The sequence below is a fragment of the Phoca vitulina genome, unplaced genomic scaffold (assembly GCF_004348235.1).
Source record: "Phoca vitulina isolate PV1807 unplaced genomic scaffold, GSC_HSeal_1.0 scaffold2, whole genome shotgun sequence".
In the NCBI taxonomy this organism is placed as follows: domain Eukaryota; kingdom Metazoa; phylum Chordata; class Mammalia; order Carnivora; family Phocidae; genus Phoca; species Phoca vitulina.
This window is the reverse complement of record NW_022589705.1, coordinates 30,210,495-30,271,442: the sequence shown is the minus strand read 5'-3', so window position 1 is coordinate 30,271,442 and position 60,948 is coordinate 30,210,495. Positions and strand designations below refer to the sequence as shown.

Genomic DNA, 60,948 nt, shown 5'->3' with positions numbered 1-60,948 from the left:
TTTTACTATCCTTATTTTTTAAAGATTATTCAGCAATAGAATAATTTGCCTTGTATATTAGAGAACTTTAAACTTTATTGGAGAAATATAAATAATAATGTGGAATAGACCTATTTTAAAACCAGGACCAATTAAGAATGAAAATTTGATTAAATTCTGGAGAAGCAGGGAGGGAATTGTGGGAAATTGGGACAAGAGGAAAGAGAAAGAAGCATAGAGCCTGAGTCAGAGACTCAGTGCAGTGCTGAGGAGTAAAATGACCAGCAAATCTCTGTACCCAGGGTGCCTCCTTGCAGCTTAGACTACATCCCAGGTCTGACCTGTTATATTCTAAGTCTCACAGTGCCTAAATTTTTGCTGATGCAAACTTGAAGTCCCTAGGCAGTCAGTCCTCCCTCCTCCCTCTATTGCCATTATGCCTGCTAGCCTGGGATTTGCTTCTCTGTAGCTTCAGTGAGCTGATACTATATAGTACTGAGATGGGGTGTGGTGGGTTTTAAGGCTTTGAATGTTTTCCTAATTTTATAGATAGGAAAATTAAATGGTTAAGGGAGTAATGCAAAGCACTATGCTGGTTAACAGCAGAGGTATATAGGAGTAGAGCCAGGTTCTCATACTACTCCTTCACTCCTGTTTATTTAAGAAGGTGTGGGAAGATAGTGGGGATTATGCCTAGAAATATTTAACTCTTTCAAGGCTCACGTCCCCAGACTGAAGTTATGCCCTAGAACAAGAACAAAACTGAAATAGATCTGCTCTGACAAAGCCTAAAACCAAGTCTCCACAGAATCAAGATGATTCACCAATAATTAAACTACTGCTAGAACATAACTCAGAAAAAGAAAACATACACAGAGTCTCTACAAAACATCATGCAGTATCTAATAAAAAATCAACAGACATGCCAACAAGCAGGAAATGTGTCCCATAATTAATAAGAATAAAAATCTGTCAACAGAAGATGCAAAATTGATCCAGATTTGGAATTAGCAGACAATAAGCTGGCAATACTATTATAAATATGGTAAAGAAATTATAGGAAATGGTAGGTATAAGTAACGAATAGAGAAGAAATTTCAAGAAAGATGCCAAAATTCTTTAAAAAGAAGCAAATGAAATTACTAAAACAGAAAAATACAATGTATAAAAGAAGATTTTTGTAATGGATTAACAACAGACTGGTACTACAGAAGAAAGGATCGGATGACTTGAAGACAGGAAAACAGAAATCATGCAAACTGAAGCATTTCATTTTTAAAAAATGAAGAAGTCAAAATGACCTGTGGAACATTATCAAGTAGTTTTACATACATATAAATGAGTCCCAGAAGTAGAAGGAGGAAAAATGGAGCACAAAAATATTCAAAGAAATACTAGTTGAAGTTTTCCTAATTTGACTTAAACTACCAACCCATGGGTCTAAGATGCTCAGTAAACCTAACATAGGATCTGTGCAAAGAAAATAACACCTCAGTATATCATAGGAATAATGACTGATTACTCATCAGAAACAACTGAGGCCTGAAGACAACAAAATGACATCTTTGAGTGCCAAAAGAAAAATCTGTCAATGCATAACTCTATAATGAGCAAAAATACCTTTCAAAATGAAGGCAGAGAAATAGAAGCTGAAATCATGTTCATCAGCAAGAAATACCAAAGTAATTTCTTTAATCTAAAGGAAAATGATATCTGATGAAAATACAGAGCTACAGTATGGAATGAAGATCACTGGAAATTATAAAATGGTAAATGTAATATATTGTTGGTTTTCTTTACTTTCAATTCCTTTAAAAGTCAATTAACTGTTTAAAGTAAAAATAAAAACAATGTATTATTTTATTAATAACATAATTCAGTAAGATATATGACAGCAAGAGCAGAACAGACAGGTGACAGATGGACTTATACTGTTAAAAGGTACTTACATTACACTTGAAGTTGTATATTCAAGTAGACTGGGATAAATTAAGGATGCATTTATAAACCCCTTGCCACCCATTAATAATAGAGAACTATATATCTAAAAAGCTAATAAATGGGATAAAATGGAGCACTAAAACTAACCAGTTAACACAAAACAGGTAAAGTAGAATAAAGGAACACAGAACAGAGGGAAATAAGAGAAAGCAAATAGGAAGATGGTAGACTTAAAGCCAACTAAATTAATAATTATATTAAATATAAGTGGACTAAACACTTCAACTAAAAAGCAGAGATTTTCAGACTTGATTAAAAAAAGCAGACTCAACTATATGGAATTTACAAAAGGTGCATTTTAAATATAAAGACATAGAAGTCAAAAATGACACAAGGAAATGGTATATTATGCAAATGCTAAGTATAAGATAGCTGCTGTTCATATATTACTATAAGACAAAACAGGCCTTGAGAAAGGAAAGAGTATTGTTTTATAATGATAAAAAATAAATTCACTAAGAAGATATAGCAATCCTACATGTGCATGTACCTATTAACAGAGCTTCAAAATACCAGAAACAAAAATTGGCAAAACTAAGGGAGAAATAGACAAACCAACAATCAACCTTGGAGATATAAATCTCTCACTGTCAAAAATTGTGGCAACTAGATTGAAAAACTCAATAAGAATGGAACATTATTCAACAATGGAATAAGAATTTGAACAACATTATAAACTAATTTAACCTTGACATTTATAAAACACTGCAACCAACTAGTGCACAGTACACATTCTTTTTAAGTGCTCATGTAACAGTCACCAAATGAGATCATGAGCTAGGCCATAAAACATATCCCAGAATATAGAGTCCAGAAACAGACCTACACACATATGGTCAATAGATTTTCTACAAAGGCATGTGGGGAAGGCAAATGGGGGAAGGCAATTCAATGGATAAAAGAGAGTTCTTTTCAATAAATAAGGTTGGAATAACTAAACATATGTTTGGGAAAATAATTTTACTCCTACCTTTTATAAAAATATGAATTCATGATGAATCATAGATATAAAAATGAATTAAGATATAAACTTCTAGAAAAAATATAATGTCTTCACAACTATAACGTAGAAAGATTTCTTAGAACAGAGAAAACACTAAGCATAAAAGAAAAAAATAAGTTGGGCTGCATCAAAACTAAATATTTGTGCTCATGAAAGGACACGGTTAATAATGAAAAGGCAAGCTAGAGTGGAAGAAATATTCACAACACATATATCTGACAAAGAAGTCTTATCTAGAATATATAAGAATTGTTATAAATAAAATATATATTTTATAAATTATAAATAATATATTAAAAATACTATTATAAATCAGTAATAAAAAGGTAAAGAACCGAATTAAATGGGCAAAAGATTTAAACAGACACTTGACAAAAAGGATATATAAATGGCCAATAAGCACATACATAGAAAGGCTATCAACACCATCAGTTATCAACAAATGAAAATAATAAATATGAAATACCTCTTCATTCACACCAGAACAACTAAAGAATAAATATTGACAATAAGAAATGTCAACAAAGATATGGAGCAATTGGAAGTTTCCTACACTGGTGAGTATGCAACCACTTTGGAATACTGCTTAGCAGTTTCTTAAAAGTTATGCATATATCTAACCTTTGACCCAGCAATTCCACTTCCAAAGAGATGAAAAGATGTCCACCAAAAGACTTCCTCAAGAATTTTTATAGCCACTTTAGGGGTGCCTGGGTGACTCAGTCAGTTAGGCATTTGCCTTCGGCTCAGGTCGTGATCCCAGGGTCCTGGGATGGAGCCCCACCTCAGGCTCCCTGCTCATCAGGGAGTCTGCTTCTCTTCCTCCCTCTGCTGCTCCCCCTACTTGTGCTCTCTCTCTGTCAAATAGATAGATAAAGTCTTTAAAAAAAAAAAAAAAAGAATTTTTATAGCCACTTTATTCATAATAACCCCAAACAGGAAACAATCAAGTTTCTATTAACAGAATGGATAAAACAAATGTTGCTATATGCCCGACTTCACAAGGGAATACCATTCAGCAACAAAAAGAAACAAACAACTGATACATGCAACAATGTACATGAATCTCAAAAGCATTATCTTGAGCTAAAGAAGTCAGACTCAAAGGAACACACATTGTATGATTCCACTTAAAAAAGTTCAAGAACAATAATATTCTCTGTACAGAGAAATCTAATAGCAGTTGGTTGTCTCAGAGTAGAAGTGTTGGAGTTGACTGGAAGGGGCACAAGGAGGCTTTCTGAAGCAATGAAATTTTATATATATTGGATTGGGATGGTGGTTTACATGGGTGTATACATTTGTCAGCATTCATTTATCTGTGCAGATTTGATTTCTGCATTTTATTGTATATAAATTTTACCTCAAAAGAAACAACATGAATGAACTTATTATATCCTTACCTTTATAGCAATGGTTCTCAACCAGAGGTGATTTTACCCTTTCAGGGGACATTTGGCAATATCTGTTGACATTTTTTATTTCACAGGCAAGGGACTTCTCTAGTGAGTAGAGGCCAGGGATGCGGCTAAATATCCTACAATGCATAGGACAGCCCCCACAACAAAGAATTACTCAGCCAAAAATGTCAATAGTTCCAAGATTGAGAAACCTTGCTTTATAGAGGGGAAGTGAAAGGGGTCATTTGTAAGGATATTTGATACATTAATATAAGAAAAAGTGGCCTTAGTGAAGGGGAAAGGGGACACAAAACTGTGAGGCAGATTTAAGTGAGGTTGAGAAGACAAGAATGAAGAGAAAAAATATTTTAAATAAAATAAAGAGGGTCCATGGTAGAGGATCCAGATTCAAAATACTGATAGAAAATCTAATTGATGAAAAAATTAAAAAGGGGGAATGAATATAAAGTTGGGGGATGGTGCATTACATATTAAGATCTGTGTGATGATTTATCAATTTAAAATATAGGGAAATGAGGAATAGAAGCAGAGGGAAAGTCAGATGAGAAGTGGGCTCTGAGGAAATGAGAATCTGATCTGTGTATCTTAGGATGTAGAAAAAGCACAGATCAGGCGCAAAGAGAGAGACAAAATAACATGAAAGTTAAGGGTACTGATTATAGAGTACATGATGAGAGAGAAGCACTCAAGGATACAGAAACACGTGCTCATATCCATGGAGGTAATTAGAGACTGACTCCCAAAGCTCAAAAGGAATGCCTCCATAAATCCCTCTTGCACTTAGAAAATCTAACTCTTATCAGCAAGGTGGTTCCTGGGTTGGGTGGAGAGTGACCCAGATGGTGGCCAATTTTATTCCCCACTCTCTCTTATCTACAGGCTAAGAGTCTTATCAAAAACGCTGCTTTCTGAGAATAACTGCCTCAAGGGCACAAGAAAGAGGAAGCTATCCAGGGCAGTGGGCAATTGCTTTCTACCTCCCTGGCTCGAGGTGCAGAAGCAATATAAATGAACAAGCATCCAAAAGGAACTTTTTTAAAATTGACATGATCTCACTTCACACCAATATAGGAAAGAAGCAAGAACATGGAGAAGATAAAAGGAAAAAAAGAGAGTGGAATAGAAAAATAAAGAAAAAAATGAGAAATTTAGGGTAGAGAAGACAGGACTCTTGTGTCAACATGTTAGGATTTTAAAATAATGCTCTTTAATGCAAAATTTTTATTTTTATGTATAAATTTGTTCCAATTAAAAAAGTAATACATGCTATTATAAAAATACAGATGGTTAAGTAGGATGTGATAAATAAAATAGATGTGAAATAAATAAGCTTATTTATTCCTTTATTAAAGGACATTTGAGTAATTCAGTTTCTTGCTATTATAAAGTAGGCTTTAAGGGACAAATTATATTACCCTTGTACATGTAATCTTATGCACCTGTGTGAGTATATCTGTAGGGTAAATTCCTAGGAGTGGAATTCCTATGTTAAAAGACATACACACATAAATTTTGGTGAACATTTCCCTTCAAAGCATTTGTACCAATTTTTCTACCATCAATAGTGTGTGAATGCCTGTTTCTTAATGGCCATTACTAAAAGAGGTAATGAACTGGGAGGTGGAAGCAGGAGTCATATTGGGGTACTACATGGTAAACAGCTTAAAATTGACTCTGAGGTATCCATGTCTTTAAAACATATCCTAGTCATTCTTGATAGAATCTAATATAAAGCCCCAGCTTTCTCCAACTTTTTGGTTTCTCTCCTATCTCTCCCCATAAAGCTAAGGTTTGGGTAAGTGGAAGAGAAGGGGAAGTATATTATTTGTTTGTTAAATAGGGTTTTTTTTTATTTATTAAATGTTTGTTTTTGTTTTTATTTTATTTTTTTGTTTATTAAATAAATTCTATGTGCCAGGCATTGTGCTGGCTGTGTTGTGTTTATTTTGCTTTATTTTTTCAATATTTAAATACCAGCATACCACAGCTAATGTCATAAAAAAAGTAGATTTGATGCAAGAAATAATATTAGAGAAAATATAGGTACTTTAGAAAAGACATTTTATAATGACAATGATATAACAATCCTAAATTTGTATTCAGCAAATAACATAGCTTTAAAATACATGAAGCAAAAGTTAACAGAACTAAAAAAATAGAAAGAAGAAAAAAAAGAGATAAACAAATTCACCATCATAGCTGGAGATCTTAGCACAACTCTATCAGTAACTGAAAGAACAAACAGACAAGAAATTGATAAGAATAAAGAAAATCTGAATAATGTGATTAACCAACTTGGCCTAATATATATAGAACACTATTCTTAACAACTGTAGCATGCCCATTTTTCTCAAAAGCACATGGTCTATCAAAATAGACCATAAACTGATTCAAAAAGCAAGTCTCAACAAATTTCAAAGTATTTAAATTTCAGAGTATGTTTTCTGATTATAGTGAAATTAAACTAGAAATCTATAATAACTTAAAGTACCCCCAAATGTCTGGGAAATTAAGCAACATACTTCTATATGGCTCATATGTTAAAAAAAGAACTTGAAAGTTAGAAAATACTTGGAACTGAATGATAATTAAAATGTGACATATCAAAATTTCTTACATGATGAAGCTAAAGCAATAGTCAAAAGGAATTTTAAGAAAGAAGTAATATCTGTTTCAGGCACACTGTTCCAGAGAATAGAAAAAAGAGGAAATTCTTTCCAACTCATTTTTTGATACTAAGGATATTACAAGAAAGGAAAAGTACAGACCAATCTTTCTCATGAACGTAGATGCAAAAATCCTAAACAAAGTATTAGCAAATTGAAAAGGATACTATATCATGATCAAATAGAATTTATGCTAGAAATGTAATGTTGATTTAACATTGAAAAATCAGTGTAAGTCACCACATTACCAGAGCAAAGAAGAAAAATCACACAATCATCTCAAAAAAAAGCATTTGATAAAATTCTGGGACACCTGGGTGTCTTAGTTGGTTAAGCATCTGCCTTTGGCTCACGTCATGATCCCAGGGGATTGAGTCCCCCATCGGGCTCCTTGCTCAGTGGGGAGCCTGCTTCTCCTTCTGCCGGCTCTGCCTTCCACTCTCCCTGCTTGTGCTCTCTCTCCCTCTGACAAATAAATAAATAAAATCTTTAAAAACAAAAAAAATTTTAAAAAGCATTTGATAAAATTCAACACTTATTCATAACTTAAAAAAAGAAAACTCAGAGCAAACTAGGACTAGAAGGAGACTTTCTTAATCTGATAAAAGTATCTACAAAGTATCTCTAGATAATAGTATACTTAATGGTGAAATATAGAATGCTTTTCCACTCAGGATTGGGAACAAGAAAAAAGATATCCATTCTCTCCACCTGTATTCAACATTATACTGGAAATTCTAGCAAGTATAATAAGTGAAAGAAACAAAAGACGTAAGATTGGAAAGGAAGAAGTAAACAGGTTATTATTCACAGATGGCATAATTATATCCATACAAAATCCAAAAGAATCTAGAAACTACTAAAAATAATAGGAATTTAGCAAACTCACTGAATATAAGGTCAATACATAAAAACCTATTACATTTCTATATACCAGCAATAAACAATTAGGAAATAAAAATTTATAAAAATATCATTTATAATAGCACCCCTCCCCCAAAAAACTAGAAGTAAATCTAATGAAAGATCTCTACCCTGAATATGGTAAGACATAGTTGAGATCAATTAAATAAAACCTAAAATGAGGTATATCATGTCCATGGATTGAAAGACTCAGTATTATAAAAGTGTCAACTCTCCTCAAACTGATACATAAATTCAATGCAATCCTATCAAACCCAGCAGATTTTTTTTTGGTAGAATTGAAAAGCTGATCCTAAATATTATATTGAAATGCAAAGGACTTAAAATATCCCCAAATAATCTTGAAGAAAAACAAATCTGGAATGATACCAGATGTCAAGACATACAAAGCAGCAATAATTAAGACTCCATGCCACTGAGGTAAGGAGAGTCACACAGACTAATGAAACAGAAAAGAGTCTAGAAACAGACCCACACATTTGCAGCCACCTCATTCACAAAAAAGCACAACTGCAATTCAGTGGGAGAAAGTATGGTCTTTTCAATAAATGGTCTGGGCCTATTGGCCATCCATAAAGGAAAACAAAACAAGCCGACAAAAATCTTGAATCTTACCTTACACTATGTACAAAAACAACTTGAGATAGATCATAGACCTAAACATGAAAGGCAGAACAATACAGCAGAACAGAATACTGTTTATTTTCATGAACTTGAAAAAGCTGTCCTAAATATGATGCAAAAAACACTACCAGTAAAAAAAAGAGATTAGACTCCCTCTACCTGCTGCTCCCCCTGCTATGTGCTCTCTCTCTCTCTCTCTCTGACAAATAAATAAATAAATAAATAAATAATCTTTAAAAAAAATAAATAAAAATTGGGCAAAAAGATTTGAACAGACACTTTACAACAGAGGACATCCAAATGACCAAAAGTACATGAAAAGGTGCTTAACAACATTAGTCTCAGGGAACATGCAAATTAAAACCACAGTACAATATGATTACATTCCCACTAGAGTAGCTAAAATCATAAGGACTGACAGGACCGCATACTGGTAGAAATGTGCAACAACCAGTGAAACCACTTCGAAAAGTGTTTGGCAGATCAACTAAATAAAGCTAGACACATGTATACCAGTACTCAGCAATTCCACTCTTGGTATACACCCAACTGAAATCAATGCTTATAGTTTTATTTACAATAGTCCCAAACAGGAAATAATCCAAATGTTCATCAACAGCAGCTGGTGAGCAAATCGCGCTATATTCTTAAAATGGAATACAATGGATAAAGAACATATTGCTGCTACATGCAACATGGCTGAATTTCACTCAGCAAATGTTATGTGAAAGTAGCCAGGTACAAGAGGATGTACTGTGTATTTCTATTTATATGAAGTTCAAAAACAGGTATAATTGATCTATGTGGCAATGGAGGTCAAAATAGTGATGACCATTTGGGGGTTTCTGACTAGAAGGGAACACAAAAGAGACTTTTGTGATGCTGGAAATACTTTACACCTTTGGCAAAAGTTTGCCACTCAGGTGTTAACTCCCTGCACCTCTGGTTTGTGTCATCTGGCCCATCTGGGCTGCCTCTGACAAAACCAGATCCCACCTGGTATTGTACAATGCTTTATCTGAGCCAAAGCCTCTGTGAATCTGTTTAGGCTGAACTTGGACACCAGAGAGAGAGGAGCTGCCACTCCAGCTCAGTAGAGGCCATGCTAAACTAGGCCCTCTCTTTGGGGAGGCAGAGAAGACAAGACAAAAATGAGGAGATGAAGCAGTCATGGCAGCAGCTTGGACTCTCCACTGAGCAAGCAGCCAAGGCCCAGTCAGCAAGGAAGGCCAGGCAAATGTGGGGAAGCCCCTAAATTGGGTTGGTCACAGTTTTGTCATAGACAACTGCAGAAGCCACAATCCAAAGGGCAGGGCAGCTAAGGGCTCAGATCCTTCAGGAATGAAGGCTCTGGTTATACCAATAGGTAAACAAACAATACAGATCAGCCAAAATGCTGGCTAAAAGTGAGGGAAATTGGTGATAAAGGAAGGAGATAAATATCTATAATGGCTGTGAAAATTAATATAGGGCAACATCAATAAAGTGGAATCAGGAGGATAGGAGGGGAGGCTAGAAGGGGGAACCATACCATTCAACATCAATTACAGGAAGAATTGTCAGTTAGAGACCCCAACAGAGAATCATCAAAAGGAAAGAATCATCCATTACAGGTCTCAACTGGGAAAGATGTACATGGCATACGTGTATGTATGAGAAATCAACTATCCCTACAACTCAGCCAATTTCCCCAATGGATGGACTTTCCTTCAAAACAACTTTTCCCAATTTCCTCAGATAATGTTTCCTTCCTTTTTTTTTTTTTTTTTTTTTTGAGTTGCCATACCTTGCATGCCCCAAATTATAATTCTCTGTTACTCCTGAATAAACCCATTTTTGCTGGCAAAAGAACTGACTTTTATTTTAGGATTAACATGGTCTTGAGACCAGCTCTAGCAGCAGACTTGAATGTATTTCAGTGAGTCTCTGGCTTTAGGTATTTTGAGATTGCAATTGGCCACCACTTTGAAGGAGATTCTATGAATGACTGAACTTGCACCTTCTTTGAAAGAAAAAGCAAAATAGCTTGTGCTCACACACAAAAAATGTAAACTTTATAATATTGGAGCTAAATATTATGGAAGGACAAGAGTGGATCTGAGCAGTTGAAGGGGTAAATTGTGTTGGATTAATCTTAGGGAACCCCCTTAGATTTTCTCAGCCCCATCTATGCACTGGACCCTCAGTTACTCACTCCCCCTCAGTCCCTACCTCCTCCTTGAGGGCCCAAGTGGCTCCACTGGCAGAGGCCAACCATGCACCACTTGAAATGTATCTCCTTCAACACACACGGCATGGGATCTCTCTTCCCAAGCTGCTGCTAAAGGGGCTGGACAACACAGCCAGGAAGTTCAGGGAAGCTGATCACCTATAGGAGATGAGAAGCCAAACACTTCCCCTTCCTCCCTCCCACAGACTGTTCTAAGGCATGGTTTCTTTCCATAGCCCATTAGTAGACATCCCAAATGTCAGGGCAAATACAGTGGTCAACTTTAATAACATTTCACCTTTCATTGCTTCCCAGCCATCCCTATTTTCCCCTTTCCCTCACTCTCACTGCTCTGGGATTAAATTCTCCAATTATTTGCACATAAGCTTGCCTTAGGCTCTGATTTTTAGGGAGCCCAGGAAAGACATATATAGTTGGGGGTGTGAGATGTTTTAGACATAAATTTTTATGTATAATAAATGCATACAGTTATTCAATAAACACTGAATAAGTTATTTTTGTATAAAAGCATATTTAGATCATCTGGACAACCACTTTATAATTGAGTATTTCCACTCTGCTTCAATGCTTCACTTTGGATTAAAGATTATGTACTTAAGCAGTAAGTTCTATTTATTAGCTATAAATACTAATCTAATTTTTATAAGCCAATGTCAAAGAAAGGAGGTGATCAAGGTGAATTGATTATTACAATGTGAAGGCCAAATGAAGTCACAGGATGAAGGGATATTTCAAGTAATCTGAATACAGTAAAATGGTGGGCCGATTTGAGTTTCCATCTGAGGTTCAGCAAACTTTAAAGTGTCTATGCAGTAGCTGGCAATCCATAATTCATGTTCTGAGAGATATGTAGTTTCAATAAAATAATTCAATGTTGTTAATTTTATTTATTGACCAATGGGAGCTATGGAATAGAGAAATAGAGGTCTGATGAGGAAACTGGAGGGAGTTTGCTTTGCACGGTGATATGTAAATTTTATCTTTTCTCTCCATTATAAAATATTCAATAATATCTATGTTGCTTTCTAATGTTTTTTGGTGCAAGTGGATTCTGTAAGGGAGTACCAAGAGGTGATGAGGCTATGTCAAGATCAACGAGGGTTACAAAAAAAAAAAAAAAAAATGGCCACCATGGAAGGATAACTGGATGTATGGTTTATACTTAACAAATGCTGACTGAATATGCAGAACAGTCAGGCCTCCATGGGCAGGTGAGGGTTGGAGGGTGGTGTTGGGTGGGTCAGTGTCCCTGGTTGGCAAACATTTGTACTAAGTAAACATCTTTCAATGACCAAGCTGCTTGTCACCTGTGAGTCCCTCCAGGGAACCGGATGTGGGCTCCCCACCCTCATTCCCAGCATCTGGCACAGGTGAAGGCAAGGGTAATAATCCTTTCAAAATGAAATATTTGAAAGTACACAGAATTTGAGACTAAGCTATAGTTCCTTATAAAGGAGACAAATGCAATAATGAAAGAATTTTGGGTCAAAGGGTTAAATACTTTGATAAACCATCTCTGATAGCTTGGAAAAAATGTGTGTCTATATATTCATGTGTGTATATATATATATATGTATATATAGATAGATAGATAGGGGTAAAGAAGACCTCTAAAAGCATCATTCTCCAAAGAGAGAAATCAAAGTGTGATGTACAACAATGGGGTCATTTAAGAGTTCTGTTTTCTTCTTGGTCCTTTATCTCCTGGAAGGGGCCCTGAGCAATTCACTCATTCAGCTGAATAATAATGGCTATGAAGGCATTGTCATTGCAATTGACCCTAATGTGCCAGAAGATGAAACACTCATTCAACATATAAAGGTAAGTTCAAAATGGTAATTATCCATGCTTTAAAAAAAAAAAAAATTAAGTGTAATGTTGTGATAGAGCAAACGTGAGTTCTCTAACTCCAGCTGTGTGATACAGGCAAATTATTTTCATATCTGAGCCTGTTTCTTCAGCTGTAAAATGGCAATAATAACATTAAACTACTAGGATTCTTGTGATAATAAATGCAGTGCACATAACTCAGAGTTTGATACATTGTTGACGCTTAATAAATGACTGGTTACAGACGATTTCATTGAAAACTATTTAGTTTCCCACTGAGGAAGGGCCAGCATCATTTGACAGAGATTGTGAGATACGGGGAAGGTAATTCCTTTGCTTGATTTTACCATTGGCTTATATCAGATTCTCCTTTTATGGTCCTAATTGTAACCCCCTTGTCTGTTATGCTAATACAGGAGCCCAGGAGGCAAATCTCTGATTTTAGAACAATCCCGACCCTTCCAATGAGAGGAAACTGCATTTTACCAGCCCCGATGCCAGGAACCCTCTCAGGGCTGCTGGGCAGCCTCACCTCACTCGTTACTTCTCCTATGGGGGAAGGAAAAACTAGGGAAAAAGACTTTCTGTTCTGGCAGAGGCATCTAACTGCTGTAAGGTGGAGGGATTAGAGAGGTCGTGTGCAACAGAAAACAGCTAAGAATAAGAAGGAAATGCCTTATAAAAAGGCTGTAGCACATCCAGAGGCACTATTGTATAATGAGCAGAAGTATTAGTCTGTCAAATGGGAATAATAATGAGTACCTTCCTCATAGGACTTTGTGAGGATTCAATGTAACAATGCGCGAATGTAAGGGAAGCAGAGTGAAAGGTATATGGGAACTCTGTACAATTTTTGCATGTCTTCTATAAGCCTAAAATTATCTCAAAAATTAGAAAAAAAAAACTTCAAAAACGTATGCATAGTGCCTGGTACATAGTAAGAGCTCAATAAATGGTAGGCACAGTCATCAATCACCAGTCCCACTTTTAATCGATCTAGATCGAGAAAGAGTTCCTCCCTCTTAACTAAGCCAAAGGGACTGAAGCTTTTTTCTAGGCAAAGTTCCTGAATGTGAGCTCAGAAGTTAATAGTGCAAGGGCTCCAAAGTTCGCCCCCAAACGTTCTTTGCTCTCAGCAGAAGCAAAGCTAGAAAGATGGAGTTTGGAGAGAGAACCATCTCTATCACCAATAGCAGTTTAGGGTTGGAGAAGTGCAGCAGTTGATGGGGTTGCTGGGAGCTTACCTGTTGAACTGGAAGACTATCAAGTTTACCACCAATTGGTGAAAGAGAAATTCACACCCTTTGAAATCTCTCAATATCAGAAACCTTGGGTAAGTTTTTGATTACCTCTAAATTTAAAAATAGCATGAGCAAAAATGAAGTAGCCACTTGGAGCAACAAAGTGTGGAAGAAAAATGTGGCCAGCGATGTTTCTGTCTGTGGCTGGACAGTCACTAGGGCTCAGGAATTGCCAGAAGGAGGCACAGATGCCTTATTTTGAATGACAAAGGTCATTTGTATTTATATGGTGCTTTAGAGCTTTCAAAGTGCTTTCACCTAATATCTTTGGGGAGTTTTCCTCCTGAAAAAAATGTACTTCTCACTACAATTATTAAATCAACTTTCTGGTAGGAGTCCTAAATGTGTTGGCTATAAGATAAGTTGGTTTCCACATCTTCTCTACAAAAGGAACACTTGTAAGGGCAGTAAGTGTGCTCAGTGTCCCTGAGTAGTTAATAAAAGTGGTTTCCTCCCTATTTGATGTTCCACATCTACAGAGTTGAGGGAAGTCACTGTGGGCTTTGCTGCCGTTCCTGGCCATCCCTCGCTCTGCTTTCTGAGGGGATTTTCTCCCTCCTGCCCTTGTGGGGACAGAAGCCTCTAAATCAGCTCTTAATACCAGCTTCAGCTGGGCCGTCCCCAACATTTTTCCACCTACAAGACCGGTAGATGGCGCTGCAGCAGTTCTATCCACTGCACCTACACTCTACCCAGTATCAGGGAAGCAATAGGAGCACATTCACAAGATGAGGGAATGAGAGTCAGGGAGAAACTCACTCTCTGTGTGTCTTCTCTCTCTCTCTCTCTCTCTGTCACACACACACACACACACACACACACACACACACACAATACACAATTGTAGTAGTTTGGGGTCTCCTCAATGCATGGGAACCCAGGCACCTCCTGACTTGGCACTCCTGCACAATTTACAGCTCATCATAACCACTTCATTCATTCATTCATTTGTTCATTCATCCAACAAATATTTACAGAGCATTTACATTATGTTGGCACCAGGAATCCAGTGATGAACAATATGCTATCCTTGTCCTTAAGGAATAACCAGCCAATCCTATAAACTGTTATCCTCAACGTTCTCCAAACCTCAATACTTTAAATGTGTATTTGGATATGAGGTCATCTTCTCAAAACCTAGAACAGATGCTGAAGCAAAGCTCCCTAATTAATGGTTCTATTAAAACATGGAAGACAAGAGCATTTCATGCTGCTTATTCTTCCGGGGGAGACCTAAAATTCACATTTCACAAGTCAAATTGTGATACAATACTTTAATGTCGGAAGGTTTATACCGACTTTTCAACTTTTTTGTGATCTTGACTCAGTGTTTTTATTTCTAAAAATGATACAATGTTAAATTCTCCTAGTGATTGTTAAAAATCTGGCTTTGGGGGAAGAAGGATATGCAAACCATTACAAGAACTTCTTAAAAAATATCCAGGCAGCCATTATTATTATCACTATCTGAAAGGAGGGGAAACCGAGGCTCTTAGAGATAAAAGAAATTCCCCAAGTTTATCCCGTTAGGAAGTGGCAGAGCAGGAGTCACTCCTGCATCGATGCACGAGTACTGCTCCCCCATGTAATGATGAACTGTTTCTGCCCCTCAGGCCAGCCCCATCAGGCACTGGAGCCTATCTAGTCACTCTGGTCCACTCCAGCAAGAACTCTGCTCCAGCAAGAACTCTGCTCCTGCAACAATCCCTTTTTCTCTTACATTATCTGTTTTTTTTTTTCCATTAGCGTATACATATGTTATAATAGTTTCCATTTTTAAAAAACAAATAAAACAAAACCCCCTTGCCCTGGGGGCGCCTGGGTGGCTCAGTTGTTAAGTGTCTGCCTTCGGCTCAGGTCATGATCCCAGGGTCCTAGAATTGAACCCCACATGGGGTTCCCGGCTCCACAGGAAGCCTGCTTCTCCCTCTCCCACTCCCCCTGCTTGTGTTCCTGCTCTCGCTATCGCTCTCTTTGTCAAATAAATAAATAAAATCTCTAAAAAAAACAAAAACAAAAACAAAAAACAAAAAAACAAAGAAAAACAAAAACCCTTGCCCTGAAGTCCTCCTTCAGCTACTTCTTCATTTCTCCATTCCTCTTTAATTTATAGAAAAACTTCTTGACCTGTTGTCTGTATTCACCGCCTCTGCTTCCTCATCTATTCTTTTGGACTCACTCATTTGGAGCTATCATCTCTATTCCACTAAAATGGATCATTCAGGTTGCTAAATCCATTGCTCAGTTCTTAGTCCTCACCATACTTGATTGCTCAGTAGTATTAGACACCGACAAGCACTCTCTCCTTCCTGAAACATTCTCACCCCAGTGCCTTCTGATTTCCTCCCCGTGCACCTGCCGCTCCCTGAGTCTCGTTTGCTGGCTCCTCCTCACCAACCTCTAAATGCTGGGGGCCTCTGGGTTCAGTCTTCAGCCCTCTTTTCTCTTTTATCTATACTTGCTTTGGTACTTTTCAGTGGTTTTGGTCCTAGTAGACCCAATGCCCCTTTGTATAATAAATCTCTTATAATACCCTCTGTACTGTCTTGTCAGGAAGCAGCTCAGGGAATCTGCAGAGGCATTTATAATTTAACACCAAGGCTCTTTCATTTTAGAGAAATAAAGTTAGGTGTAACTTGAAGATAAATTAATTATGCCACTTCCTTATATTGAACACTTGGTACTATACTAATAATAAATGCTCTCATAACATTTAGTTAACCCCAAAATTATTACAGTGATGTCAGCAGGGCTGAAGTCGTACTCATTTTGAGTTTCTCTCCCAGTACTACTTAGTGCATGACTTTGAGACCTATACTCTCTAATTGTCAGTTTCCCCCTTAAAGGTTTATTGATCCTCAAAAGAGCAAATGAAATGAAACCAATAGCTAACATTTTTTTTTTAAGATTTTATTTGTTTATTTGACAGAGAGAGAGAGAGCACAAGCAGGGGGGAGCGGCAGGCAGAGGGAGAGGGAGAAGCAAACTCCCTGCCGAGCAGGAAGCCAATGCAGGGCTTGATCCCAGGACCCTGGGATCATGACCTGAGCCGAAGGCAGCTGCTTAACCAACTGAGCACCCAGACACCCCAATAGCTAACATTTCATAAGCACTTGTGCTAAGTAAACATGGTCCAAAGTGCTTTCTTGACTTCCCCTAATCCTCACGACAACTTTATGAGCTAGTCACTAGAATATTTTCCACTCTATACATGGAGAAACTGAGGTTCAGGAGAGCTTGAGGAACTTGCCTGATGTCCTAATGTAAGTGGTGGATCCAGAATTAGTGTCTGCCTTTGGGGTCTGCATTGTCAACCATTACTCTGTGACACACAGCATGTGGTAAGTGCTCAGAAAAGGTTAACTATTATTATTAATAAAAGGTAATTCAACATTTCCCCTTCCCATCTTAATAAATAACTAGTCTTTGGAAATGTGAAATACAGGTGTAAATTTGAATGATTGGCAACTTTGCCTATTTTCTGTCATAATTGTGCTGGTTATATATGTTTTCTTTTTTCCCAGGACATGGTGACCCAGGCATCTCCATATCTGTTTGAAGCTACAGAAAAAAGATTCTACTTCAAGAATGTTGCCATTTTGATTCCTGAAAAATGGAAGACAAAACCTGAGTATGTGAGACCAAAACTCGAGACCTACAAAAATGTGAGAATATCAAGTTCTTTTTTTCAAATTCAATTTCCTTCTCTGATTCAGATTTTTTTCATCAAAATATTCTAGAATCAAATGAAGTTGTTTCAAAATCCTCCTATGTGAATAAGGTCAATTTATTTGCTGATATTGATGTGGGAAACAAAGGCAGATGAAAAATTACAATTACTAAGTTTCCTTTCTACCTACAGCCCATTGATAAGTCCTTAAAGCAGGCAGAATGACATTCCTCTAGGGAATCAACTGCCTCCATGTTGATACTTTGCTAAGGGCAAAAGGCAACCTTAGCCCAACTTCCAGGACCCCCTAAGTCTACTTTAACATATAAAAATTCCTTTGGAAACTTCCTTTATCTCTACCCCCAAGATACATGTAGGCAATCATCCCCCAAGCATATGACCTACCAATATACATCTGAAGGGTCTCATGATTGAGTTTTTACTAAACAGTAATAAATGACCTTTCCTAACAATAGCTAGCCCCCTCAGGATCCTGGAAACCTTGTTTCCAAAATACTGGGGAGGCTTATACTACCCCTAACCCCCTCTTTCTGCCCATGGGTCCTGTCCCAGTGCTTTAATTAAACCGCCTTTTTGAACCAAAGATGTCTCAAGAATTCTTTCTTGACCATTGGCTTCGAAACCTAGTGTCTTTCCTACACCATTATTTTGTAATAATGGCTTTTTATTAAATTTAAGGCTGATGTTCTAGTTGCTGAACCAAATCCTGCAGGTAATGATGAACCATACACGGAGCAGATGGGAAACTGTGGAGAAAAGGGCGAAAGGATTCATTTCACTCCTGACTTCCTAGCAGGAAAAAAGTCAAATATATACGGATCACAAGGTAGGGGTAGAGATAAAATATTCTGCTATATTTCTCAGAATTTAATAATTTTATGTTCAAAGTAGATCAGCAATCAACATGATCTGAGTAAGCATATATAAGCAAAATAAACTATTGTAACTTTCACTTAAAATAGGGAATCAGAATAGTGCATTTTTCAGTTAAAATTTAATTTCTTCATATTTAGCATACATGTGTAAATGCAGTATTTTTAATTTTTAGAGACTGTTATCGGGTAATATTAGTATGATATAATAACTGTAGTTTAATATGTATTATTAGGTTTCTTTGGATCTGTGGTGGGGGTGGGAAACATCTAAACAAATTAAACCTCCTGCCTGCAATTCAGGTAGTAGCCACCAGATGGCAGAGATGCACAGTGCTAAATGGATTGTTAAACTGCAGATGCTGTTGAGTAGGTGTGGGATGGGACTCAAGAACGTGCATTTTTAATAAGCTCCCAGATGATGCTGATACTGTGAGGCCATGGACCCCACTTTGAGTACCAGACAGAATATCTTGGATTTCAGCTCTCAAAAACCCGTGACTAAAGAAAAAGTCCAATTTTCCTTCACAAAATAAACTATCATTCCCATATGAGCTATTTAGAGCAAACTTTGAAGAAAATATTAAAAGAAACAAGCAATGGAGTATACATAATATGTGCTTTCCAAGTATAATCAAATATGATTAGCTTTAGATAATTAGGTTAACTAATAATTAGCACTAGGTTTCTTCACTATCTTGAAAAGATTAGAACCAGTTTGATTTTCTTCATTTAAATGGGCAAGGCAGAGAAAACAAACAAAAGAGTGCTAGCACCTCCATACCCCACCCCCAAATACACTAGAACACTGACAGACCTTATCAGAAAGAGGTGTCAAACAAATGTACCTCTTTGTTGTTCTTTTACAACACTCCATCTCAACTCCATAACAAATAGAAAATTTCCAACATATGGCTCAATATGTGTTGAACTGATTTACCTAACTGCCCATCCTACTCCTGAGCCCACCTTAGCCATCATGGTCACCACATAAAATGTCATTCCTTTGTAATCTTTCCTTTCTGTATTGTGACTCCATGCCTGCTCCCCAACAACCTACTCTTCCCTTTAAGAGGTCATCAGCTATTCCCCAGCACTGATAGAATAGTCTAAATCTTCAATGTGATATACTAGGTCTTTCTGAGCATGTACCCTCTCATTTAACCTTCCAAATTCAGCCTACCTAGGAACTTACATTCCAGAAAAACTGAGCTGAATATAAGTCACTAAGGTTCATGCAAATTTAACAAATACTCACTGAGTAACTATTAAGTTCTAGGCACTGTTGCCAAGGCAAGACAATGAAGAAGTCATGGTGTCTGTTCTTATGGAGACAAGTGTCTAGTGCAAGAGACTAGCATGTAAGCAGCAATGAAAATATAACATGATAAGTTCAATAATGGAATATAATGAAAGTGCACAGGAGGGGTATTTGGACTAGTTTGAGGATGTCAGAGGCTTCTAGGTGGCTATAAGCCTGATTTTGAAAGAAAAGTAGGACTTATCCAGACAGAGAGAGGGAGAGAGTGTTCTGAGCCAGAGGAAAAATACGTGAAAAGAACCAGAGATGAGCAAGAGCATGGTGTGACTCTAGAAAGTAAAAGGAGTTTAGGGATTCACTATGATTTGGAGTTTTGGAAGTGGCTTAAGAACAGCAAGAAATATGGCTACAGAGAGGAGCAGGGTCTGGATCATCAGGAACCTTGTATGCCATGTTGAGAAATTGGATTTAACTTGAGGACCATAGGGGTGCCACTGAAGAGTAGCGATATGGAGGCCAGGGAGTGGCTATTGCAGTGATTCAGGATTAGGAGCAGTAAGACTGGAAAGATGAGACTAGGTCAAAGCAAAAAGGCTGTGGTGTAGTAGGCAGGCCTTGAGAGTTAACCAGATGTGAGCCATGAGGGAGAAGGACGTTTTGGGGATGCTGCCCAGGTTGTGAATGCCTCTGGCTCCCACAGCAGCCTGCACTGACTTCCATCATGACACTTACACCACTTGGGATTTAGTTATCTGGTCATCTGTGTCATCTGCTAGACCATGAGCTGTGTGAGGACAAGCCAGTTGTTTCATCTTTGTATGAGTAACTGCCTGGCATTTACTAGCATCTAATTAACATCTGATGAGCCAAAATAAGTAGTTACATTTTAGAGAAATGTGCAGTCGTTATTTAATTTTTTCTAAGGAAATCAAACCTTTAGTTGAAAAAAAATTAACACAGCAAAGCATAATGATGTTCGGAAAAACTACTTTCTCCCAGTGTGAGAAAATAATTTTGCCATTCTTATTGTAATTGGGTGTTTAAAATATTTTCTTACAGAAAGGGTCTTTGTCCATGAATGGGCTCATCTACGATGGGGGGTATATGATGAGTACAATAATGATGAGAAATTCTATTTACTCAATGGAAGAAGAGAAGCAGTAAGGTATGTATACTTTGATTTAACTTTTCCCAAACTATTTTAAATTGCAACAAATTTTTTCAGGAATTGATGATTTTAAAAATATCAGTTATTTTGTCTTATTTTTGATCTCTCATTCTTAGTGCTTTCTTTTTCAGCTTCCCAAAAAACTACTTTTGTTCACTTTATAAGTGCTTCAATTAGTTGAATTCTCTACTCTGCAGCTACAAATCATTTGCCTCTTCGTGTGTTTGTGTGTGTATGTGTGCAACTGTAAGAAATCTGCAGGTGCTACGTTGAGTGTCTCCATCTTCCTGCATCAGAATCAGGGACATAAACAAATCTAATGTGATTCTTCAGTGACATCAGGGCAGAATGATATCTATGTGGACTTCATCAGTATGAATGGGCCTGGGAGGGACTGTAGAACTTAAAAGAATGACAATCCAAATATTAAAACAAAACAGAATTTATCCCAGTTAAAAAAAATTTTTTTTTAATTCGAGAGAGAGAGAGTGAGAGCATGAGCAGGGGGGAGGGGCAGAGGCAGAGGGAGAAGCAGACTCTCCGCTGAGCAGGGAACCCGATGCAGGACTCAATCCCAGGACTCCAGGGTCATGACCTGAGCAGAAGGCAGACGCTTAACCGACTGAGTCACCTGGGTATCTCCATCCCAATTTAAATTAAACTTTCTGTGGTGTCAATAGAAAGCAAACTGAATACTTGTAAAGTACTCTTGGCTGCCATCATTTTATGAGTGAGCTCAATTTCAGTGAATATAAACTTCTTTAGCACAAACAGGAAAGGCAGGGAACTTCCTAATTTACTTTAAAGAGCTAGCATAACTCAGATACTAAAACCTGACAGGCGGGGGGGCACCTGGTTGACTTTTTAGATGAATGGTAAAGAAAATGTGGTATATATATTATATATTCCATTATATATATAATATATACATATTCCATTCAAACTCTGTTATATGGAATGGAATAATATATTCCATCATATATAATATAATGTTAATATAATATACATAAAATGGAATATATAAATACACACACACACACATATACATATAATGGAATACTATTATTCAGCCATAAAAAAGGAAATCTTGTCATTTGCAACCACATAAATGGAGTATAATGCTAAGTGAAATAAGACAGAGAAAGACAAATGCTATATGATTTCACTCATATGTAGAATTTAAGAAACAAAACAAATGAGCAAAGGAGAAAAAAAGAGTGATAGAGAGACAAACCAAGAAAGAGACTCTTAACTAACTGAACAAACTGATGGTTACCAGAGGAGGTGTGGGTGGGGGAATGGGTGAAATAGGTGACGGGGATTAAGAAGTGCATTTGTCATGATAAGCACCAGGTAATTAAAATAAATAAATTAAATTAAATTTAAAAAATTTTAAAGTAGGGGAAACTCTAAGCAATGTGAAAATCAACATGAAGAAAACAATAGAATCCTTCTAAAAGGGTTTAAAAGAATATCAAGATAAATTGGGAGACTTTCAATTCATGGAAAATGTAAATTCAACCCACATTAATATACAGGTTTTATGAAACTATTTAAAATGCTAACAAGATTTTTAAAAAAGAATAATAGTAATAATAAAGGGAAATTCTACTTATTGAATTTTAAATATACACTAACACTACATTAATTAAAACAATGTGGACTGACAGACACATATATACTAATTTATTATTTAATACAGCTAGAATTACAAAGCTATGAGGAAAGGCAGAATTTCTTAAGATATCAGGACAATTTTTAAATGTGTGGGGAAAAAATTAATAGACTCTCCTTCAATTGGATAGACTCATTATATATATAGAATAGGAAAAACTAGAAGAATATTAACTCTTTTGTGGTGAAGGTCTTTCTATGCATTCAAGAGTTGGAAAAAGACATAACTAAAAGAATAACAAATTTGGCAACCTAAGAATTAAAATTGTTGTTGTAAACAAATCAAACATAAACTAAATAAAAAGGTAAAAACAGAACAAAGTATTAGAAAAATTAAGAAACCAGGCTTTTAAGAGCTGAGTATTGTAACTCATAATGAACTTTCAAAAACCATAAGGAAAACAGGAACACTCTAACAGAAAAATGGACACTGGAGAAGAATAAATAATTCACCAAAGAAATAAAAATGGCTGATAAACATATAATAAATGTTCAGACTTACTAGTAATCAAAGAGGCACAAATTTGACAAAGAGGAGAATCTCAGTGGGATGAGCACTCCCACAGATGGCTGTTAGAGGCATGAATTGGCTGTTAGAGGCATGAATTGGCTGTTAAAGGCATGAATTTCCTGGAAAGCAATTTGATGACACATATCAAATCTGTGAAATTTTTCTTATTCTTTGATCCAGTAATTTCATGTTTAAAAATCCATTTTAAGGGGTGCCTGGATGGCTCACTTGGTTAAGCATCTGCCTTAGGGTCAGGTCATGACCCCAGGGTCCCGAAATCAAGTCCGGAGTCAGGCTCTCTGCTCAGTGGGGAGCCTGCTTCTCCCTCTCCCTCTACCTTCTGCTCCCCCTGCTTGTGCTCTTCCTCTCTCTTTCTGTCAAATAAATAAATACATACATACATACATACATACATAATAAAATCTTTTTAAAAATCCATTTTTTTAGTGTATCAACAGACTTTAAAATGTTCAAACTTTTACTCTGGGAATCAATTCTGCAGCAAACTTGGAAACTGTCAAAGCTTCATGTGAATTTTTATTTATTCATTGAAGTTCTACTTTTAGTACTGACAAATTGGGGAGAAAGCAAATTAAATAAGTTAGACTAGATTTATATTATAGTATCAAAACATACAGCTATTAAAATCACATTTAAAAAAAAATTATGAATTATAATAATATATTAAAATCTTAAATATGCTAATACACCAAGTTTTTTAAAAGCAGGAAGCAAAGTTATATGTGCAATGTTATGCTGATACATAGAGAAGAAAATACTTCAACATGTTAACAGTAGCTTATTTCTGATGGTGGGACATGATTTTTTCCTTTTCTTCTTTATACTCTTGTTATTTTACAAATTTCCTATAGTGTTCATATATTGTTTATATACTCAAAAAATAAAATGTTGGGTAAAAGCAGTCCATTTATAATAGACACAAACTCATAAGCATATAAGGAAAAATCTAAAATACCTATGAACATATAAGAACTATGTAAAAATTGTACGATATAAACTAACTGGAAAAGAAAACCAGGGAATGTCTGCAAGCCTTTTAAGGGAAACAAAAGAGAGCTCCTGATTTTCTAGGAATGGGGGTCCTAGATGAGGAGGTGGCTAAGGTCTTGGATCCTTATTAATTCTGATGACAGTCATAAGCCAGACTTAGCTTTTCTGCTGCATAGAAACAAATTTGGATACCGTTTCGGGAACCCTTCAAATACTTTCGGGCAAACAAAAATGACACTGATGTGGATTTAATAATTTTGTCATTTAAGGTGATATATTTGTTCATTGAAATACAAGAGGAAGTTGTAGACATCAGAACAACCTGACCACAGAGTCTAACCCTCTGAAATGATTACAGCACCTAAACATCTAATCTTAATATATTCAGATGTTCGACAGGTATTACTGGTAAATATGCGGTACAACACTGTCAGGGAGGCAGCTGTACCACCAGACCATGCAGAATCGACACAGCAACAGGGCTGTACAAAAAAGGGTGTGAGTTCCTACCTTCTAGACACCAGACTGAGAAGGCTTCCATAATGTTTTCGCCAAGTATTGGTTCTGTAAGTACCCTGTTCTTCTTTTTCTTTCTTGGCGCTTATGAATTTAGTGAGGTTCTTATCCCTGATTGCTGCAAGAAAGGATCAAATTTTAGGAAATCACCAGTGAGCAGCTGATTCTCTGTGGGACAAGCTGGGAGTACAAAATCAGGGATAAATTCATATCTTCCCCCTCTGCCTTCCTTAGGTCCATTCTTGCAGCTCCATTATCTCCCTCCCACAAGCTTGGAGTTTCAGTGCTTAGAATTACTTCAAATATCCTTAAAGGCAGACAAGCACAAAAATTTTTAGTTAAATAAGAAATATACCCAAGAGGATCAGACACTTCTTTTTATTTCTTAATAAGAACATGATCAGTAGCCTTAAATTTAACTTACAGAGATCTTTTCAGCCTGCATATTTGCTTTTGGTTGGTTAACTGAAATTTTCTACATTTTTAAGAGCATTGGTGAAGGAGCTTGTAAGGAGTCTTACGTAGTTTTAATAGGTTTAAGTAGTTTTAAAATACTTTCTAATTTTTTTTTTTTTAATGACCAACGGGTCATAAAATAAACTTGACAAATTATCCTTATTAGTGCTAAATATACATTTTGGCAAATCCGCACAAACTAAACCTAAATGCATCAGTTAATCACTGACTAAAGTCAGTGGAGAGACTTTGTGGGGAGTCTCTCATCTTTCAACCTCTTATATAAAATTATGTTTTCCTTTTGGAATAGAGGGTGAAGTAACTGGTGGCATAAGTTTTTAAAATGTGATGTGCCATGGTTCAAAAGGCCCATCCTTCAGTCTGGCTATGCAGTCCATTTCTAGACTTACTCAGAAATTTTCAAGAAGGGGATGCCTGGGTGGCCCAGTCGATTAAGTGTCTGCATTCTGCTCAGGTCATGATCCCAGCGTCCTGGGATTGAGTCCCGCATCAGACTCCTTGTTCAGTGGGGAGTCTGCTTCTCCCTCTGCCTGCCACTCCCCCTGTTTGTGCTCTCTCTCTCACTCTCTGACAAATAAATAAATAAATAAATAAATAAATAAATAATCAATCTTTTAAAAAAATTAAAAAATAAATGTATTTGTTAAAAAAATAAAAAGAAAGAAACTTTCAAGAGGGGGCCTAGATTTTGTGTTTTAAATTAACCACAAAGTTAAATTTGATGTACAGTCAGGTTTGGGAACCTCTGCCTGCAGTTTACCTGTAAGTTTTTCAGATCCCCTGCTAAAATAGAACCTTATGATATTATGGAAACACAAGCAAAATGACCTGGGACATGCAAATAAAGAGGAAAATAAGTGTTTTACAGCTAATGATTACTTTCTAAATTACTAGAATCTTGGATATTTAGTCTTTTTAATTGAATGATAATACTGTGAATAGTAATCTGAGAGGAGGAATGAGGTTATACATTCTTTGCATACTGTGGCTCCTTTTTTAATCCCCCAAATGCTAAGATATAAATGCTTAATGAAAGGGGAGGAAACTATCATTTATTGGCTGTGTTCATATGGACCCTATTCCATATGTTCTCATGTAATTCTTGCATAATAACTATTGTCCTTCTGTAGATTAAAAAAAAAAAACCTGACATGCAGATTTTAGGGTTACTTAAAAAACAACAAACTTATATTAATGAGCTTTTATTATGTGTCAGACACTAAACCAAGTTTTGAGGAAGCAAAATTTAATGAGACAATTTTCTGCCATAGATGGGTTTATAGCCCAATAAGTGTACTAACAATGTTAAAGGGGTCTTACTGAAGTATCTCTAGGGTACTGTGAAGCCACAGGGCTGAGTGAAAATTCTTTGGAGGGGTAGGAAATGAGAAAACATTTTGAAAATGACCTTTTGGCTGGAACATGAGGGTAAAGTTCACAATGCAGAAGACAGAGGAAGAGGAATTCCTTGACAAAGTGGGAAACCATGAGCAAAGGCAAGTTTGAGAATTTACGGATTACAGTAGGGGAAATTAGAGACTTGGAATGTACAGCCAGAGTGAGGCTGGAGAGTGAAGCAAAATCTAAACCATGGAGATTGCTACTTGCTATGTGAAAAAGTCCAGAAATAGTGTGTGAGCAATGAGGAGCCACCAAAGGGTCTTGAGCAAGGGGTAAGAAAGAAGCTGTTCTTGGAAACTATGGAGTGGACCAATTGGAGGGCAAACAAGATGGAAAAGTCAGATAGGAGACCAAAATAGTCTGATACAGGGACCATGAGGATTTGAATGACGGAGATTCCAACGGAGAAGGAGAAAGATGATGAACTGGAGAGATAGTGAAATAGATGGCTCTTGGTTATTTTGTAGAGGGAAGAAGATAGGATTTCCTGATGTAGGTGCCTGGGTGGATAGTGGTGACATCAAGTTAGAAAATACATGAGGAGGAGGAGCAGAGTTAAAGGAAAGGTGGTAAGTTCAATTATGAACACATGAAGGTTGAGGAGCCGGTGGGGCATCTTAGTGGAAAGAGCTGGAATGCAGGGTGTTGGTAAGTGAGTGGGAAGTAAGGTAGTGAGTGGGACATAAAAGGATGGAGAAATAAGATGGTACTAGCAGAGAAATGTTAAGAAGTGGGTGGTTTGAAGATACTGGCGACAGCTTGAAATGACAAATCTGAGAAGTAGGAAGGAAGCCAGGAGCAGATAAATAGATTGCTGAGTAGTACTAAGGGTCCAATGAGGTTGAAGATGTGGTATGAGATAGGAAGTCTGAATTATGACTGTGAATTTCCCCAGCAGTGCCCTGCAGCGATTGTGGGATTAAGCCAAATTTACAGGTTAGCAGGGCAGACTAGGAAGGAGGACAAGGGATTTAAATATCCTTCTCTACTGTTTATCTCTATAATTTTATTGACAATTTCAGGTGGTTGAATTCTGTACAGAAAAAAACCACAATAAAGAGGCCCCAACCCCGCAAAACCAAAAATGCAAGCTCCGAAGCACCTGGGAAGTGATCAAGGATTCTGAGGACTTTAAGAAAACCACTCCTATGACAACACAGCCACCTGCACCCACATTCTCATTGCTGCAGATTGGACAACGAGTTGTGTGTTTAGTCCTTGATAAGTCTGGAAGCATGGTGGTATGTTCACTGGGTCTTGGTCGTCAGGATGCTGCTCTCACATTTGTGTATGATAGGATCTGGACCACAACTTGTAACAGGCTGGGAATAAACGCAACCCTGAGTCAGAACAGTCACCACAATGACATTACCACCAGAAACACCCACTTCAACTCTATTCAACAGAAATTCAGCAGCAAGTGTCTCATTTGCCAAATTAAATTAGCTTTCAATTTATGAGCAAGATCTGCTGAAGTACATAGCCTTGACATTTTTTAATGTTTCACTGACAATATGTACGTCTATAGAACTATTATCAAAGCAGTAATAATCTAACTAAAGCCTAATCTGGCTTGATCTTTTAGGGCTATTCAAACAAAGGCCCTAAAATTCTACCCAAAGATGCTACAAATCATAAAGGAGAAATTTAATATGGAAATTTAATTTAATATAAAGGCCCTTGAATAAGCTTGTAGTCATTTACTCGATGTTAAGGCAGCCACTTCCAAATTTCCTCTACCCTGTTTTGTTATTAGTCTGCTCATCTAAACTCAACCTGACTGCTTTTCTTCTACTTCTCCATTCAGAGTGGTGACCGCCTTAAACGACTGAATCAAGCTGGCAAACTTTTCCTTCTGCAGATAGTTGAGCAAGGGTCCTGGGTTGGGATGGTGACATTTGACAGTGCTGCCCAAGTACAAAGTGAACTCGTACAGATAAACAGTGCCGCAGAAAGGGATGCGCTCACCAAAAGGTTACCGACAGTGGCCGCAGGAGGAACGTCCATCTGCACCGGGCTTAGATCAGCATTTGCTGTAAGACAAGTTCCCCCGTCATTTGTCAATGTTTACAATTTCTGTTTCCCTAATCTTATCTCCGTTTTCAACAAAATTAAGTCAAATTTTCTCTAATATTTAAGTTCTTTCATAATAGAGCACCTACCTACCTTTCTAGGTTCCCGTACCGGGGACTCTCTTCCAGGTGTCCTATGTCTCAGCAACTTGGATCGCTTGTCCTTCGGTGCTTCCACACCTTTGCCAGGCTCCCCACTTAGAATACTTTCTCCTGCCTCTTCTGTCCTTCAAATCACATTCATTCTTCAAAGATTCATCTCAGACATCACCTACTTCTGGACATCTTTCCTGATTCTTTCAACTGTACAGAATCGCTCTTTCTACATCCTGTGAACTTTAACAAAAAATTTCTTATTACTTCTAGGCTCTTATGTATGATTTTCTAATCACACGCTTCACTCAAGCAAAATTTCATTAGGGATAGGACTTATCTCTTTACCTCCCAGGCTGCTGCACAGTATCTTTTATAGGGAAGGTTCTCAATAAAATTGAATTATTTGAAAGCACCTGATGCTTATTTGTTCCAAATACATAATCCAATATTCCATAGTTATTTAGAAGATATTTACCCCATGAAAAAAGAATAAGAGACTGAAAAAAACTGGCTGATTAAGGTCTCAGAATCTCTGTGGCATCTTGGGCAGGTCAGCCTTCTGCCTGATAGGGGGCACAACATGTCCATGGGGCTGTTCCAGATTCCCAAGCAGCAGCAGGAACATTTAGTTTCCAGCTCACACTATTGCATGTGGACAACAGACAACCATTTCCTCAAATTCAGTCTGTCCCCTGAGACCTTTTATTCCACCTTGAAATTCAGTTCCCTAAAATTGATTTCCACTGTATGCACAGTCGGCTGCAGAACCCTTGTCCAGATGCCTGTGTGCATCTGGATTCTCTTGCCTCTGCCACTTGCCCAAGCTTTGATTAAAGAAGCAAATGAGGGAGGAGAACGGACAGTGAAATCGCTGACATGTTATACTAAATTCCTGCTAAGCAAAACCTTAGGGAAGATGAGTAATGCCAGATGGCCTGGTGGTGAAGAGAGAACTTCTGGTTCTGCATTTTCCACTTAGATGGGTGAGAGAGAGTGTGAGAGATACAACTGGAATTTAGATGCTCCTCCTGCCCAATGGAGTCCAGATGTGGGATGGGAGGAGCTTGTGTGTGATGAGGGAAAGAGCCTTGCGTACTAACCTGTCTCAAGTTCTCCGCTGGTTCCTGCTGCAGAGCCCCTGTCAGGTCTGTTCTGGGCTCCTGTGTCTGCTGAGGGGCCCACTGGACTTTGTTCTCTGGGCTTGATCAGGGCCCAGTCCTCTTTCCTGGCTGACTCCGCCCCACCCTGGCTCTCACTATTGGAGCAGAGCCCAAACACTCCCTTGTCCTCCATCCAGCCCCTGAGCAGACTGAACACCCCTTAGCCTGTATAGTGAGATGACCTGTTCTCTTGTCTGCGGACTTCTGTCTTTCCTGTGGGATATGTGGGAATTTCTACACGTTTTCCACGACACATAGCAGGGATCGGGAGTAGGACAACGGAATCCAAATTAAGCCCTTTCCCTGGCCTCTCAGCTTGGTCAGATCAAGGCCATGGCCATGGTTGAGAGGATCCTGGGCTCTGGGCTCTTCAGTCTCTTCCCTTATGTGGCAGCCCCTCTCAGAGTTCAAACAGAGTGCAGCACAAGTCCCCTATGCTCTTAGCTTTCCTTTCAACCTACTTAAGATGCTTTCCTTTTCTGACAGTCTGGTCCAGAGAAGAGAGGTTACTTAGGCTTGATTGCTAGTTTTCCCTTCTTCTGGGTCTCTCCTTCTACTCTTTTTAGGGGAAGAGTGGACTCTTGCCTTCCACTTCTGAAATGAGTAACACTATTTTTTGAATCTAATTTTCCTTCTATCATAATCTTATCCAACATTGGTAAAAGGTGTGTGCTTTCTACACAATGTAAAAAACTATAACCTGTGTTAATCAGGAATAGTTGAAACATAGATGTCATAGGACAATAGGAGCTGGGGTTAATAGGAACAAAATTATTTGTTAATCAGAGGGAATATTAAAAATTTTAATATCTCATGTGACCTAGGTACTTACCGGTCAGAACCAATGCCAACCATAAACAACTGGTATGGTCAGATGGTGAATATCAGATGGTGAATATCATATAAGCTAAATCTACCCTGCGTCTAATATCTCCCAAACATTATACCTATTCAATGAGGGTGGTTTCTGAAGGCATCTGGGAACCTCTAAAATCCTGTCAAGGAGAGAACATATGAAGAAAACTAGAAAAACCTCCTTTGCTGCTTCCCCAGTGCTGTCTATCCCTGGAACTACCCTGTATCCTTCTTTACAGAGCCCGCTCTGCAGTAGGGTAACCAAGAGAAAAGACTACTGTCAAGTTCCATGAATGTTGCTGATTTAAAATTTTATCATTTCAAGACAGAGAGATATTTGACCATTCTCAGGCACTTTTGTTCATTCGCTCTGGGATTTCTCTTCTCATTCCCTTTAAATGCAGTTCTCCCAAACCCCTTGGCCACGCTGATAACTCATGCCCTGCATTATGTTCTTAGGTTATTAGGAAGAAATTCTCAACAGATGGATCTGAAATCGTGCTGCTGACCGATGGGGAGGACAACACTATAAGCTCGTGCTTCAACGAGGTGAAACAAAGTGGAGCTGTCATCCACACGGTTGCCCTGGGACCCTCTGCAGCAAGAGAACTAGAGGAGCTGTCTAAAATGACAGGTGAAGGGTGGTCTGCTGCTGTTGTGTCCCACTGAATTATGTCTTCCACTGGACTGTGAGCTCCAGTGAACTGGGGAGAAGGGGAAGGGTGGGACATATAGAGAGAGGGGTAATCTTATTAACCAACTACCTGCCTTTACCTCTAAATGACCATTAGAATTGACTCTACCCATTTCTTTTAAGGCCTCCATTCTAGGATTATGGCAGTCTGAAGGAAGATGGGATCAGCACAGCACTCTAGTTAGGACTCAGGTCTCTCTTCCCAGACACTTTGTAAGGACTGCAAAGAATCTAACAGGTTAGCCAGGAACCGCTCTCTTCCAGTTGGCAGCTGGCTTAGAGACCCAGGGAGACAGATGACAAGCCACTAACTATATAACACCACGATACAAGTGCTCTATTAACAGTAGAAAGCACAGCAGAATAGAAAGTCTTTGACTTTATTAAGGGGAGGAGAAGGTCCAGAAAGGTGACATCTAAGTCGACACTTTAATAAGGAGCAGCAGGGGAAGAGCAAAGGGCCTGCTGAACCACACACAAGGTCACTCTGAAAATGTAGAAAACAATGCAGTTTCTCCATAAAACATTAATATATTAAGCTTCTAACTATCATACACAGATGGTTAAAATAGATTCCATATGTGCCTGGCTTCTTTAGCAGAGTAGGTGGGCACAATTTTTTTTAACTTAGGGCCAGTATTATGGATATCAATTATTATGCTGAGTTGCCTCCTGAGGCAGCTAAAATGACAGGACTGCTTGTTTCTAATACTACCTGCTTTAGGCTGGGTTTCCTAGAAGTAGAGCCTGAGACAGGGATTTGGGCGCATGTGATTTATAGAGGGAGAGCTCTCAGGAGAACAGGAGAAAGGGCAGTAGGACGAGACAGGGAAAGGACCCAAGCACAGAAGTGGACTTAGAGTCTAGCTGAAGCCTACCCCTACAGGGGGCTCTCAATCTGGAATTGCATCACACACCTGGTACAATCTTGAGGCAAAAGGGCTGACCTTTTGCACCACTGTGTCCTTCAGTCAGGGGCTGTGGACAGTCCAGGCAAGGTGGAGGTGAGGGAGCATGTTATTTCCCCAGCAAGCGTAGCCTCTCTTGGTAAGGCAGTTCTCCGGAAAAGGGGGCAGTTACATGCCATCAGCAGCTAACACATAGAGCAGCTGGGGAGAGATTCGCTTGCTTAGGTAAGGGTAGCTGGGTGGGGCCCCAAGAGAATTACCAAAGCGCTTACCTTAAACTTTGGATGGCATTAATAGTTTAAAAGTGCTTTCACATCAACTATCTGAGTTACACATGTTCTAAATAGCCCGAGACTGAGAGACGTGGTGTATAATCTATTTTTTACTACATATTATACTTTTCTATAACTGTCCCTTTTCAGCTGTTATTTCTTGCTGTTGTTACATACACATGTTTTATGATTCAGGAGAAAACCCAAAAGTCAAGCTTGTTAAGATTATGTCTAAAATAAGAATAAATCAATAGGCTTGGAATAAGGCTTAATGAATTCTCTTTTTGAAGTGTATGACCTTTAAAACATGAAATTTTATGCTATTAGTTTTGACTAATCAGAGATTCATGGCTGCTTTGCAGATAATTGACATAGCTGGGCAACTGAGATGTTGTTGAAGCTATTATTTAGTAGGATTAAAAACTTAGTATCGACTTCTGAATTAATCTGGATGCCTGTTTGATGTTGATTGATACTTTAAAAATGCAATAGAATATTTATGTCACATATTCTGCTATCTTAACAATAGCTAAAATGGTGCAAATACTTGATTTCTAGAAAATAACTTCTGATAATATAATTGCATTTCAGGAGGTTTACAGACATATGCTTCAGATCAGGCTCAGAACAATGGCCTCATTGACGCTTTTGGGGCCTTTTCATCTGGGAATGGAGCTGTCTCCCAGCGTGCTATCCAGGTCAGAATTTTTACTCTTTGGTTTTTCATGTTTATAAATAATCATAACCAAGAGGGAGAGTTTAATGGTTAAAATTTTTAAGTACTACATTCTTCCAGTAGTAAGTTAAAACTAAAAATAGAAGTTTCAGTCTGATATTGGACAGTATTCCTAAAATGCAACACTACTGTTTTAAGCAAAGCAATTAGCGTTTACTTGTTTGGAAACAATACTGTCTTCTCCACAGAAACCAGCAATATACAATATTGGGTCCAAAAATTCTTTTTTAACATCTGTTAACAAGCACCCATAGCAATATAATTGGCTCAAAATTTTCTTCACAGTAGATCATCTTAACACAAATTTTCTGGGACAAGTAAGCGTTCAGGGATTACTTGCTCTATTTTTCTATTACCTCAAATGTCTGATATTTGTCAAGATTTCCTTATAATGGATGAAAAGTGTTTTGCTCTGTGAAAAGCCCATGATGTCAGTTAAGACACCTGGGCCTAAAAAAAAAAAAGACACCTGGGCCTGCCATTAACTCTAACTGTGGGTTAAGAACTTCACCTTTCTGGGCCTTGGTTTCTCAGCCATGAGATATCATGAACCAGAAAACATCCATGGATTCTTCTCGTTCTAAAATTTCAAGAAAACCAAATTTTCTTTCAAAAATCTTGGGACCATTCATTAAGAAAAGGACAAATGTATTTTAAATGTTCTTCTTGAAGTTTCAAAAGCTACTCATATGAATTTTTAAGCTAGAGAGTAAACAATCAGAACTCACATCTGTGTGAATTATGATTTTTATTGTGATAACTTTATTGTGAAAGTTTGGCTGAAAATAAAAGAACAATGTCATGTCAAAGAAAATAATGACAGATTTGGAAACAAGAGTTTTCTGATCTACCTGTTTAGCATTTATTCAATCAAAGAAGACAGCAATTTTACTCATTTGGGTTACCCTAGCTCAGATTTAGAAAATTAAACTCAAGAGTCCAGTCTGGAAATTGGAGGAATGTGTCTGAAAAAAAGTGATTAAACTGATGAAAGGATAAGTTCACAGTCAGGCAGTTTTTGCCCATTACTTTTGTATTTAAGAAGCCTAACAGTAAGAGACAGAAATGAGCAGAACTCATTGACCCACCCACCTTAAGAATCAGATATAAGAGCCCTTCACTTGTTCCACATCCAAGATCAAATCTACCTATGAAATTAGAAAATCTGATTCTATGACCCAGCCACCGTATCTTCTCTTAGATATCAGTTTAAGGACAAGAAATAATTACCTAGGAGACAATCCTCACGGTCACATTCTCTGTAAAATTCCTGTTAACCCTTCCCCACCTCAGTCGCTGCTCTAACCACTCCTTCATTCTGCTCCAAACAACAAATCAGCCTTAGTCCTTGACTTACTTCATTTATTTTCACAGGGACTACAATAACACTTGACCTAGCACTGGTTATTTGCAAAAAGTCCCAGTCAGACCCCTTAAGAGTTTATAGTCTAGTAAACAGGATGAGGTATAAACACTACTAGGTATAAAGCAAAACACACTGTGAGAATATCAAAGGAGTGACAGAATCACGATTCTGTGGGAACTCACAGGAGGGAGAGATTATTCTCAGTCAGTAAGTGAGATGGACATTAGAGAAAGTGCCATTTGAACCAAATATTGAAGGATTGGTAAGGCTTAGACAAATGGAGATGACTGTATAGACTTTCAGGAAAAGCAGAGAGTATGATATTCAGAGCCAGGGATTCATGACTGTCATTTGGGGAAGTGGTCTGGTTTGGGTGTCGGAATAAACATTGTGGAAGCTAAGGCTGGAAGAAAGGTAATTTAGAACTGGATAATGATAAGACCTAAATACCAAACCAGGCATCACTGAAGGCTTTTAACGGGGCAACTGAGAATTGGAGGCAGAATGGAAGAGACTGCGTGATGGGGGCTGTATTCTCCAGAATGTAAAGAGTTGTTTTTCTTCACAGCTTGAGAGTAGAGGCTTAACCCTCCAGAACAATCAGTGGATGAATGGCACAGTGCTTGTGGACAGCACTGTGGGAAATGACACTTTATTTCTCATCACTTGGACAACACAGCATCCCCAAATCCTTCTCCACGATCCTAGTGGAAAGAAACAAGATGGCTTTGTAGTAGACACAAACACCAAAATGGCCTACCTCCAAATCCCAGGCACTGCAAAGGTATGGGCTCAGGTTTTATCTTTCCCACAATTTGACAAGATAAATTAAAGTTTTTACAAAATAATCATAGCTTTTTAAATGTGGGTGGTTGCTAAAAGGAGAGTTAGCATTGAATGAAAGAAAGAACAAGGAAAATTCTCCATCCAATTCTCTATCTCATTAGTATGACAGCAAATCAAGGGAAAGGAAATTGGTGATATTTTCTCCAGGTACTAAAGGGAGAACTTTCAAATTACATAGAAGTCAAGATGCAAAATGGTCCTTGAAACTTCGGGATCATGAAAAATATTTCCTCTACCTCAGGAACCCATTGATTTGATACTGCTTTTTAGAAACCAAGGAAATAATAAGGACACAGCTTCCTGACCTCATTTTCCCCAATTAGGATTTTCTTGACAGTAAGAACCATGTAGTTAATCCAAATGTACCAAAATTTCCCTTGGCTGACAGAATATAAGAGATCTCCTTAGATATGCTTGTAACATACTTGTATCAGATAAGCCCTTCCTATAGATGGTATTAAAGTCAGGTCTGTCTCACCTACAGTTATTAATTGGAAATGTCTCCATTTGTTTTGGTCAGGTTGGCACTTGGAGTTACAGTCTGCAAGCAAGCTCACAAACCCTGACTCTGACTGTCACCTCCCGTGCTTCAAGTGCTACTTTGCCTCCAATTACAGTGACCTCTAAAATGAACAAAGACACAGGCAAATTCCCTAGCCCTATGGCAGTTTATGCAAAGATTCATCAAGGATCCTCACCAATCCTCAGGGCCACTGTCACAGCTGTAATAGAATCAGTGAATGGTAAAACAGTTACCCTGGAATTATTGGACAATGGAGCAGGTAACCATTCAAAAAATTGGAAAACACATCTTTCTTTTCCGAAAAGCAACCAAGGAACAGAAGGAGGGCATGATCTGGTGAGGACGTTAGAAGCAGGGAGTCCACTACTGGGGGTCTGGTTGGGAGAGCTCCCTGCTTCCCCACAATTCCTATATTTTAAAAATGTTGGAAAACATGAATAAGGGCCTACCTTTAGCTTCTGCAAAGACCAAACACATTAGTGGCTCAAGTTCAATACACTCAGATACTCCAGGGAGTTGTCAGAGGGTATTCCACTCTCCCCAAAAAGGGAAGGAGGAAAATTAATAGCTATCTTATGTTATCTTCATTTTTATCTTTACCACACACTTTTGAGATATTATTATCCCCACATTACAGATGAAGAAACTGAGGCTTTCACATTTAGAAAGCAGCAGAGATAAATTCAAATGCAGTTATATGTGCCTGCTATATGTATGTAGACTCTGTATTATCTTGCCCCCCAAATGAAAATCCTGCCCATTATTTTTTAAATAAATCTAACAGGGAGCGAGAGAAAGAGAATTCTACATTTCTTTTTAGAAGGAACATGACTGTTTACTCTGATGCAAGTAACTTTATTAGAACAAATTCTGTAAATGAATTTCCTACCCAAATCTACCCTGGTGAGAAGACATAAGTTTAAAAAAAATAATCATATAACATTTTTTCTCCATAGTAATGTACAACAATTCAACTTAGTTCAACAGATACTTAATGAATAGTTACCTTGCGCTATGTTGGATATAGCAGACATGTGGCATGACCTCTGATTTCAAAAAGAAAGACAACAATTCAGGAAGATAAAATATACACATATGAAGCTAAACACACACAGAGACATATACACGTGTGTGTGTGCACGTAAGAGAAAAAGTAGATTTCATCTTTAACACAATCAAATCCTAAACTATCTTGGAGATAGTGCAAGATTATCTTTGCTTTGAAAATTTTTAACCCAAATATGAGTTAGAAATATACAAACGCCCATCTGCCTTTCAGATATTCATTAATTCCTTCATTTTCCTGTCAAGGTGCTGATGCTACTAAGGATGATGGTATCTATTCAAGGTATTTTACGGCTTATGATACAAATGGTAGATACAGTGTGAAAGTGTGGGCTCTGGGAGGAATAAATGCAGCCGGACAGAGGGTGACACCCCAGCAGAATGGAGCCATGTACATGCCTGGCTGGATTGAGAATGGTAAGTAATCTGTAATAACACACCTGGCTTGAGTAAAAGGTTTGGGATCAAGAGAAAACCAATAAGCCTGTGGGGAGAATGGTGTGATTTAATATCAGGGTTTCTCTGCCTGAACACTACTGACATTTTGGGCCACATAATTCTTTGTTGTGGGGGCTGTCCTGTGCATTGTAGGATGTTTACTAGCATTCCTGGCCTCTACTCACTAGTTATCAGAAGCATCCCCCACAGTCATGACAATCAAAAATGTCTCCAGACATCATCCACTGTCCTCTAGGAGGCAAAATAACCCTCAGTTGAAAACCAATAGATTGAAAGTAGCTTTCTACTGCCTGGGTTCACATTCCAGCCCTCTACCGAAGTATTTTAGGTAATCTCTTTGTGCTTCACTTTCCTCAGTTGTAAAATAGGAATAATAATGGTAACTACCTAATAAGGTAGTTATGAGGAATGAACAATGAAATACATCTAATAAGCTGTTGCTGGTAAATAGTAATGTTCAATAAATGTTTGCTGTTATTTTTAATAAATTTTAAAATATTTTGTAATAAAGCTCTTTCCACTGATAGTGGCATTTCCATAGAATAAGGGAATTCAGGGCTTATTATATACATCAGTATCACAAGCCCCACTGTCTCCTTTCTCTTGCTCAGACCAGGGAGAATAGTAGATGAACCTAATACCAGCCAGTACACTGAGCCCACATGTAAGCATGTGGGAAAGTTGTGCTCCAAGAAATAGGCAGTCCTATACCACTCTTGGTCATAAACACTTGCCCTGGATTAGAGTTGGAATTGGGATCAGGACTAGTCCTGATGAGTTCCAGGACTTGTTTTCCATCAATCTCTACTGTCTTGGGTAGGTCTTTTCCTAGCGCCTGGTGTATTGTAAGAACAGCTCCTCCAAGAAGCTTCCCACTGTCCTATTTACTTGGTATGTGCCCAGTAAAAGGAGGATTCTAGGACATGTGGTGTTTCATGCAAAGGCGATCACAGGAAAAAAATGCTTTAAAGACATTGCTTCCAAAGCTCTTTCATGTATTTCAGCTTAGTTTATTTTCATTTGTTCTTCTTTCTGAGTTAGGGGGAAAAGGCAGGAGTTTAGCCTTCTTGGTTTAGCGGCCATATCTAGCCTCATGCACAGTGTTTTATCACATTAGGACATTACATTCTTCTAATTATCCCATTTTACAGACAGAGAAATAGAGGCTAGAGAGGTTTTTGGTCTAACTGTGATAGGACTAACCATGATAGGACCTGGCTTGGCATTAGAGAACCATGTTTTTCCCCTCTATCCCTTGATGAGCCTGAATACCAAGAGAGATGGTCTCTATTGGTGAATTGAATACTAACTCTGAACCTGCTACAGTATCCACTTTATCTTTGCCCAAGACCAGATTGATGGGTATGAAGATCAATCTGTCTTTACAGACAAAAATTTTAAAGGCTAAGGAAGTAGAGTTTATGAGAGAGTAAATTATGTGTAATGCCATATTAGGGTATTATGGAATATTTTTATTGAATGAGAGTCTGAGAACCCTACGGATTGAGCAGGCCAGGGTATTTTTTTGAATTCCAGGATGACTTTTATACAACCTTTCAGCAAGAATGTGAAGAAAATTGAGATTGCTACAAGCACTAAGTTCCTATGCATTCAATGAGAAAATCAGAAGTCTTCCAAAAGCATAAAATTTTAGAACCCCTAACACAAAACAGTTTATGAGAAGCTGCAATCTAATAAGAAAGATAAAACACAAACATAGAAAAAGAGGGGGAAAAAAATGCATGGAAGGAATAATTAAGGTAATTCTTGATGGTCCAGATGATTAATTACCAAATAAATAGGAAAAATAATAAAACCAACAGTATTATCTAGGTGAAAGAGATTTCTTGAGGCAGTCTAAGAAGGCTTAAAACAGAGGTAGGATTTAAGCTGAAAAATCAGGATAGGCAAAAAGATGGGAAGAGAAACAATTCTAGGACAAATGTCACGAAAATAAATTATGAGAATTGTTATTCCAGAAAACATCCAGAAAATATCTGTAAGATAAAAAACTGTGATTCTCTCTTTGCTTTTTTTCCTTTGGTGCAACCTGATTTGGGATCTTTACACCAAATAGTTAAAATTAATTTTGTGTGTGGGAGGAAAGAAGGCAAAGGCGAGAGCAGGAAGAGGGCAATCTGATAACAAAACAGAAGGAAGTATACTCATATAGTTGCTTACAATGTAATGAAATGTAATGTAATGTAATGTAATGTAATGTAATGCAATGCAAGGTAATATAATGTAATGTAATGTAATATAATGTGATGATGTGATGTGATGTGATGTGATGTGATGTGATGTGATGTGATGTGATGTGATGCAGGTGAACTAAAATGGAATCCACCAAGACCCGAAATTAGTAAGAATGATCTTCAAGGCAACCAAGTGTGTTTCAGCAGAACATCCTCGGGAGGTTCATTTGTGGCCTCTGGTGTCCCACGGGCTCCCATACCTGATCTCTTCCCACCTTGTCAAATCACTGACCTTAAGGCAAAAATCCATGGGGACAAATTTATTAATCTGACTTGGACAGCTCCTGGGGATGATTATGATCACGGAAGAGGTAAGCTGAATGTGGTGTGGACCCTGTAAAGGAGTTTACCAGCCAACAGAGGTGCAGAAGGAGGTGAGGCAGGCAGGCATGTTGTGATGCATGGGGAAGGCAGAAGGCAAGAGGGATCTGGAATGTCCTCTGAAATAAAAGGTTAGGATTTTTAAATAGGAGAGGTTTAAAACCTGAAAAACTGGCCCACTTTAAGTTTTAAGAGGTTTCAACCAGTAACAGGCAATCTAGGTTTTTTTGAAATCTTGCCAAGCTGTCCTTTAATAAACCCCATTTTTAGCAATGACTCCTGGAAAGGATTGGGAATAGAGCACAGATATTTATGGAGCAGAGCTGACTTTTGGAAGAAACCTCAGGTCCTACTAGATTTTTGTCTCAAAGTATAGTCTTCAGATTGCAGCATGGGCATCACATGAATGCTTGTTAGAAACGTAGAACCCCAGTCCCCAACCAGATCTACCAAACCAAGAATCTGTATTTTAAGATCCCTGGGTATTTTGTATGCACATGAAAGTTTGAGAAGCACTGGTACCCAAAACTCCTCTATAAATAATAAAGCAATAAGCAGTAATTTAAAGGCTTCCTCTCTCAGCCAGATACATGCACAGAAATACTGACCAAGGCTTTAGGTCATGCCTGCACAGTTTTTTATTTATTTATTTATTTTATTTTTTTGAGAGAGAGAGAGAGAGAACATATGCATGCACATGAAGGGGAAGGGTGGGGACGGGTTAAGGGGTGGGGAGAGAGGGAGAGGGAGAGAGAATCTTAAGCGGGCCCTATGCCCAGAGTGGAGCCCAACACAGGGCTCAATCTCACCACCCTGAGATCATGACCTGAGCTGAAATCAAGAGTCGGATGCTTAACCAACTGAGCCACCCAGGCACCCCCTGATCCAGTTTTATATTCATCACTCTGTTTAGATACACAAATAAGAATGTAAAAAGAATACTAATAAATATGGACCATCAATTACATTTATTCACTGGAAATTTATGGAATGGTGATATAGTTTCTAATATACTTTAAAACTTCTTTAACACTTGAGAATTACAATCACAACTTTTTTTTTTCTTTTTTAGCTCACAAGTATATCATTAGAATAAGTACAAGTGTTCTTGATCTCAGAGACAAGTTCAATGAATCACTTCAAGTGAACACATCTGATCTCTTCCCGAAGGAGGCCAACTCTAAGGAAGTCTTTGTGTTTACACCAGAAAACATCCCTTTTGAAAATGGCACGGATCTCTTCATTGCAGTTCAGGCTGTTGATAAGTCCAACCTAAAGTCAGAAATCTCTAATATTGTAGGAGTGTCTCTATTTATTCCCCCAGAGGCTCCTCCAGAGATACCTACTCCTTCTCCTCCTTGTCCTGATATTAATGTCAACAGCACCATTCCTGGCCTTCACATTTTAAAAATTATGTGGAAGTGGCTAGGGGAATTGCAGCTGTCAGTAGCCTTGGGCTGAGTTTTCATGAGATGAATAAATCATCCATCCTTCTTTTGATTATAAAATTCTCCAAAATATATTTTAAACTTTCCTGTAAAGGGCGATATAATGAAATAAAATGCTAAACAACTGGCTACATATGTATAAAGACTATCATTGAAATACAAAAATTTAATCATCGCACAGGCATTTATTAATGATTTTTAAAGAAGAGGTGCTTGCATTGATAAATGAAAGTATGTTTTAATTCCTTTTAAGGAGCTTTGCCAATTAAAAAGAACATGTAATTGCATGTGAAAGGTGCCAGATGCCCAACTAGGTCAAACTATTTAAATATAAAAGGCATGGCTTGTTATTTGTAACAACATTACCAGGAGTATGGATTCTCTTCTCTAAATATACAAGGATTATGCATTTCAGGAAGAGATTGCATTGCAGAAAGAAACAGTAGCATGAAGTCTCCTTAGGCATAGAAATGTATGTTATGTGCATAAAATTACAAGTCAGTGATGCTTAAAGCCACAGTGGTGGGAGATGAGGTGGGAAAGGTAGGTTCAAGCCAGATGTGAAGGGGAAGTGACTGAGAAATAAACGTTTTTTGTGTACTTTGTGCTAAATGCTCTACTAATGCCTTATATGCATTATCTTATGTAATACAATTCAGTTCATTCAACAAATGTTCATCAGCTGCCTATTATATTCCAGGCCCATGGTAGATCCTGAGTACAAAAAGATAAGAGTTGGCCTTTCTCCTGTAGGCAATAAAGAATATCCGAGGATTTTTTTTTTTATCAAGAGATAGATCTTATCAGAGCTATGCTTCAAAAGAGATGCTTTGAGGACCACGTGAAGAACTGAATAAAGGTGGGAGAGGTGTGACAGATTAAAGGGGAAGGAGAAGAAAAGGAAAAAAGGAGCCAAATAAACTTAGCAGTATGGTAGTCCCCAAAGGGACTAATCACAAATTGCAGGGCCTCCCAGAAGTATTCCTGTAAAAGATGTTTCAAGTTCTCAGTTCATTAGCATAATGAGTTCAAGATGTGAGTGGCTCTCTGACTGAAAATAAACTTTTTCAATAAGAGATTTTTCTACATAGGCCCCAAATTTATTTCTACATAGATCTTCCTTATTTCAAAACAGGATTTCGTACCTTAGAGATACATTTAATAAACACAATAAAAAAAATTAAGAAAATTTAAAAATGAAGTGAAATAAGTATGTACTAAAAATAAAAGGAAGGTTCAATACATCCAATGCCTTATAATATAATGTTCTGTACAGTTGCTACAGCCCAGTCACACATTTCATTTTGAGCTTCCAAGTAGGCAGAAGAAAGACATACAGAGTAACAAAATTAACAGAGTCTACAGTGAATAACACACCAGAGGCTCAGGAGGAGCCATGTGAAGTTTTATCCATGGATCCTTAATAAATTAGGGTACTGTGATATTAAGGGCTGCAGCCTCAGTGGCATCCACATAATAATCACAATAGCAAGTTTAACATAGTGCTGATCACCACATCCTTCACTATAATCACACTTCACTGTGATGTTACAATGGAGTGATATCCCAGCATTGTTTAGGAAAGACAATTATACAGGGGGAAGTCAAGCTCTTGAGTTTGCTCTAAAGATAAATTTTGGAGTAATGGATTGCCTGTCCTTCAGCACATTTTCTATGCCAAACTTCCATTATAGCAAGTTTGTTATAATTATTGAACGGGCAGAGAGTTCTGAGGCTAGGAAAACACTGATGTTCTAAAATTCAGTATTTCTTATTAAGGACATATCCAGGTACTCTGCCAACCAAATGGACAGAAGGTCAAATCGAAGTCTTCTGAAAGTTACAAAACCAAACTGAGGCACATGCATGACCAGAGGGCCACTCACGGAGCCATGTGGAAAAATGGACCTGAGGTCTCCAATTCAGCCCCATAGAACATGTCTGCTATGGGTTTCACTTGGAAAATGTCTAAATCACTCACTGAGATTTTAATTTCCCATTTGGGCAAACTCAGTGGAATGTACCATGGCATAAAGGCAGGAACTGCATAGGGATGTATAGTGTTAGTTCAGAGAAAAGATAAATGTCAGCATGTAAATAAGAAAGTAGAGAAAGGCAAAGAAAAACATTTTTATATACTCTGGGATGTAGAGAAGTTTGTTGCAAAATGAATCTGGAGTCATACGTGGTAAAAAAAAAAAAAAAAAAAAAACTTTTGCCTTATGCCATTACTACCCCACAACAACCTTAGTTTTTTTAGTTTCTCCTAAGCCACTTAAGTGAGTGGGTAAATCTTGTGAATATATCTAAGACATTAGTAACTCAAGACTTTCAAATAAAGGCTTATGTCCTATGTAGGCTTTTTCATCTAGAACCACAGTTTTATTCTGTTTCCTCTGTGAATCTTCTCTCTGCCTTTGTTACTTAACTGAGCCTGAACCCTTATTGGAAGACTCCCTTTCCTCTAGAAGAGACTGCTCCTCCCAATACCCAAGTACCAGGGATGTGTGGGGAGAAGTATTCTCTAAGCTCCCCTTTGCAACTTCCAAACCAGGCCATTACTCCTATGGTCTCATTTTGGTTTTTTATGGTGTTTTTTTTTTTTATAAAGCCTTTATCCTATATCACTGATCTATGTCATCCTCCATCTGTTCTCTTCACTGTCATCTACCAATCTCACCTAAGACGGGCACCTGGGTAACAATGTTTGCCCCTTGCCTCCTAAAATCACTCTGCCTAGTATCAGAATCCATATGAATGAGTCCATCAATATCTTAGCCTCAAAATTCTTTAATCTTCACCCCATCTCCACTAAACTTTAGCAAACTATTGGACTGAATCATGAAAGTGCCTTTATATATATATATATATATATATATATATATATATATATGTACATATAATATATATATGTAATGTAATATTATATAAATATATAATATATATATTAAGATTTTATTTATTTATTTGACAGAGAGAGAGACAGCAAGAGAGGGAACACAAGCAGGGGAGTGTATGAGAGGGAGAAGCAGGCTTCCCACTGAGCAGGAGCCCAATGAGGGGCTCAAACCTAGGACCCCAGGATCATGACCTGAGCCGAAGGCAGACGCTTAACGACTGAGCCACCCAAGTGCCCCAAAAGTGCCTTTTTATAAGTGAAAAAAAAAAAAGAGAGAATATTGGCAATTCCACATGGTTTGACCTAATACCTCTTTTTTTAAAAAAGATTTTTATTTATTTATTTGAGAGAGAGAGCGTGCACACATGAGTGTGGGGTGGGGGGAGGAGCAGAGGGAGAGGGAGAAGCAGGATCTTCACTGAGCAGGAACAGGATGCAGGACTCGATCCCCTAATACTTCTAAGGCTCAATCTGGACCTAATAATGGTATAGAACAACCTCACCTATGAAACCTTAAAATCCAATAGCCTATTCTGGCCACAACCTCTTAACCTCTGAGTTGTTCACTTCCTAACCCACTAAACTGGCTTTGCAATTTTATGATGACCTCTCATCACTTGATTGCCTCTATTACCCAGCCCATTCTCTCTTCTGCTGTACGCCCGATATGTTGTATCACTTCAAGTCCTCCCTTGACAACCCCTTCAATTCCCTCATCTACTTCTACTTAACTTGTTACCACACCTTCCCTGAAAGTCCCTAGCTTTGCATTAAGGGCATTGTCTGTGTGCTAGAGGCATTCATTTATCCATTCAACAAATTTTTTTTTTTTAAATACCGACATTGTGTCCCAAGTACTGTGTTAGATGCCGAGGATACAATAAGTGAACAAGTCAGGTATGGTTTCTGCTCTCAAGGAGTTTATAGCCAGCTGGCAATAAACAAGCAAGCAGGCAAGTAACAATGCACAATATGTAGGTGCTATTTTGGGAGAAGCATCTATTTTAAGAACCCATGATTTGGTAGCCAGTCCACATATGGTATCTGCCAAAGGAAGTGATACTTAATGTCATAATGTCTGGCTATAAGTATAAAAACTAAGAGAAGGAAAAGAAGCAAAATGATCCTAATCAAACTTCTATTTCTCCAAATATTACTACATCTTTCCAGTTGGGCAAAATCTACTGCCAGATGCAAGCTGGAGTGACTCTGGGATCAAGTTCTTTTCATTCAGTCAATGATTATCTGGTGAGCAACATCAGCAAAATGAGAAAGAAAATATAAGCCATGTTTTTAAAATTATACTTTTAAAAACTACCTGCATGTGAACCCAATGAATTCTACATGCTCCCAAATAATTCTACACGGTTTCAGACTTTTGAAAAAAATGTCAAAATCTTTCCAAAGAACATGCTGTCTAACCATGTTAGAGTGATTCATTAAAACAAAGAGAAGACAAATCAATGAAACAGTGTTCAAGGAAGCTTACAGTAAAATTTCACCAAAATAGCCAAAGATAACAATCCAGGTAAGAACTAAATAATGAGGGCAGGAAATTCATTGAATTAGAAAGCCTAAGCAGTGCATAGTTATTGTAACTGAGAAAAATCTATTTAACCCAGTTCCGGGCACCCAGTGTGAAAAGGCAAACATGTTAAATCGTTCTTCTTAGCCTATTTAATTGTTACTAAAGATAAATCTTTTCCTAAATATCAAAAGTAATCCCAAATCCATTAGAAAAAACAACAACAACAACAAAACATAGGTGATGAGCTGCAGAATGGATAGCACAATACATACTGTAGAGGGCATAGCAAGCTCATGCATGATTCCAGCAGGAACAGGACTGTAGTTAATCCTACTCACAGGGCATAGCTGTGAGACCCAGAGCAATGCTTTAAGGAACCAGACAACCAGTCTACTTAGAGGAAGGCTTATTTAGTTTCTGGGGGGTTGGAAAGCACAATACTACCATGACCACCATCACCCCACTGACTTAGGGGTGGGGAAGAGGTGTTGGTGGAGGGAGAGGTGAGCAGGGTTTCAGGGCCTTAACTACAAGAAGAGAAAGGTGTTACATTATCATCATCATTTGCTATGTTACCTGATATTGATAACAGCCATCGTTTACTGGGATTTTACTAAGTGCTAGGCACTAAGTGCTTTTCATACTCACATCCAGGCCCTCCCCTAATATTTGAGGGGCCTGGGGCAAAAGTACAAAAGGGGAACCACCTAAAATATGTCTAAATATGCAAACATTATAAATCAGGCTAACAAGCTGTTAAAAATGTGTTTATCTCCTATCTTCACAAATATACCTTCACTATGACTTGGAAAGCCAGATTCAAATTTAAAATTCTTGGACTCCTCTATGGGGCACTAGGGTGGCTCAGTCAGTTAAGCATTCAACTCTTGATCTCAGCTCAGGTCTCAGGATCATGAGTTCAAGCCCCATGCTGGGGTTTGAAAAAATAAAAATAAAATAAAATCCTTGGACCCCTCTCAATGTCATGCTGGAATATAGCAGGTCAGGAACAGATGGGCCATGGAGCACCCTCTTTTCTTCCTACTCTTCCCAACTCCAGTCCTCACTCTGAGGGACTTCATATTCATGGGCGTGGCCCCTTCAAGCCCACGTACAAATCAACAGCTGCCCTTTGTCCATTTCTCCAACCTGGAAATGCACAGACCTCTGATGCAATCTCTGCCCTAGGGAGAACTGATCCTGGCACCCAAATCAGTTCTGGGCCATATAGACCATGGTAGGAGGGTCATTAACTAATCAGGGAATTTCAGGTTTCAGGCACGAGTTGTGTGTTCTAGAAGTGGGGAGGAGGGTCATTCACTGGAAGGGTATAATTCCTTAGCCCTCTGGACTCCTTACCCCATAGAAATAGGATAGGGCCAGTTACATAATTATGGGAACCTAGCGCAAAATGAAAATGCAGGACCCCTTGTTCAAGCAGCAGTAAATAATGTTATTAAAGCTACTAAAATACAAAGCTCTTTCCTTTCTTCTGTGGTCTTTCTCAGCTTGTCCTGGTGTTTTCGTTATTTAAAGTTGTTCTAAAAAAAGATAAATTACAATTTTAAAGTGCTTATATGACTTTACTATTCATCTTTATATGTACAATGGGAGTCCTAAATGCAAATGTAAGAACACCTAGCTTGTATGTGGAACACACGATCTGTATTTTGTAGCTTATACATGCATGTATATTTCATTCTTGCCAGCATGAAACACAGTGCGCAAAACCAACCAAGTTTTTTTATTTCACATCTTATGTGTTCTCTACATTTGGCTTCCCTGTGAGTAAGGAGGACTGAAAGAAAAAGGAACTATTGGTGGCCCTATTTTTCCCTTTCCTTCTATATCATCATTTTCAACATAAGTAGTTGGCTAACAAAGGGAAGTAACAAAAATAAGAAAAAATACAATAAAATTTCTTGGTTGTTTGTATTTCATAGAATATCATTGCCTTCTTTCTTGTTCAAAGAAAGTTCTGGGTTGAACTGAAAGCTCGGCCTCTCAGAGCTGTCAGGGAGACACCTACTCAATTGTAGACATAACATGTTCACCTGGTACTCACTTTGAGTCTCACTGAACTCCAATGCATTGTGGGTCCACCCGAATTCTGTGCTTATGGGACATCATGAATGCTTTATGCAAACCGAGTTGCAAGGAATGGCGGATGCACATACTGTATGTATTTCCTCTACTTAAACTTCATTTACAAAACACAAGCTCAAAGACAAAATTAATAAGAATTCCAAGACAACTACAGCAAAACATTAAACCAAGCACAGGACATTTCTGAGTAGAGGGTCATATGTAACTACACAGATCACACCTGTGAAGCCAGACCTGGGAAAACACAAACATCAAAGAACCAGAGCAGGGCCTTCTAAAGGAAAAAAATGTCATGCCAAAAGTCATATAGGGGCGCCTGAGTGGCTCAGTCAGTTGGGCATCCGATTCTTGATTCCAGCTTGGGTCATGATCTCAGGGTCGTGATATGGAGCTCTGTGTTGGGCTCCATGCTGGGGATGCTTAAGATTCTCTCTCTCCCTTTTCCTCTACCCCTCCTCCCTCCACCCCACTCACACACTCTCTCTCTTAAAAAAAAAAAAGAAAGAAAGAATAAAGAAAAGCTATATGGATGGGCAAATAAGGCTTGGAGTTAAGTAAGTTGCCTGCAACAACTGCTAAGTGACTTTGGTAGTACTTAAGCTCAGTTAGTTGAAATCTGGACACCAACCTCTTTAATTAATTTACCTTAGTCCCTCATGAAACAGAAGCTCAGTTGTGTGAACTGGATCAACACTGTACAAGCCTCATATTTTCAGATGTTCTTTTCCCCATAGCCAAGAACTTCCAGGCTGATTCATTGGCAGACTGGCTCCAGCAACATAGTTGCCATGATACTACTGCTGTGCATCAAACATTAGCTTGACGAAGAGAGAGGAGGCAAGTGACTTCTTAGTAGTAATAATTAGAATACATAGAATAATAAAAATAACAAGAATACTTATTATTATTTATTAGTAATAAGGAGAATAGCAAACATTTATTTAGCACTTACTATGTGCCAGGTACCGTTCTAAGAGCTTCTGCTCTGTTATCTCATTGTTCTTCGCAGAAACTTCATGAGGTTGGTAATATTATTATCCAAACTCTACAAATGAGGACGCAGAGGCAAAGAGTGCTCCAACAAATTGAGTATGGTCACACTGCTAGTTAGTGACAAAGTGGGCATTTTGAACCCAGGCAGTTCTGCTACTTTGAATCATCTTTCTCTTTTCATAGATCCCTCTCTATATTAGTGAAGTCTGTTTGCAGACAGGTGTAACTAAAGCCACTGACCCAGACAAGATGATCAGTAAATATTTCTAGAATAATAGGACAATGAACTTTAACAGCCTTTTATCTGATGTAACTAAAATCTCATGTTAAGCAGTTTTTCATGCATTTTATTTTTCAGAAAATAATTTTTAACTGTTTCCTTTATAAGACCTAATTTTTTAATCATGTAGCCAAGGCTCCATAAGGAAACACATTTTATTTTTAATTCAATGTCCTGTGTACCTTCCTTATCTACACTTACATTATATCCAGGAACCAGGAAATAAGAGGAAAACCCTGCAGACTCACAGAACTATTACAAGAAACTGTTCTCAACATAGCTATTAACTTTAGAATTGGGTGTCAATCAAATTTGCTAACTTAACGTACAGAGGTCATTGCCTAAGTTGTTTCTTTGTTTTGTTTTTCTGTTTTAACACTGGTTAGTATGTGGATCAAATTTTCTAATATAACACAACCTAGTTACTGTCCAGTAGTTTGTACTATTGCTCTGTTTTACTACAGGACAGGACTGGGTATATGTGGGAACTCATGTATCAAATGTGCATATCTGGTACTGAGCTGGCAGTTCTGAATAATGAGCTGTGACAAAGGTAACCAAGAATAACAAAGGTCCTAAGCACCAGGATTGATTGTTTTATTCAATTTCCTCAACTGGAAATAAGGGTGTGTTCTAGCCCTAATTTTCTGTGTGCTATGAGCAAACCCATTGATTGGTAACAACAAAATCCATACTACTAAATTAAAAATATATATGGAACACTATTTTTACTTTTCAAACTAACAAGATATCTTTAAATGTTAATATTTATAAAGTGCAATGAGGTGTATACTCTCACACACTATCCTGTGAATTATAAATTATAAATGGGCACTGTCTTTCTAGAAAGCAACTGGCAATGTCAAAGGCCATAATTATCTTCACCCCTTGACACATCAGTTTATGTCCAGATATCTATCATGAGGAAATAACTAAAATTGCCAACAAAGATGTTTATAGCAGCATTATCTGAATGATACCCAAATTGGAAAACAATTCCAATGTCTAACAATAATAGTAAAGTATGATGTATTCATGTGGTGAAATTCTACTCAATCATTTTAAGTGGGATTTATAAAATATTTTATTGACATAAGAAAATGAACGTCAATTTAAATATATGTATATAACCACTCACTAGTTATGGAATATTGGGCAAGTTACTTATCTCTCTGTACTATAGCTTCTTTATCTGTAATGTGGGAATAATAAGTCCTATCACAGGATTGGTGTGAAGATTAATTGAACAAATATAAGTAGAGTGGGTAGACCAGGGCCTGGCACAGAGGAATCACTAAGTCAATATTAGTTACCTCATCACCTCCATCATCATCTTCATCCTCATTCCAAATACCACCAGCATTTTTCCTAGAGCTAGAACAAACAATTCTAAAATTTGTATGGAACCACAAAAGACCCTGAATAGACAAAGCAATCCTGAAAAAGAAAAGCAAAGCTGGAAGCATCATGATTCCAGACTTTAAGCTGTATTACAGAGCTGTAGGCATCAAGACAGTATGGTACTGACAAAAACAGACACATAGATCAATGGAACAGAATAGAAAACCCAAAATAATCTTTTGGTAGAATGCTTATAGTATGTTGTTTTTAAATGTTTACAAAATTGAATATACCGTATAGTCTTAATAGTTTAACAAAAAAAGTGTATAGGTATATATAAAATAGTAGATAATTAAAATTTCCTTCTTTAAGCCTTGTAATTTTTTCCAATTTTTTAATAATAAATATTTATAATCAGAACAAAGATTTTACACATAAAAAAGAAACAATCTACATAGTACAAAAGCCAAAACATGTTGAGAAACAAAAACAGAATTCTGAGTGATCCCAGAAATTCAAAATGGCAACAAAGAATGAGCACTGGGAAGACAGAACAAAACCAGAAATGAGGAAAATGGAGAATTTACAGCTCTGCAGCATAACGACAACATCTCAGCAGTGCCTTCAGGGCCACTGTTCCATGTTAAAGATACATGGGACACCACACACCTCTACAGAGATTAGCAAACTTCCAAGAACATTGTATTAGTTTCCAGAGGAGACTCCAAAGGTTGATTTAGAGAATGATGATCCCAAGTTTGCACTGAACAAATCCTAACATTAATTAGAAGATGCCACGGAGAGGCAAGCCCAAGAAACACTCAGAGAAGATGCCAAGGAAATGAGCTTTCTCCACTCCTTTGCCCCATCACTGATTACCATATGAATTTATTTAATATTGCTTACTAAAAATAACGGAAAATATGTCACTTCCCTCTGTGAAAATATGTGTGTGCCTCAATAAAATCTGTTCCTTTGGATGAAGACTTATCCTGGTGCCTACTGGAGGGCATTCATAAAGACTGTTGCCACATGCACTCACTCAGGTCTCATTACATTACCTAAGTTATTTTTAATACATCCTACTCAATGTATTCTCTTTTAGAAAGATAGGCATGAAAATAGTCAAAACTAAGTTTTCAAACTATATGAATTGGGCATCAGTTATCTGGAAATTTCAATGACTTTATTCCTGATCCATTATAGACAATCAAGGCTATCATATACCCTACAAATAATAACAAGGAATATCAGATTGGCTGACACTGCCTATACCACAGCCTAATGCATCTGCCAACCAGGGTGTTTTCCATTCCAGATTTTAGGAAATCATCCCCCAGATAGTTTCAGAATCTGATCTGGATTGAAAAAGTTGCCAGCAAAACTAATTACACATTGGTTCCTTAATCTGTATTGCATTTTGCACTTTACAAGTTATTAGTCCTGCATTATCCTTAATCTGAAGTCGGGCTGGTTCCAAGTTCTCTCAGGGACTTAGTTCCTGAGCAAGAAATGATTCAGTTGCTTTTCAGTAAATATTTGGATCAAATGGAGAGGGCTCTTGGCTACTCTAGTTTCATTATAAATCAAATGGAGAGTTGCTGCTTTGGAAATCATACAACCATGTGTTCAGAGAACGAAAGAGAAATGATTCAATATAGGACAAACCACATTACTTAACATTACTGTACCAATGGAATAATCCAGGTCAGTGAGATTTCAGGTCACATATATAATTCAATCAAGCTCAATGGTACCTATTTCTTCAGTCTGTCTATTGCAATATGGTTCCTTTATCTTTCACTTCTTCTATGAAGTGTCCTATAAATCATAGATTCAATGGCACACAAATAATAAAAACAGTATCATTTGGGACACATCCAACAGTACTGGATGGTCTTCCACAGGTTTGAACGATGTCTCCCTGAAGTGGCACAGAGCATTTGGTTGTTGTATGGGCAATTGTACAGGGCAGGAAAACTGGAGAAGGCAGATACAAAATTGCTCATTTGCCACAGTGCATAAACCTATTTTGTTATCCAGAAAAACTCTCAATTCCCCATTTATCTTTGTATATAAATGAATCCCCTGAAAAGTCTGCATTTAAAACTAATTAACCTATTCCCCTCCTGCCACTCCATAAACAGTTATTAAATAAAGTTATCTTAATAGATATGATTCTTGGGGCACCTGGGTGGCTTAGTCAGTTAAGCATCGGATTCTCGGTTTCTGCTCAGCTTATGATCTCACAGTCGTGAGATCAAGCCCCACATGGGGCTCCATGCTAGGGATGGAGTTTTGATTAAAATATTCTCTCTCTCTCTTCCTCTGCTCCTCCCCCCCAACTCATGTGCCCTCTCTCTTTTTTTCTCTCTCTCTCTCTCAAAAAAAATAGATATAATTCTTAAATCAGGAGACCTAGCATCTTGCTAAATCCTTATCCACCATGAGCTAGCTGGTTGGAAAGCCTAATGAGTCTGAATCAGAATCCTGAAAATGGTTTTGGATACTTTACATTCTTAAGAGTTCTCTGCTTGAAAAGCAAAAAATTCACCATCTAAAATGATTTAAATCATCAACTAAAAAAGTAGTTCTAATAGAAAAAAAAATCTATCATATTTTGATTAAATTCATTGATAATAAGTGACATAAGTAACTCTATGTAAAAAGTCAGTGTTCCTACGGAATTGTCCTTAAGTATTTGGGAACTTGTAATTGATGCTTATTTTGACTAGTATCCAAGACACAATCTGATTTTTTTAAAAGTCCTGACATGCAGAGAAGATAAAGAAAATGGTTGATTCCTAGAAATGTTTCTTGTTCCACCCAAAGAACAAATTCTTTGTTCAAAAAGCATTTTTTAGACTTTATCTGGAACCATTAGAATATTGGTAAATTCAACAAGCTGTTATTAGCTTGATGTACAAAAGAATTCTTCCTTTTTATTCCTCCCAGAAGGAGCTTCTACATCATTAGACACAGCCCCGAGGACTGAGGACCCAGAGTCTCACACTTGTTGACTGGTTGACATAGGTCACTGTTATACAAGCCCAGAAAGTGTATTGATACCACCACAGGACCACTCTAGGAGTTACCATGGTCAATGTCCAAACTGCTTAATCAGGACCATGGGGGAAAACATGGTAAGAGTGGGGCCCAAGGAGAAAACAGGTCGCTGGTATAGAAAATAGGATTTTCAGGAGCCAGTAATTAGTCTTTAGGCTGTAAGATAAGAGTAGGTAAGTTTGCTATAAAAATGATGGAACAGTAAAGGAACCTGAAATGTCTATTTCTTTGCCTATGTGATAAACTATCCCAGAGAAAAAGTGAATACTATTTCTCTGTAAAATATGCCCCGCAAAAAGAAAAGTCCAAAACTTTTCAAAATAGGGGGGTGGGGGAATGGGGTAGCCCGGTGATGGGTATTAAGGAGGGCACATGTTGCAATGAGCACTGGGTGTTATACGCAAATAATGAATCATGGAACGCTACATCAGAAACTATGATGTAATGTATGGTGACTAACAACATAATAAAAAAAAATTTTATTTTATTTTATTTTATTTTTTTGTAGTTTTTAATTTTATTATGTTATGTTAGTCACCATACAATACATCATTAGTTTTTGATTTAGTGATCCACGATCCATTGTTTTCGTATAACACCCAGTGCTCCATGCAGTACGTGCCCTCCTTAATACCCATCACCGGCCTAACCAATCCCCCCTCCCCACTCCCCTCTAAAACCCTGTTTGTTTCTCAGGTCCATAGTCTCTCATGGTTCATCTCTCCCTCCAATTCCCCCTGCCCATTTTTCCCTTCCTTCTCCTAATGTCCTCCATGTTATTCCTTATGTTCCACAAATAAGTGAAACCATATGATAATTGACTTTCTCTGCTCGACTTATTTCACTTAGCATAATCTCCTCCAGTCCCATCCATGTTGATGTAAAAGTTGGGTATTCATCTTTTCTGATGGCTGAGTAATATTCCATTGTATATATGGACCACATCTTTTTTATCCATTCATCTGTTGAAGGGCATCTCGGCTCTTTCCACAATTTGGCTATTGCGGGCATTGCTGCTATGAACATTGGGGTCCATATGGCCCTTCTTTTCACTACATCTGTGTCTTTGGGGTAAATACCCAGTAGTGCAATTGCTGGGTCATAGGGTAGCTCTATTTTTAAATTTTTGAGGCACCTCCACACTGTTTTCCAAAGTGGCTGTACCAACTTGCATTCCCACCAACAGTCTAAGAGGGTTCCCCTTTCTCCACAACCTCTCCAACATTTGTTGTTTCTTTCCCTGTCCATTTTTGCCATTCTAACTGGTGTAAGGTGGTATCTCAGTGTGGTTTTGATTTGGATTTCCCTGATGGCTAATGATGATGAACATTTTTTCATGTGTCTGTTAGCCATTTGTATGTCTTCTTCAGAGAAGTGTCTGTTCATCTCTTCTGCCCACTTTTTGACTTGATTATTTGTTTTTTGGGTGTTGAGTTTGAGAAGTTCTTTATAGATTTTGGATACCAGCCCTTTATCTGTAGTGTCATTTGCAAATATCTTCTCCCATTCTGTGGGTTGCCTCTTTGTTTTGTTGACTGTTTCCTTTGCTGTGCAGAAGCTTTTTATCTTGATGAAGTCCCAAAAGTTCATTTTTGCTTTTGTTTCACTAGCTTTTGGAGATGTATCTTGAAAGAAGTTGCTGTGGCCGATGTCAAAGAGGTTACTGCCTATGTTCTCCTCTAGGATTTTGATGGATTCCTGTCTCACATCGAGGTCTTTCATCCACTTTGAGTTTATCTTTGTGAATGATGTTAGAGAATGGTCGAGTTTCATTCTTCTGCATGTGGCTGTCCAATTTTCCCAGCACCATTTATTGAAGAGACTGTCTTTTTTCCATTGCATGTTTTTTCCTGCTTTGTCAAAGATTATTTGACCATAGAGTTGAGGGTCCATATCTGGGTTCTCTATTCTGTTCCATTGGTCTGTATGTCTGTTTTTGTGCCAGTACCATGCTGTCTTGGTGATCACTGCTTTGTAATATAGCTTGAAATCGGGCAACATGATGCCCCCAGCTTTGTTTTTCTTTTTCAACATCTCCTTGGCGATTCGGGGTCTTTTCTGATTCCATACAAATTTTAGGATTGTTTGTTCCAGCACTTTGAAAAATATCATTGGAATTTTGATCGGGATGGCATTGAAGGTATAGATTGCTCTGGGTAGCATAGACATTTTAACAATGTTTATTCTTCCGATCCATGAGCGTGAAATATTTTTCCATCTTTTTGTGTCTTCTTCAATTTCTTTCATGAGTGTTTTGTAGTTCCTAGAGTATAGATCCTTTACCTCTTTGGTTAGGTTTATTCTGAGGTATCTTATGGTTTTTGGTGCTATTGTAAATGGAATCGTTTCTTTAATTTCTCTTTCTACAGTTGCGTTGTTAGTGTATAAGAAAGCAACTGATTTCTGTGCATTGATTTTGTATCCTGCCACATTACTGAATTGCTGGATGAGTAATTTGGGTGTGGAGTCTTTTGGGTTTTCCACATAAAGTATCATGTCGTCTGCGAAAAGAGAGAGTTTGACTTCTTCTTTGCCAATTTGAATACCTTTTATTTCTTTTTGTTGTCTGATTGCTGTTGCTAGGACTTCTAGTACTATGTTGAACAACAGTGGTGAGAGTGGGCACCCTTGACGTGTTCCTGATCTTAAGGGAAAGGCTCTCAGCTTTTCCCCATTGAGGATGATATTTGCTGTGGGTTTTTCATAGATGGATTTTATGAGCTTGAGGAATGTTCCCTCTATCCCTATACTCTGGAGAGTTTTAATCAGGAAAGGATGTTGTATTTTGTCAAATGCTTTTTCTGCATCAATTGAGAGGACCATATGGTTCTTCTCTCTCCTCTTATTAATGTGTTCTATCACATTGATTGATTTGCGAATGTTGAACCACCCTTGCATCCTGGGGATAAATCCCACTTGGTCGTGGTGGATGATCCTTTTAATGTATTGTTGGATCCTATTAGGTAGGATTTTGTTGAGGATTTTGGAATCCATATTCATCAGGGATATCGGTCTGAAATTCTCCTTTTTGATGGGGTCTTTGCCTGGTTTGGGGATTAACGTAATGCTGGCCTCATAGAATGAGTTTGGAAGTCTTCCTTCTGTTTCTGTTTTTTGAAACAGCTTCAGTAGAATAGGTATTACTTCTTCTTTGAATGTTTGGTAGAATTCCCCAGGGAATCCATCAGGCCCTGGACTCTTGTTTTTTGGGAGGTTTTTAATCACTGCTTCAATCTCCTTACTGGTTATTGGCCTATTCAGGTTGTCAATTTCTTCCTCTTTCAGTCTTGGCAGCTTATAGGTTTCCAGGAAGGCCTCCATTTCATCCAGATTGCTCAGTTTATTGGCCTATAGTTGTTGATAATAATTTCTAATAATTGTTTCTATTTCCTTGGTGTTAGTTGTGATCTCTCCCCTTTCATTCATAATTTTATTAATTTGGGTCCTTTCTCTCTTCTTTTGGATAAGTCTGGCCAGTGGTTTATCAATCTTATTAATTCTTTGAAAGAACCAACTTCTAGTTTCATTGATCTGATCTACTGTGTTTCTGGTTTCTAATTCATTGATTTCTGCTCTAATTTTAATTATTTCTCTTCTAATGCATGGCTTAGGCGTCGTTTGTTGCTTTTTCTCTAGTTCTTTAAGGTGTAGAGTTAGTTGGTGAATTCGGGATTTTTCTATCTTTTTGAGTGAGGCTTGGATGGCTATGTATTTCCCCCTTAGGACCGCCTTTGCAGTATCCCATAGGTTTTGGACCGATGTGTTTTCGTTCTCATTGATTTCCATGAATGGTTTAAGTTCTTCTTTGATTTCTTGGTTGACCCAAACATTCTTGAGCAGAGTGGTCTTTAGCTTCCAAGTGTTTGAATTTCTGCCAAATTTTTTCTTGTGATTGAGTTCCAGTTTTAGAGCATTGTGGTCTGAGAATATGCAGGGAATAATCTCAATCTTTTGGTATCAGTTGAGACCTGATTTGTGACCCAGTATATGGTCTATTCTGGAGAAAGTTCCGTGTGCGCTCGAGAAGAATGAGTATTCTGTTGTTTTAGGGTGGGATGTTCTATAAATATCTATGAGGTCCATCTGGTCCAATGTATCATTCAAAGCTCTTGTTTCCTTGTTGATTTTCTGCTTAGATGATCTGTCCATTGCTGAGAGTGGAGTATTGAGGTCTCCTACAATTAACGTATTGTTATCAATATGACTCTATTTTGGTTAACAGTTGGCTTATGTAGATGGCTGCTCCCATGTTGGGGCCATAGATATTTACAATTGTTAGATCTTCTTGTTGGATAGACCCTTTAAGAATGATATAGTGTCCTTCTGTGTCTCTTATTGCAGACTTTAGTTTAAAATCTAATTTGTCTGATATAAGAATTGCTACCCCAGCTTTCTTTTGAGGTCCGCTGGCATGGAAGATGGATCTCCATCCCTTCACTTTCAGTCTGGATGTATCTTTAGGTTCAAAATGAGTCTCTTGTAGACAGCATATGGATGGGTCCTGTCTTTTTATCCAATCTGCAACCCTGTGCCGTTTTATGGGAGCGTTTAGGCCATTCACATTGAGAGTGATTATTGAAAGATATGAATTAATTGTCATCATGTTGCCTGTGAAGACGTTGTTTTTATAGATTGTCCCTGTAAATTTCTGTTGTAGATCACTCTTGGGGTCTTTCTCCTTTTATAGAACCCCCCCTTAATATTTCTTGCAGGGCCGGCTTAGTGGTCACATATTCTTTCAACTTCTGCCGGTCGTGGAAGCTCTGCATCTCTCCATCCAACCCTCTGCCTCAGAGCAGAGAGACCTCAGTCTGTTCTTCAGTGAGCTCTCCAGGTCACACTGTCTCCGTTTCTGTCCCTGCTGCTATAAACTGCAGCGTCCTGGGTTGTGCGCCCCTGCGCAGCGCTCCCAGTCCTGCCTCCAGATAGGGGCACGTCTCTGCCCTTTGCGCTTCTAAAACCGCCAGCCGCTCCCAGTTCGCGCGCGACTCCGTCGCTTGGGGCTTCCACCCCAGGGGCTGCAGTTCACCAGCGCGACCCCGGCGCACCGGGTTCCCGACTGGGAGGCTGCAGTTCGCGTGCGTGCGACCGTCGCTCCGGTTTCTGTCCAGGGGGCTGCGGTTCGCGTGGGCGTGACCCCGCCGGTCTGGTTTTCCACCCCGGGGGCTGCCCTAAAGTTCCTTCCCGATGCTACCGGTCTGCGAGTCTGTGCCCTGTCCGCAGCGCCTGAGGCTGTCACTCACCGGTGGTGTAGGATCCCCACGTCCAGGCACCCTCCCGCTGCCGTTTATCCTCCGATATCTGCCCGCAGAATCACAGCTCTCCGCTTCGTACCTCAAAACCAACTGCCTGCGATAATCTGTTTGTAGAGATCCAGATCTTCTTACATCTCAGGCTGGTTTCGTGGGTGCTCAGAGTGGTCTGGTAGATATCCAGCTCAATTCCGGGGACCAGTTGAAATAGGGTCGGTCCCCTACTCCTCCGCCATCTATCCCCCCTCAAAAAAATTGTATTTTATGTGCAAATACTTAGAATGATCTTGCAGACATCTCCTTGAAACACATCCAACAACTTAAAACCACTGCTAATTTTCCCAGCCTCAGAAGAAAGAGAGAACAGTTGTTCCTAGTTAATGTGTCCTATGCTTCTCAAATTTGACTAATCACTTAGGGAGCTAGCTAAAATGCAGATTATGGTTCAGTGGGTTCAGGGCCCAAGAGTGTTCAAAAAAAAAAAAAAAAGAGTCTTCATTTCTAACAACCTTCAGATGATACCAGAGGACCTCAGTTTGAGTGGCAAGGATTGAGACCACCCCACCCTTCTCATCTTTCCTGTCTGACCCCGCCCTCCTTGCTATTGATTCACCAGTGTAAGCGCTTGACTCAGAACAAGCTAATCAGAGCTCTTCTCCAGGATTTCTTTGAACCCGAACTAGGGAAGTTGATCCTTGTCTCTCTGGCAGCGAAGCTATGTATTGTGAGGCTCAGGACTAGTTTCTGTCCATTTTTCCTGCTGAAAGGGGGAAGTTGCTCTGGGATGATGAGGCCAATAGAACAAAAGATGGGCAAAAACCCTGGATACATTCACATCCCTAGTTTCCCCAGTTACCACTGAACCTGAGCTCTAGGGTCAACCTCACCTTCGCAACACTATGTGAAATGTGCCTAATATTCTTTTATATATAAATATATATGACTAACTTATTTGAGTTGGTTTTCTGTCACATGCAACCAAAGAGTATGCCTAAAACATTCATACAATTAATATTTCAGAACATAATTTATCTCAATCCTCTTTTTCAAGTTGAATAAACCATTCATTGTAACCTTTATACACAGAACCTATTTCCTAATTTTTGATTCTTACCTACTGGTCTGAGTCTAGTACCATCTAGCACCTGGAACATATTTGCTGACTTGGATTCATTTAGTCACTGAGCACAATTCATACTGTATAACAAGTACCATGCTGGAGCTGGGACCACATGGTCCCTGCTCTTCCAGTGGCTTACAGTTTACTCAGGGAGAGAGACAAAGTAATTTACTGTGATGTGACATGATGTGATATAATTACAGGAGCTAAAGGAGAAAGCATCACAGAAGAGGTGCCACCTCGTCTACGTCTTGAAGGACAAACAGAAAGAGAAGAAGGAAATTTCAGTCAGAAAGAGCCAAATAGGCAAAGGCATAAAGATGAGAGTTAGAATGTTCCCTTTAGCGAAATGTAAATGTTTCCGCATGCCCAAAGCAGAAAGAGGAGAGGGCAGGAGGCTGAGAAGGCAGAAGGCAATGAGGAAGTAACTAAGCTACAAATCAAGGAAGGCCTTAAATAAAATACAAAGATCTTGTGCTTTTTCTTGTAGGCAATCAGGGAATGATAGTAAAATAGTTGCAGCAGGACAAGATCATGTTTTATTTAAAAAGATTGTGCTGTAGAATATATTGAGAGGAAACAGGATAGAGACAGGAGTTCTCTGAGGACAGAGATTGCAATCTGAGCTAGTGAGCTACTATGCAAAATTATAGAGAGGCAAAATAAAATCTTTCAGGGTCAACTGATTTTGTCTTTTTCATATCCCTGTTGCAAATACTCACCTTT

At 38.1% G+C, this 60,948-nt stretch overlaps 1 protein-coding gene and 1 long non-coding RNA gene across 4 annotated transcripts; one reads left to right on the top strand and one right to left on the bottom strand.

Annotated features, from left to right (window-relative positions):
• Positions 1 to 12,453: 12,453 nt before the first annotated feature.
• CLCA1 (chloride channel accessory 1) lies at positions 12,454 to 41,710 on the top strand. Its single transcript, XM_032424642.1, has 14 exons — positions 12,454 to 12,669; positions 17,504 to 17,644; positions 18,349 to 18,496; positions 20,863 to 20,968; positions 24,556 to 24,733; positions 27,584 to 27,802; positions 28,369 to 28,596; positions 31,204 to 31,378; positions 33,210 to 33,316; positions 35,289 to 35,504; positions 36,087 to 36,348; positions 37,401 to 37,571; positions 39,940 to 40,179; positions 41,262 to 41,710. Exons 1-14 carry the CDS (start codon positions 12,508 to 12,510, stop codon positions 41,648 to 41,650), a joined length of 2,742 nt encoding a protein of 913 aa, XP_032280533.1. The 5' UTR covers positions 12,454 to 12,507; the 3' UTR covers positions 41,651 to 41,710.
• Positions 24,733 to 28,966, bottom strand: LOC116644812. 3 transcript variants are annotated; one of them, XR_004301839.1, is made up of 3 exons: positions 28,728 to 28,966; positions 28,530 to 28,594; positions 24,733 to 24,801 (listed from the first exon to the last, which is right to left on the bottom strand). It is a non-coding gene; the product is annotated as an uncharacterized LOC116644812 (long non-coding RNA). The 3 variants fall into 3 exon arrangements; XR_004301836.1 differs by lacking the exon at positions 24,733 to 24,801 and adding an exon at positions 25,688 to 25,727; XR_004301838.1 differs by lacking the exon at positions 24,733 to 24,801 and adding an exon at positions 27,812 to 27,883.
• Positions 41,711 to 60,948: the final 19,238 nt, after the last annotated feature.

Coding starts and splice junctions, on each gene's coding strand:
- CLCA1 (XM_032424642.1), top strand. CDS start 12,508: ATGGGGTCATTTAAGAGTTCTGTTTTCTTCTTGGTCCTTTATCTCCTG. Junction 20,969..24,555: donor GGAAGAAGAGAAGCAGTAAG/GTATGTATACTT, acceptor TAATATATTCAG/ATGTTCGACAGGTATTACTG. Junction 27,803..28,368: donor ATAAGTCTGGAAGCATGGTG/GTATGTTCACTG, acceptor TTCTCCATTCAG/AGTGGTGACCGCCTTAAACG.